This window comes from Phasianus colchicus, chromosome 1 (genome assembly GCF_987193195.1).
Source record: "Phasianus colchicus chromosome 1, bPhaCol1.hap1.1, whole genome shotgun sequence".
In the NCBI taxonomy this organism is placed as follows: Eukaryota; Metazoa; Chordata; class Aves; order Galliformes; family Phasianidae; genus Phasianus; species Phasianus colchicus.
In genome coordinates, this window is record NC_143436.1 from 133165795 (window position 1) to 133230172 (window position 64378).

At 39.2% G+C, this 64378-nt stretch overlaps 1 protein-coding gene across 6 annotated transcripts; it reads left to right on the forward strand.

Annotated features, from left to right (window-relative positions):
* Positions 1–10577: 10577 nt before the first annotated feature.
* Positions 10578–60639, forward strand: UBE3A (ubiquitin protein ligase E3A). 6 transcript variants are annotated; one of them, XM_031605263.2, is made up of 14 exons: positions 10578–11087; positions 19085–19152; positions 26843–26989; positions 27598–27717; positions 30741–30785; positions 39047–39357; positions 43264–44519; positions 51391–51535; positions 55136–55341; positions 56865–57029; positions 57397–57552; positions 57644–57717; positions 58583–58726; positions 58939–60639. In XM_031605263.2, exons 4-14 carry the CDS (start codon positions 27698–27700, stop codon positions 59057–59059), a joined length of 2643 nt encoding a protein of 880 aa, XP_031461123.1. In that variant the 5' UTR covers positions 10578–11087; positions 19085–19152; positions 26843–26989; positions 27598–27697; the 3' UTR covers positions 59060–60639. The 6 variants fall into 6 exon arrangements, with proteins under 6 accessions (XP_031461123.1, XP_031461125.1, XP_031461124.1 ...); XM_031605264.2 differs by lacking the exon at positions 10578–11087 and adding an exon at positions 14620–14880; XM_031605265.2 differs by lacking the exon at positions 26843–26989.
* Positions 60640–64378: the final 3739 nt, after the last annotated feature.

A 64378-nucleotide genomic window follows, 5' to 3' on the forward strand; every position in this document is an offset into this window, starting at 1 on the left:
GAGGGGTTTCCAGGTAAAACTCATTGATGGATAATCTGATTTTGTTGAAGTTGCATTTTCCCTCAGAAAGTGAGTAAAATTACTTCATTTTTTTACCTGAAACCTTCTATTGTTAATCTCTGAAATACAGTGATGCTACCTATTCATATCTTCAAGATGTTATGAAAATACAACATGAAGCACTCAGTTGCCATAGTAATTAGTATCACAGGAAAAGGTCTAGGAAAAAACAAAGATGTTGACTTCAGAGAAGGGTTTAAATCCTGCAAAAATTGTATGATAGCCTTAAGACTTGCACAAACACTGAGAAGAAAAAGCCATACACAAGCCCTGTCCATCCCAAACAGTGCACTGAGGCAGAAATCCTGCAAGAATTAAAATGCTAGCTGCTGGTTAAACTAGACTTCTCACCTCACACGTGCACCTTCTTTTCTATATCTCCTGGAAGTTTTTTAAGTAACTTGGCAAGCAGGGGAAGGTTTTTATTAGTTAATGGGTTTTGTGTCAAACTCAATTTGATGTGCTCTGTATGCGTAATTTAGTCTCTCGCCTGGATACTTGAGGAAATCATCCCTTTGTAAGACTTTTTTCCATTAGAATCACACCTCATAAATACATCTAAAACATAACAATGTTTTATTTAAAAAATACTTAGGGTGAAAATATTTAATTTCTGTTCTAGCCTTTGTCCACCATCTTTTTTTCTTTTTCTTTTTTTTTTTTTTTTTTTGCTTTGGAAGATGTTCATTTTAACAGCTGTTTGTTTCGCTCTACCTCCAGCAAAAATGAAATGCTCCATCAACAGAAGACATGACAGGGCTCGTTATGTTTTGAAATAGCAGCGTGCTTGAATGCTTAAGAGCATTTAGCTTTGTGCTTCCAATCTTACCAGCAGCACACCTAGGTGAGCAGCCATTGGGCAGAGGCATAATCCCTGTCATGTTTAATCACTACATTGAAAGATTTAAAGATTAACATTAAAGGCCATTCAATTTGGGCCCTGCAGACTTAAATGATGGAGCTGGGGAAAGCCACTTGCTTTATCCAGTCAAAACTTATTTTAAACCTTTGAGAAGCCAGGGGAGCTGAGAAAGGATCTCCTTCCTTGCAATCCCTTCACCATGGCTCAGACATCAACCCTGATGTCCCCAGTGTCCTGCAAGTCCCACATATGAGATGCTACTTGCATCATTTACTTAAGCAGCTGTCATAAGGGGTTAGCTCAGTCTCACTTCTTTTCTGCTTGTCACCAACAGGAGATGTACCAGATCAGAGCTGAATGCCCCAAAGGAGCAGTCCCTGCTGCGTGTACAGCTCTGCAGCAATAATGACCCAGCCACCCACAGTTCAGAAAGCAGGAGGGGCTGGCTCACATTCCCTGAAGAATTTTCCCCTGAAACATCATCTCTCCTGCTTGAATCCCACATTGTTTCAGGATCTGATGGCTAGCAGCAGCAGCCAGGGATGCTTTTGCCTGTCCATTTGGCTGAGGAGTTAGAAGCCTCTTGAGCTGAAGGCTTTGCTATAGCTCCCCAAGTGTGGTTACCATGTGCTTAACCTAGCTCTCAGAGAGTCAAGGGTGTAATGTGGCTGCACTGTGCTAGTTAACTTTGCTGTTCAGTTTGTAATTATGCTAAACGTAAATCTATACAGAGATGGTATGTACGTGCAGTAAATAATGTAATAAAACTAATCAGCATATATTCATTTTAACCATATTCTGGCAATATAAATGGAAATTGAAATTCTGACTGCACTTGACATCTTTCAGATTGAGCAGGTATAAAACACAACATTATAAGAAGACCATTGTAAGGAAACTCTATTGAAGTTATAAGATCCCTTTTACTGCATTCATGAATTCATATATGAAAAATCAGATACCAGAACTCAAGTCACAAGAAAGTTGAAAGTGAGTTTAGGTCTACAGTACGGTTTCCTCACATTACAATCCTTGCAAAGAACTGCACAAAGGTCTGTGTCTGCAAAAGCTTCTCAATGACCTTCTCAGTGAGCAACAGCAGGTTCAAAGTCTCTCAGATTACTTTGTCAAGTGGGTAAGAAATTAGTACTGCATAGCAATAGGTATGCTACATTTATAATTGCTTTAGTTACAGATAAAATTTATTTTTTCCACAGACAACCCCACAGCAATCATCACTCTTTCCAACTATTAAAACCTGCCACAAACTTCCAGGGAGAAACTCTGTTTCAATAATCAGCTTCTGCCAGCACCTGTGGAGTAAAGACATTTCTTCCTGATGCTTTCCTTTTTATCTGTTCTACTTTGGCTGAAAATGTTTTCACAGCCACAAAGCTAACAATATCACACACCTTTCCAAGCATCAAGTATTCCTCAGATGGTAAAAAAATAAAAATAATTACAAATACACAGTGATGCTCACTGCAGTAAAATCTACATCACAAAAGAGTCTCATCAGAAAGTGATTCCTCATGAATACCCATTTCATTTTACAATGCCTCTATAGAAATGATCATGTTGACAATGAGGGGAGTAATTTTTTTTTTTTTTTTCAATTAAAATTAAGCCACTGTTGTTTTATTACCAATCCCTCATCAGGGTAATAACAATTGTCTTTTTCATAGCTGTATTATAACCCAGTACAGGTAGGTTTTATCCCAAAACAATCTTCTCAGATGTTAGCCTTTAACTCCTGAGTGAGTAGAAACAAAGATGCAAACACAAAGAAATGGTTGGGAGGTGTCACTGCATGAGTTGGCCTTTTCCATACTACCTCCCCATACACTCATGTGGAAGGCAAATGCTGCATGCCTGCTGCATCTGTACTAGCACAGCATTGCTTTTGCTGAGAAAAGTTCAATATGAAAGACAGTGCCATTGTTCCCTAAGTCCTCCTTATCCAAATATTTGCATATGGTCACAAAACAATCAAGGCATTAGTCTCCAAAGATTACATCCAGCCCTGAGTGTTCAAATAAATTTGGATATTATTCTCAACTGCATTCAGTTCATGATTTTATAGATTTGGCATCACTTTATTCTGAAAAAAAAAAAAAAAATCTAGGCACAATACCTAGTGTTTCAAATAGTTATGTCTTAATTAGTAATTAAGTGTACGGTGCACTTCTGATATTGTGTGTGAAGATAGTATTTCCAGAGTTATAAGCATTACAGCATTAGAGTTAGGCTTTAGCTTTGATTCCTGTTTATAAATGATTACAAGTACTTACCACATTACACAAGTCTTAGCTGAGGATCCTACATGCTTATAACTGAGGAGCCTAGAGTATTGGCAGAGAAACCAAGCCATGGCATTCACTCCCAGGACAAAGATTTTCTTGTGCAAATCTTGCTTTTAGGTCAAATAGGAGTGTTTTTATGAGGAGAAATAAAAAAACAAACAGAGACTTGCTACACTTGGGAGCTCATTAGTTTAATAGAACATTCAAGAGAGTAACTGTAAGCACAGAATTGACTGAATTATAACATGAAAAAAGGATATTCCCTCTGGAGAGGGAACCCATCCAATATGCCAGTATGCAATTAATGGAAGATAAACCCCAATCTTATATAAAGCATCTTGTTGCATTCTCCCTCATTCTGAGGAACAGAATATCCAGCAACTTCCAGTCATTAACTTCAGACTGGAGATGGCAAAACGTACACTGAAGGAAAAATGATCATTCCAGCATGGAAGTTCCCACTGGCAACTAAGTCACGAAAGGCAGTTCTTGGTGACTGTGTCTTCAATAGCAGACCAATTTAAAATTTACTGTACCTTTTCACCTCTTCGCTGGTCATTACAGATAAGAAGGGAATGACTGTCCTCCTCTACTCTGCCCTTGTAAGGCCTCACCTGGAACATTGTGTCTGGTCCTAGGGACCAGACTACAAGAAGGATGTGGAGCTGCTGGAGAGGGTCCAGAGGACGGCCACACTAATGGTCAGAGGGCTGGAGTGCTTATCCTATGGTTGAGAGAGCTCAGCCTCTTCAGTCTGGAGAACAGAAGGCGTTGGGGAGATTTCACTGCAGTCTTCTGGTACTTGAAGGAAGCTTATAAACAGGAAGGATACTGAGTTTCTACACAGGCAGATAGTGACAGGACAAAGGAGAATGGCTTTAAAGTAAAAGAGAGGAAATACAGGTTAGATGTGAGGAAGAAATTCTTTACTCAGAGGGTGGTGAATAACAGGAACAGGTTGCTCAGAGATGTTATAGATACCCCATCCCTGGAAGCCAGGCTGGATGGGGGCCTGGGCAGCCTTGATTTAGTGGTCAGCAACCCTGGCTATGGCAAGGAGGTTGGAAATAGATGATCTTTAAGGTTGCTTCCAAGCTAAGCCATTCTGTAATTCTATGAATAACAAAAAAGCATCAAGTCTGGCTCATATAGTAAGAACAAGAGACTGAAAAGCAGCAGGCTATGCAGTGATGGCCACTGCTACCAGAATCTAAATCATATAGAAGTCATACACGAAGTTACACCTTCTGAGCACTTATCCAGATATACAATGCTTTTATGTCTGTAATTGCATCAATTTTGATTAATTTGGAAGCATACAATGGCATTTATTTTCAGTATTCTCGTTAGAATGGTGAGGAAACCAGTTATCTCTCAAATCAGATGTAAATGTTAAAAATGCTCTTACCTGCTGCTTCCTTTAGCAAAACCAATGTCACTGCAACCTTCAAGGGCTACAGAATAATCCTAGGGCACAGAATCTGCCCTATGATTTTTTTTTTTATTTTGTTTTTTAGATTTTTTCCATAATTGCAAGGCTGTCAGGTAACTCAGAGGCTCAGAAGGCAAAAATGGAAAAGAAATCACAATTAATATTGATTGTAATTGTTTGAATCTGATTCTCATATGCATGACAACCACTATAGTTCTTCAATATCTCTAAATGTACGGTGGCTGTTTTTTAAGTACCTGCAATAAATTATTGCTGCAGGTTAGTAAGGAAACTAGTTCACCAAAGCTCATCCCATCTTTGCAAACCAAATCACTTGATCACAGCTTTGGCCTTTTCCATATAAGTAAAGTAAAATCAAGATTTCACAGTTCACACATTAAAGATCAGCCTAGAAAACCAACATAAAAAGCAGTATGCTGTTTTGTATGCAAGCAGACTTTCTGACATAAGAAAATGAACACCTTGTTTTAAAATATACTTATTTTTAGTTCAGAGGAGTTCTGCATCCAGTCATCATATCTGGAAGAGAAAAGCAACAGGAACAAGGAACACTGAGGCTTGTTGGTACAACTCCAATGTGTATTTCCACCCCAAGGGCCAAGCCTTTCAGCACTCACTTGAGCTAAACTCCCAACTATTTCAATGGGATTTTCTTCTGGCATGAAGGATTTTAACTTCTCTGTGAAAATACCTGCATTCCTCCAGCACGTCAAACAGAAAGTATTACTTTCTTATACTACCAAGTGTAAAATTACATAAGCGAAACTGTGAAAGCAAAATCACAAATGCAAAGACCCCTTACCATAAGTCTATGTTTGGACAGTGGTGGATTGAAATGTATGGACTAGATGTTCAATGCTTTTCCAGACAAAACACCTGCTGAATGCATTTGCTGGGCACACAATGGCCTGGATGAGCTCTCCGGCTCAAAGTGCACCGGGGTGCATTTCAGCCCCAGGGTCAGGAGGTGTGGCGTGGCCACATGCCAGCATCACGTGGGGCTGAGATGGGGATGATGTTGTAGCTTCCACAAAAAAAGCAATGCAAGCATGTGGGTCAGACACAGGACACTGAGCACTTCATCCTCCAACAGAGATCTGCAAGGCATCCATCAGTTCTGTACATCCATGGTGAGCTTGGCACTTGGGATAGGGATTGTCTGAGGCATGCTAGCCGTAGTTCTTCTAGTCTCCATGTTTAAAAGCAACTCATCCCCACTTAAATCAATCTTTTCATCTTCTTCTCCCCAGCTAGGTTCTTCCAATGGTCAATGTCTGACGCTGCCTGGAAGTGATTCAGGGATCAAAACCCAAAACACAGGAATTAAATTTCCACCCCATACCAAAATACAGGCAATTCACAGCAGAACAAGGCATGAAGATTGCTTAAACTCTTCTTCTCCTCCCCTGCTCCCCCCTGCTTCTGTGCTTTCACTATCTGCAGCTGCTGAAGAAGAGCTGCAGCAAGACATGTATTTCTTCTAAGGAGGGGAGCCAGGCTTCACATCCGTGTCTTCTGATGCTCCAGACAGGGCAAACTGGAGCTACAGGCAACACTTTTTCTTCTCATGCTAACAAGGTTTTGTTTTCAAGCAGACACCTTTTGGGAGCACCCTCCTTTCCACATTAAAGCCTCCCCAGACAACAGTACTATTAATGCAGCTGTACCAAAACCACCAGGTGTGGAAAGCTGCGTACTCTGTGCTAATTACCCAAGTCTTCAACTTTTCAATTATGTCATAATGACCTTTTAAAAATCATTTATTATTGACTGGGAAAAAAATATGGATAGCTAGTTGGACCTGATTTCACCTAAGTGCCACTGCAGTGCTATTAACCAAACCATATTTTGTATTCAAGGATCAAGCTGCTTAAATAGGAAAGTAATTATGACATTAAAATGCCAAAGGAAAAAAAGATCATAAACGGAATTTGTCACCCAGTAGTAACCCAAGGGTAAAGGGAGTTCCTGGTGTTTCTCTTGGAAAAATACAGTGCCTTATCTCAAAAGCAATATCACCTATTGAGCACTTCGTGGGCCCTTGTTTTAGAAAAACATGTGTTTGTGCTGGGATTGCTTGGCAGAATTTTTTTTTTTTTTAAACTGTGGCAGGTTGATAAATGCAGATGCCTGCACCCTTCCAAGCATTATTAAGCATGTCACATTAATTGCACAAAGTCATTTTACTCTGCTCAGCATGTCAGGCTTCTATATATATCTAGGAAAAATAATGTAGGCATGTGGTCAGAAAAACAGCTGTGTCAAGGGCTTCTCCCTTACAACTGAAACAAGAGTTAACCCAAACCTGCATAGCTGTGTGATGCAAGACAGTTTCAGCTGTGTGCTGCAGGAGACACCAAGATGTTCCCATGAAATCTCTGAGTAAATACAGAAGTATTGCATCTGAGCATCTTTCACAACTACAGCAACGACTGATGACTTCTTCCTGAAACCAGACACCCTCTCAGGAGCCAAGGCTGGGCTGTGAATGTAGAGAAGCATGTGAGCACAGCAGTAAGTAAAAAGGCAGGAAAAAATGGGTCGGGAATACCTGCAGTGCTGTCTTCACAGCATAGGGAATTTAAAAAAAATAATTTTTTTTTAAAAAAAGGAAAGAAAAGAAGGTAGAATGGCACAAAGGAGCATTTCCAGCTCATCTGCAGAGGTGACCAAAGAGAATATTTTGGAGACCTGCAGTGAAGTTCAAGCTCTGCACCTCATGAGAAGAACAACTGCATCCATAATCTGCTCCTGCAAGGAAAATGAGCAAGGTGTACCCCAGGCTAGCAGAAAGACAGCCAACTCAAAGACTCAAGGGCAAAGAGGTGAGCATGTGCTGCTTTTCCTTCCACTCATTTCCTTCCAGGGACTGCTGTGCTGGGGAAAGCAGCGAAATGCAGAGGAAACCTCCCTCAGCTCACAGAAAGGAACCAAAACACCACCAGCAGCAGTTGAGAGCAGCCTTACAGATAGACATGGAACAGAGGTTGAGGTAGCAGGAACTTCCACACCTTAACCTAGAAACCAGTCTGTGTGAGGAAGAGGCAGATGTGTTTCAGGACTCAGAAGCATGCGCTGCCTTTCAAAAATGCCTACATTTCTGAAAGACAAACATCCTTCAGGTTGAAATGAAGAAGCAGAGGTCAGTAGCTTGCATTCTAGAATGAAGCACCGAAAACCACACTTGATAGTTTGTTCACCAAGCATTCACCACCTACTCCGCCTCTCAGTGAGAATTTAGGGTAACTGGAAGCATGCCTGACAAAAGGGAGTGTCGAGCTGAGGGAAGGAATCAAACAAACTTTTCTCCGGATTGCTTGCATTTAGCTTCTGTGTTTTTCAGGTTAATGTTTCTATGTCTCACGAATGAAAAGAGCAGTATCCTGGTGGAGTTTAAATATCCTCCTTGCTATTCCTACATATCAAGCCAATAATAAAAGCTAAGACTGGTTTCAGACATTAAAAACTAACATGGACAAAAAAAAAAACAACACATATTACATAAAAATATGTGTGATGTGGTGAAAACAGATCTTCAGAGGACTCTGGAAAGTGAAGTGCCTGTTTCCTTATTTCCCCTTGCTTCATTTGTCACTCACTCCACCCAAAACCTTACCACAGGTCTCAGCACAAGAAGGGTCATATTTACTACATGAGTGAAAGGTGGAGCAGCCAAGATTCTGCATGGATTCTAAGATTTTGGGTGCACAGTACTAGCGTCTCTAAACCTGGTAACTCCTGACCATAAAACACAAAGGCAAGAAGGAGAGATCAGGAACAATGCACTCTGGGGCCTTCTCTTCCCCCCAAGAGGGCTAGAGCATATTGCTCACCAGCCAGGGCCTGGCTATGCTGCCTCCCCCATGTTCTCTTGGCTTTCTCTCTTCCTCCAGCAAAGGTAACACTGCATCCATCCAACCAACTTGCACTCCCCTATAGATAGCCTTAAAAGCTTAAGTCTCTCTGCCTGCACCACAAATGAAGAGATCTGAGCTGAGTGCTATCCCAATCTCCAAATTTCCTCAAGGGAAAAAGAGAGGGAACAGCTGGGGTAACAGACCACTCTTTCTTATCCCAGTAACAACTCATATTTCCATCACAATCACTCAATCACCACAGGGATTTTTCTCTCCCTTACCAATGCTGGGCTCTAACTCAGTATTTCATTATATTACTGATTATTTTTTCCTGTCCCTTATCTTTTAACTGCAAAGGGAGACATAAAGTCTCCAGCTATCAGCAGGCTGAAGCATTTGGCTGGGCTCCCAAAGGCTCCTAACACTTCAGTGTACTCTTTCTGTCAAAAGAGGATTAACTAAGGTAGACTGTTCACAAAAAGATGCCTCTCATCTAAGGGGCTACACTTACAGAGCTTCGAGATCTCATTTTCCCACAGATAATTCTCTGAAATCAACACACACAAAAAAAGGAGTGTTATTGGGTTCTCTGTATTGGAGTTTTCACATGAAATAAGAATGGCATATATGCAGTGTTCTTTATATGCTCACTAAGATATCTCCAAAGAAAATTATTCTCTCTGAAGTGAGACATCAACATCTGAAATTAATACGCAGCAGACCTGATGATTTCTCTCCAGCGCCACACGTGAACGGTGAATCGGAATTCAATTCTTAATTAAATTTTTTCCTTTTCCTCATGCTGGAAATCACTGCCACACAACTTAGGAGGCAAGTCGCATCTGCTCTCCTCCAGCAGTGAAGAAAAGGCACCTGTTTACAAACGTCTGGACGCTGAGATTAGGTTTTCTGCAGGGCTTCTATGTAGCAATCAGCCTATTAGCTATAATTGTTGGGTTTCACATTTTTATCCAGCATTGCTTGTATCAGGTAATTGAAGCATCTCACCACAGCCCATTCTGTGTAGGGGATCACTGCAAGACATCACTGAACCACTCATTTCCCTCAGCAGAAGCACTTAGCAATGCCCAAGCACTGCAGTGTGGATTAGCAAGGAGGCACGCAGAAGCAGCTTCTCCACTGAGAATTCCACTTACATTTCTCCAAATGTAGAGTTTGCTTAGCTGGGCAGATCCAGTAGCTTCACGGCAGCTGGTTATACCTCGGCTGAAAACATTCAAGGTACAAAAGCACATCTATACCACAATTCCTGAGTGCTTTGGAAAATGTAACATACTTCATAAAGCAGTAAAGTACAGTTATCCTCTTCCAAAGAGAAGCAGCCTGGGGACATTGATGGTCATAGTTAATCTACAGCAAGTCGAGTCACTCCAGGAATGGGGCACCACAGCTTCTCTGAGCAGCTGTGCCAGCACCTCACTGCCCCCGAGTGAAAAATTTCCCTCTAACATCTAACCTAAATCTCCCCTTTTTAGTGTAAAGCCATTCTCTCTCTGTCCTATCGCTACCAGACCATGATCCATCCTGCACGTTTCCTCTATCTACTGTCATCTGCCTCCTACTCGCAGTTTTACACTAAGAGATTGTTGGAACTGCTGAAGGATGCAAAGGATGAGAGTAATCCCAGACACGAGTACAGAACTCATTGAGGGCAGCCCTGCGGAGGTGCCAGTGCACACAGCACAGCGTACGCCTGTCCGCTTACAGGCCTTGAAAACACACAAAGAATTCAACGTGGGCTTAGAAGCCTTTATTTGCGCCTGTATACACCGTTCTCGTGGCTCCGAATACCCACGTGCTGCTTATATGCGTGCCGCAGCGAGAGGTGCCCGCACGCCCGTGCACACGAAGGCGCGTGCAGGAGCTGACCCCACACGCCCGCACCTCCCCCCACAGGCAGCACGCGCCGAGCGGCGCTCGCGCATGCGCACACTCGGTTCCGCGCCCTCGACGAGCGGGAAACCCCGCCTCGCTCCCGCCTTCTAAGTTTTGCCCTCTTCCAACATGGCGGCCTCCGCCTCACGCACGCAAGCGTCGCTCTGGCCCCCTTCCGCCGGGAGCCTCGAGTGAAAGAGTTAGAAGGGAAGCCACACGCGAACTCTATGGTGCGGCACGGTGCGTGGCGTGGCGCGGCCGCCTCATCCTTCCGCCCGCGCTGCATGCCGGGACGCGGCGAGTCCGCCTTCCCGCCTCCCCCAGCCCGCCGCCAGTCCTCCGAGCCTGCGCCGCGCTGACATCGCGTTCTCCCAAGATGGTGGCGCGGGGCTGAGTGCGAGCGAGGCCGCGAGAGGAGGCGCCCCGCGGGCCCGGCCCGCCCCCCCGCCTCTGCGCGCCGCCCCGCCAGGCCGCTCGCCTCTCCCTTCCCCTCCCGCCAGGCCGCGGGCCCCTCTTCTCCGCCCCGACGGCTCCTCCGGCAGCGGCGGCGGCACCACCTCCTCCTCGCCTGCGGCCCGGCCCCGAGCGCGGCGCGGCCCCCGCATGAGCCCGGGCGGCGGCGGCAGCGAGCGGGAGCAGCAGGCCGCGGCGCGCAGGTCGGTAGGCGCTGCGCCGCGCTGAGCGGGGGCCGGGAGGGGGGTGGCGGCCGGGAGGCGGCGCGGGCCGCTCCCCCGTCGGGAAGAGCCCCGCGGGAGGGTGCGTGGCCTCGGGGCTCCCGGCCCTGCGGGGAGCAGGGGGGGCTCGGGGCGACCTTGGGTGAACCCGAAGGCCCTCCCCTGTCTCAGTTCCCCCGGCTCAGCGCGGGCAGCCGGGGCGGTCCGGGCGTGGAGCGAGTGCGGGGCCTGCGTGGTGCGTTCCTCTCTCTCGTGTTTCCCCGATCCGGGCTGGGGTGTTGGGTCTTGCCGCCGAGTGGGAGCTGTCGCTGCTGGCTGCCGGACGTGGCTCTCAAGTGTTGAGTGTCTGCGCTGCCTTCTTTTTAGAGAGACTCTGCGGGATCGCGGAGCTTGGCGGTCGGTTTGTAGATCGGGTGTCCGAGGTGATGTGGGCCATGCTTTGTTCCCTAGCAGTAACTCGTGAATGACCGTGTCCCTTAAGTGATGAGAACCTACAGACTCCTGCTTCCCCCCACACCTCCTACTCTGCTCTCTAGTTAATGAAAATACTTTCTGTGTTGGAATCGGGCTTCTGGGACAAAGCTTGTCTCACACATCACTTCTGAGATGGTCCCTCTGCACGGAAACTTCACTATCTCAGTAGGATGCTGCGTTAACCTGATGTTCTGTGTGAGCCTACTTGGCAAATTTGTTTTACTGTACGTCTGTCAGAAAGTTCTCCAGTGTGAAACTGTACCCGAGTGTAGCTCTGATTGTCCAAGGAAGTAAAAGCTGCCTGATTGTGTTGTCAGCATATCTAATACAACTTCGTTTCCGTGATTTGAAAGGGAGAGGTCTAAAAGTTAAAGTTCTCAAAGAATTCATACAGGTAGCATCTGCTTGGAGATTGCTTGTTGGGGGTGAAGCTGCAGGGTGAGTGTGACAGTACTGATAGGCACCTCCCGTGGGTGGGAGAGAGTGCTGGGGTACTGACACGTACTTCATGGTAAGAAAGAAAGCTCGTGGAAAGTGGGCTCATAAACTCCTTGCTTTGGGTGGTGTTACACTATTTGCATATTGTGTCTCTGAGTACTCTGTGTACTTTGATCTTGGAAACAGTTAGAGGGACTTTTTTCTATCTGAGAGTACTGTGAAACTTGGTGCTTAGTGATTGGGCTGAATTGAAAATATGAAATGTGCATTACCAATAACTTTCAGTAACTTTCCTCACCTACGTTTGCCTTTAGAAACAGATGTGGTCTACAGTGCTTATGACTGTCTCCATAAAAGCACCATTGTCAATTCAGACACAATACTGGAATAAAAAGCATACAACTATTTAGGTTTACAGGATGAAAATTAACTTTTAATTGAAATAATTGTAGTGCAGTTTTACAGATGTTTTTGTCTCTTGTGAATGTCTCATTCCACTCTGTGTTTCCTATTTAATGTGGTATCTTTCTTACAGGAATTAACAAGTTCTTTTTCTGTTTACCAGAGCTGTTTGGTATTTCTCCTTGCTGGAGTATTCAGTGTCTCCTAAGTGTTTGGAAATAAAAACGTCAAGCTAGATGGCAAAACAAATGATTTGATTTGTCGCTTGTTTTGTTTTATTTGTTTTTAGGGATATGATTGTGTGCACCTATTTAAAAAAACAAAACAACAACGTAAAACCTCAAACAGTCAGAGGTGTCTGCCTTTATTTTTTTTTTTCAAGCAGTAAGTTTCAAATCCCAGATCTTAATCCACGTCCTCCTCAAAACTGATGTGTGATTTTTTTAATTGTTTTTCACGTAACAAACAATTCTAGTCATCTTTTAATTACTGCTCCTGCTTAAAGGCATGTGAGTGATGATTTGTGGATGGAAGGTAAAACTCAATACGTTAAATATATCTAGGGATGTTTAATGCCTATCAGAGTCTGTTAGAGCACCTACAGATTGCACCTGTTCTGACTAATGTGGGAAAATAAAATAGATTCGCTTCATTTTCATTGATTTTTTTTTTTTTTTTGTAAGAGACAACCTGCTACAGAAATGAGGTGACATGTACCCCTAGTGTATAAAATCATGTGTGTTTCACTATAAATGTGTGCTTTGTGGATGTGTTCGTTAGCTTTCACATGAATCTATAGGTTCTATTTAACTATATGTATGGGGGGTGATGGGAAAGGACAAATCTTTGAGTCAAGTTTTAATAGTCATAACATAAACACGTTTAAGTGTGAACATGTTTAAGCATATAACATCTTGTATAAACAGTAATTAGTGTGATACATGATACGACACTTAATGGAACAAATTAAGTGTTATATTTTTCTAAATATTCATCATCATAGTTTTTGCTGTGCAGGAAAACTTTTGGGTTTTGTTGTTGGTTTTTTGTTGTTTTTTTTTCTTTTTTTTTTTTTCCCTTTACTACTTTCGGTTTCAGTTTACTTAGGGAATGTCCAAAGAGTATTCATATTTTGAAAGAAGGAAATGGCTTTTTCCTCTCCCCCTTCCACCAGTGTATTCATACGTGGGAAGGTATAAATCCTTATAATGAAATTGAAAGACAAAGGGAAAGAATTCCTGGAGTACAGAGGCTCATTGCAAGTGCTGACTTTCTTTTCTGGTGATGGTAAGCCAGGTCTTCACTCAACTTCAGTAAATGGATCAATATGGGTTTTTAAAGAGAAGTATGTTTTACATTTCTGGCCATTTTGGTAAATGTTTTTTTTTTTTGTTTAGTATCCATGTATTTGAGCCATGATTTTCATAGAGAACCGGGATTCAAGGTCTGGCTGTTAGTAACTGAATTCTGATTCGCACATCATGTGAGAGGGGCAAGAAATTCACTGTCAGGGTCTTTACCAAATAATTTAACATTTATCGTTTACTTGTATTAATCTCCTGCTTTGCCTGACCAATCCCCCTCCCCCAAGAGAGCGCTGTAACTATTGCTTAAATATTTGTTTCCCAGAGACAACAGCAGTGAACAAATTGCGTGCTTGAAGTGACTTTTGTTCTTGTCATCTCAAATACTTTGACCTTAACTAACATTTACTGCACTGACTTCCTGTATATACAGCCAACACCTGGCAGCCTCATACAGCAACGTATGGGCCGTGAATGAAAGTCTGGAGGCTGCTGGCTCGTATGGATAGTACTGTGCATAATGTATTTAGTTGGTTAGCCAGAAGTCAGCAAATAGAGTGTAAAGGGCTGTGTTTTGTAATGAAGCAACATGTAGCTGTATGAACTGGTGAGACATTCTTCAGGAAAGTAGCCTCATACTAGAAGTATCTAAATTTAAAAAAGGTAACTTAAATAACACTTAGATCCAGGATTCCTGCTTGGCAGTGTTAAAATGTGAGGAAGCTGGACTTCAAATTGCTATTTTTTAATATCTCCACCTCATTGTGGTGGAACTTTTGGACAAAATAACTTGTTGATTGCAAAATTACATTATAAATTAAGAATTATGACCTTACATAGACTTGTTATGTATTAATCTCTTAAAGGAATCATTAACTACTCTTTACTTTTAATAGGTTGAGCCTGCTTCCCTATATTAGTAACTGCTGAATGGAGAAAGGGGGTGGAAATCAGTCTTTACCAGGACTCGTTCTGTAATCACCTCACATGGTGGTTTTTTACCCGTGTTCTACTGAGTGGTGAAGAATTAGGAGAAGTTGCAGTTGTTCAGCTGAGTGGATCTAAATGGGTGGCTTCCCTTTGGACCCCCAGTGCCCTGTCTTCAGTAAGAGGGGTGGCCTGCTTCTTTTGGAGCAACTTATATTTCCTTAGGACAGGTATGTATGTGTCAAAGAGAAATTCTGAACAGGTGTCACAGAGGCTTGAACCTTTTTGCAGTGTGGTGATTTGAAAAGGTTATTCACGTTACGGCTTTCTAAGACTTCATCAGAAAGTGTCACTGCTCGCACCCATCCAAACAGCTGTGCTTTCATGTTTACCTTGTGTATTATGCCAACAGTGAGACTGGACCAGAGGTAAATTCCAGTTGTGACATTTTGGTACACATTTGAGCTGATGGACCAGTTGACTGCTTGGTGTGGCAATTACTAGCTTTTTTTCATGTTCTGTTCATTAGTACATCAAAAGTCATGCTTAATATACTTGTATGACCTAATTTCACAGGATGTGGCCTAAGTAACTAAATAAAAAAGTGTATCAACCATAAGTTCCAGAATCTGTTTCATATTGATGGAAGTTTTGGTCTTGGTGAACCTTGCAATAACCAGTGGGGTCGCAAGTGCGTAATTATGGAACCAGTATTGAGGCTTGGGGCTTGCTGTGTATTGGTGTGGCAACAATGAATCCACCTGGTCTCCTCTTCCTTCTCATGTTTTGGGAGCAGTGTGGCAAGACTCCAGCTGTTCAACCGAGCTTGAGTTGTAAGGGTGAGGCTAGGTTTTTTGTGCCTCTGTCATTGAGATGACTCTGCTTCTCTTCGCTTTGGACTCCCTTCTGGGACTCCTTGACATGTCCTTGATGATGATTATGCCAAGTAAATTGGTGAAGTGAGCAATGGGAATGAAGAATAGACCTCTCCCTCTCCCTGAAAGGCACAGAGATCTGTAACACAGTGCCAAGCTGCACGGTGCTGAGAGATGCCAGGCTTGTCCAGGCAGCCGGGTCCTGGCAGTGCTTGTGCTCTCCTGCTCTGGTATGCTCTGTGGGACCTGGGTTGGAGCAGCTGCAGCTCAGCAGACTTGGGGTGTTGGAGCGTGGTGAAATGGCTCTTAAAGGAGCTGAACTTCCAAAGTGGGCTGCAGGTCAAACAGGAAATGCTACCATACTCATGGGTGAAGTTTTTTGATTTTGTTTTCTTTCTGCTTTAGGCTTAGTCATGCATGTGAGCTGATGACTTCAGTACTTAACAACATTCTGATTTTTGCAGTATGGTATTTTTCATTCTCTTAAAAGGCATAAACAAACTTTTACAAAGCTAAATAATGCTGTCTGTCACTACTTCAGAATTTCTAGTAGGATGCTTTCATCTTTATTTGCATAGCTATATTCAGATAACAGTTTCTGATTCGTAGTGAAATCTAACGTCCAAAGTCTTGACGATCAGTGTTAGGGTTTAGTACCCTATTCTATGTTTAGAAAGTCCAAGGTACACCAGTGTACGCTGGCAGCTGTAGCAGCACTTCGGTGCCTGTTCCAACTGCTGTAGCAAAAGCTGTGTACTGTGGATGGTGGAAATACATAACTGTCCACACAAGCTGTAAATCCTTTGAGTTCTGAGAACACGAGTGTTCTTAGGGGAGTGTATCGTTTTACTGAGGTACTGGTGTTTCTGGCTTGCAAAGGTTGAGCCCTTTCTTTTGTAAGAGGGTGATTAAATATAGTCCATTTGCATGGTTCTTTTGACCTGGATATCTTACTGAAAGGAGACTATTTGTGAATACTTGTTTTATTTGAATAACCTGTTAAGAATATCTCTTATGGAAGAAAATGATTCTTATTCAACTTATGTATTTAATGTTGTGTGATAAAACCTATAATGCTAGGCAGAATACCTCCAGTCTTGTGACAGCTAGCTTGTGTGCTGTGGGGTCTTTGTGGTTTTTTTAAAAGGTAGAAAAGTGCTGTCAAGTTTCTGATAGGTGTGACTTCATTGTACCATTCATCAGGCAAGGCACAAGAGTTGTGAAGTGTTTTTCATAACTTCTTAACTATTTTTGCAGTTCTTTACACCGCAGTTGTTTAGTTAATTCAATAGCTTACTATCTCTGTTGATATGCAGGGCAACTTGAAGTCTTCTGATGGAAAAGGTATGGATCAGGGGTATAGAAAAGCAGCAGTCTTGGCTCTGGTCATGTGACAGATTGAAAATTCTTTACATGGAGTGGAAGCAATAGCAGTAGCTGTGCTTTTAGTCACACTTCTGTCCACTTGCATCTTTTTTGAAGCAAATGTGGCTTAATGCTAAGTAATAATTATACTGGTGGTAAATGTTAAAGTACGCCTGATTCTGTGCGATTGCATCCATTCCTGTCTGACGAGCATTGCAGATCCTGTGTTCCATTTTGTTGTTCATGTAGTTGTTCATGAGCGGATGTTTATCAGCAGACTGCTGAATTCCTGGGGGGCTCATGCTTGCCTTGGTGGTAGCTGCTGGTGGGTGGCTGAGCAGAGAGAGCTGGAGGTCTGTTGCTCCAGTTTTCTGTTGGAACTACTGCCCAATGAGGCTGTGGATGCCCCATCCCTGGAGGCATTCAAGGCCAGGCTGGATGTGGCTCTGGGCAGCCTGGTCTGGTGGTTGGTGACCCTGCACATAGCAGGGGGGTTGAAAGTAGATGATCATTGCGGTCCTTTTCAACCCAGGCCATTCTGTGATTCTCTTCTGTTGCAAGCTGCATTGTCTTTAGCAACTCCTCTGTCTCCATCTCCTCTACTCTGTTTTGCTTCTTCTTTAATTTGTAATGTCCTCAACTACATGGCTCTGGTTTTGTTGTGATCCTTTGTTTTCTAGTCTCCTCCTGCTGGGCAGCAATTGTTAGATCTCTACTAAATGTATTTGTGACACTTCTTCACTCTCATACTTCGCTTGCACTCCATGCGCTCCACAAGCTGGTGCTTTGTGGCTTAGAGGATGATCGGTTAATTACATATAGATAGCATTGCTCTGCATGTACAAGTGTGTGTACATGACAAAATTTGCATACATTACAATATAAGCTGGAAGTCCTGTGGTGTGAGATGTGAAAACACTGTTTATGTTTGTAGCAGAGTTTGCTTGGTGGCTTCCCTGTGAACGAATAATTATTCTTTGTGATGTCTGCTATTGGTAGTACCTCCTCCCATCAGGAAAATCATGTTGCGTTCTCTCACTCTTTGGATAAATTTATTCTTATGAGTGGTAGTAAAGTTTTATTGACGCAATTCTATGGGTTTGTTGTTCACCCTGACTATATATAAATCCATGTAATTACCGTATCTTTGTGTTGAAATAGGAATTTTGCTGCGTTGAACAGGTAGACTGCTCCGTGTAGTTTCTTTTTTCTTCTGGAAATATAGAAATGCATAGTTATGCACAGCCTGGCAGTGCTGTGGAGCTGAACTGGCACAGATGTTCCTATCCGTTCTTTTTGTATCCCCAGAGCAGAACTGGGCCTTGGGTGCTCTGTCATTTCACATCATTAAGACAAAATTGAATGTGTACTCTTTAAGGTAACCGGATCAGGGCTTCCTTCATGGGAACACTGATCTAAGTTGGAAATCAGACTGAATCAGCTACACTGGATTTATTTGCTCTTAATAGAGCTTTAGAATCATCAAATTAAGTATTTATCTTTGTGATAGTGAAAGGATACTTTGAACCAAATAAGTAAGTTTTCAAAAAGTAAATATCAGTTTTCTTTAGTTAATATGGCTATTTCTATGTAACTTACACCCCTCACATTAGCTGTACTCTGCTTGTTAGTTGCTCGTTAACAATATTCAGGGTATGTTTAGGCCTGAGTTCCTTATTTATTATAGCTTTTCTAAAAATGAACTTTTTATAGAAATGCTTACCAAACTTCAGCAGTTCTGTGCAGCCAGGACCAAGGTGTGGTTCTGTTTGTGACTTTTGAAAGCGTTTTTATTATTATTATTTTCAATATACTGATGTCTTTAATTTAGAAAGTACTATTTTTTTTAAGAGGAAAAAAAATGGGTGGGGGTGGGGTAGGGTGGAGCAGGAGAGAAACCTTGCCAGAATCTTCTAGAAGGAAATGGGTATTTATAATAAAGTGGATGAATGGAATTATAAAACTGTGTTGCATCACTAGAGAGGAAAGAATAGGGAACAGTGTGTGTGGATGTTCAGCTTTTGCAGTTTCCCTGACATAACTAAGCGTTTTCTGCTCTGGCTGGTATTGAAAGTCCTGTGTTTCATTTCATTGTAAACTTGTGACTAATCGAACTGTTCTCATTTATATCACTTTGAAGCAACAGTGAGTTGCACATGGTGCAAAAACTGACATGTAATGTTTTGCATTATAGGTACAGGAACTGTAGAAGTCCGTTTTAGAATTGGGAAGTAGAAGTTTCTGCAGCTCTGGAAAGATATGGTATGTCTATGTTTTCACTTCTATTGTATGTATGCATTATGACTAATAATAATTATTATACTTCACTGATTTAAACAAGTTGAAAATAAATTCAGGAAAGCACAAGCATTCATTTTTCCCATATTTTTTCAACTTTAATGTCTATTAGGTTTAGTTTCTTTGGATAGCTGTGTTACTTGATATTCTTGGAGAAAATAAAGATGCAACATTGATGAATTCCCTTTTAATTTGTTATACAAGCTCAGCATTATGCTACTATAATTCAGCTATTTCTCCTTGATTGGATAAGACCTGGTGCTGTTCCTGAAGGCTTTTTCCATGCTGCTGTACACGTTTATAGTCAGACTTCTACACTTTTTAAATATAACTTGCAAAATAGACTTAGAACTAGTAGGAAAGTTAATCAAACATCAGTGTAAGCAAAATATACAAATTGGGATGTTTGGAAACTCAGAAAAGTAACCTTCTCTAACGTCGGCCTGTGCCATGTGGTCTCTCTCTTTGTCTGGGCTCTTAAGCATCCTGCAAGCTTAAAACTGTGCATGCATTTTAATAAAATCAAACTATACCTTGTAGTTACTCTTGTTCCTGTTTTCTAACCTTATACTGCAGTAGTCCAGCATTAGAGAAAGCCTGCACCATTCAATAGTGGCTCAAGTACCATAGTGTTCTTGATGCATAGTGACTTTTTTCTTTTAACTTTCTGAATTTCTGCATTCAGAAAAAAATAATATTAGCGTTCAGATTTTTCTAGATTATCAAATATATGTTAACACAAAATCATATGGAGTTACTTCAACGATTACATCTAAGCTATGAAGATGCTTTTTTTAAAAAAACACTTTAAGTACTGGGAAGAATTTAACTCCTGATACAAGTTTTATACCTGTATATTTGTGTCTAGATTCTTTTTTGACGATATCTAACATGAAAAAATAGTAAAAAAAAAAAAAAAAAGTTCTAAAATCCCAGCCTTGTGGAAGGACTGTTGGCTGTCTCTTTTTTCTGCAAAGTTCTGTTTCGTGGGAGTTAAAAATGATTAATTCTAAACTGAAACTTTAACTGTGGCGTGTGTTAATTAAAAAACTGTAAGTCTTAAAAAAAAAAAAAAAACCCTAAAAAAATATATATAAGTAGTAGCGTTCTCTCAGGAACATCTGGGCTATGATAATTCTGTAGATTGGTCCTGTACTCCAGCAGGCATTGGGCAGGTAGCGTGCATTCACTTTGCACCCACAGCACCAGTGGGATCACCCACCTGCTTCTCACTCTCCAGTTTCAATACCAGTTGTGTGTATGACAGCCCTCTTTCAGACTTAAGCTGTTATTTCTTTGCAATTATCTCTGCTGGCTGCTTTCTTCTGAACTGTGACTATTTGCTGCTGTACGTGTTCATGTAGTCTTTGTAATGATGCACACTTTGTAAGCTGATGAACAAGAATCCCCCTCTAATCCACCACAATGTGCAATTAATGAACATCAGAACAACAGAACATCAGAAAAACTGAGTGTTGTGCTACAGAACTGCATGATTGTTTGGGTTTAATGCAACCTACGTATAAACAAACATGCTGGTGTCACTGAAGAATTTGGTGAACAGAAAGGTGCTTTACATGAGAGGCTCCATGTGATGAGTGGGTGGAAAAAGAAAGCAAAATAACCAGGCATAAGCAAAAAAGATAGGTGGAATAAAAGTTTAAATATTTAAGCTGAAGTGAAGCTGTAAAACTTAGCTGTTTGGAAGATAACTTGATACCTACCCAGTAAATGGAGAGCTACCAAAACAAATTTAAATAGGTGATTGTATTTCACTTTCTGATGTAGGAGAACCTTTCCATTCAAAAGTGTGTAATTTTGGAGGGAGCCTGAAGTAGTAGATATAGCTGAAATAGAAATAAATAGTTTTTCAGAGATGGAGCAAGGGAGCAGAGGAAAAATTAGCTATAGTCCAAGTGAAAAATTTAGTAGCTAAATGTAATTGCAGATCTTTCCTCTTTTGCAAGGAGGAATAAAGTGTATCTATAATCTTAAAAAAACAAAAACAAAAAAAAACCTCAGACAAAAAAAAATGTTGGGGGATGCCAGGGGTGGAAATCTACTGTCCAGAGTTGTGGAGACTGTTGTAGAGATCAGGAGAAACAAAGAAAATGAGAAGTCTTTAGCTTTAGAAAGAAAAATGGTAGCAAACACTTGGCCACTTTCTATCACTGTGTTATTTGTGGGTATCATAGCCAAGGCATAGTAGGTACGCAGATACCAGAAAATGAAGCTTATATAAAAGTTTGTATCTGATTTCTGTATTTGGAGGTTTACTAGGTGCACCAAATTCTGCCTTTATTAAACTCAGTAGTTTGTGTTTTCGCTAAAGTGTAGATTCAGGAATAGTAATTGGCCTTAATTTGAAGATCATAGCAAATTCAGATCCTCTCTCTAAATAGTTACTTGTTATCCTGTGTGCTTGTGTTTCTACTGAGTTTTTCAACCCTTAGTTTCTAGTCATATTTTTTTTATATGTGTGTTTTCTTTCAGTTGGAGTATCTTTTTTTTTTGTGTGTGTGTTCATTCTCTGTTATAAAAAGACTTAGTTTTTTTCCAGTATTCTCATCAGTCATCTTAATCAACTCTTCATTAACTCATCACAAGGCACTTTCTCCTGTTTTCATGCTTACTTCACAGCTCTTTTCTGCTACTTCTGGAATGGCGTGGAAGAATATTGAGTAATTGGAGAATTAGGCTCAAGTTTTGCACGTGTCTGAAGTACTTTGTGTAGATGAATACCTATCCAGGAACTGTTTGTGGATGGTGTTTCTTTCAGCTGTAATACAGGGAGCATATGTGTATTTACTAATCAGTTGTGACTGTTGTAGTCACTTTGATTGATGTTTTCCAGGATACCCCATTATTTTTGTTTTCCAGCCATGTTGGTTTGTATTTATCTGCTATTATTGTAAATGAATGAGTTTGGCTTGTGAAGTAGTAAAAACCAAACAAACAAAAAGAAAAACGGAAAAAAAACCATGCCTTACTGCTGTTTTTTGTTGTTTTTGGTTGCTCCACTAGATTTTATGTGATTAGATTTTATTCATGTATTTGATTTTACTTTAAGGCAGTTGATAATTCAACCTACAGAGAGTTTCGTAAATAGAAGTTCTGGAATCTTACATCTTTCCATGCTTTCTGTGTTGGTAAAAACAAGCAAGCAACAAAAGGAATTGACGTTTCCAACCTTACTGTTATTTTTCTGCAGGTTACAGTTAAGACTGAACTTAGAAATATGGAGGATATTCTGCAGTTTCTTTCAGGACACTTGGTGAATCAGTCTTAAGACAGAATCACAGGATTGTAGGGGTTGGAAGGAACCTCTGGGGATCATGATAAATGGCCAGCTTTCCTATTATGCATTTTCCTTTTTGGCGGAGTGTTAAGCTAGCTATGGTAGTACAAGGGCACCTTTCACTGTATGGATGATGACTGTCCACTTCATCATGCTACTCAAAGTCATTTTGGAAATGGATCAGTTTGGAGAAGGGCATTCGTTCTTGGAGGATTCGGAGGGATTCTTCAGTAAACATATAAAAGTGATCTTGAGAGGTGGTTTCCAGAGGGAGATGATCATTTTAAATTAGAGCAAGTAAAATTCCTGCACTGGAAATTAAGGAACTTGGTACTTTTCTGTACTGGTAAATCACCTTCTTTTTCATTAATATCTTTTAAAAAGATGGTCTTAAAGGTTGAATATTAAGCTTAATCAGGAGGAAACTGAAACTGTTTTCTAAAGAGAACAGATTCTTAAAAATGCTGCTTCTGAGCACATGGGTCCGTTTAGCTATCAGTCACAGGTGTTCCTCAGTTCAAAGGCTTTCCTAGACTTCAGATACTGAGTGTCAGCCACCAGATATGCATATGGACACCTATAGGATAAATGATGTAGGAAGAATAGTAGATTCAGAAAATCTGTAGAGGCGAAAACTTTTAATTTACACTGATTGGTAGCTGGAAGTTATTTTGGACTGACTTGCTGATGAATACGTACTTGTGTTCTCCGTGGTGTAGCTTTGGATTCTGTTTGTTGAAGTTGGGAGCCTCACCTTGGCTCATAGACTCATAGAATTACAAGGTTGAAAAGGATCTACAGGATCATCTAGTCCAACTGTAATGTTTGTGATTCCAGAATTAAAGGTTCAAGGAAGTACTTGATGAGAAGATCTCATCAGGCTGTGCAACCAGGTTGCTATTTAGCCACTTCTGAAGCATCTGAACATGGTTTCCAATTGCTTGCTTTCACTGGCTCATTATTCATTTCCTTCCTCCCTCCCTTTCATTTGATAGTGTTCCTTTCAGAGGAGCTGTATCTTTTCTACTTTTTATAAATGGATGTTGTCTCCAAGTACTGTGTAAACATTATTCATCCTATTTGCTCTTGATGATGGCTACTCTATGCCATATACATGGTTTAAGGGTATGGTTCTTGTCCATTGTATTGGTTAATTATAATATAGATTGTTGCAGTCCTGGTTCAATGCACCTCTTGTAAATAGTTGTTAGGCAGCTATAGATGCATGTGTATCGGAGCATACCCCATCCCAAAGAGCCTCCAGCAGCCATCTCAAGTTTCTGGGATATATTGCACAGACATGAACTTTGCTTGTTACCTTCAGCTGCCCTATATGTTTGTGAAAGACTAAACTGTAAGCAATTTTAATCATGACAGTAAAGTCTGAAGAAATCATTTTTGAGACATTCTGCTTTAAGAATAAATATTTGCTGTGGAGCTGTTTTTAGAACGGTACCTTCTGGAAGATAAGTTATATCCAGAAATTTTTGTAAAGGAATACCTATGACAGATGAATACCTGCTGTACCTCAGTTTTCTTTTTCACAATGCATTTTTTCCATTATATTAGTCTCCCCTTTCCTAATCAAGTTGAGTCCTTTGACTCTTTTACCAATTTTTCTTCCTTGTATGGATCCAGCAGTCAAAATGTCCTGCGTTCAGACACTGTATTCTGCATTAGGCGGTCTCCTTCACACTCACCCCACGTTTTAATGTTCTGATCTCTTGCTGCCACAGGCAGCACTCTGCAGATGGATAAACAAGTAAGGTTTTAGAAAGATGAATTTCATCTGTGCTAGAGACTTCTGGCTAGTCGTATCCAGTCCCACAGGACTGGCAGCAACTTTACCTGGGGAAGCTGGGATGAGAAAGGAGATAGGATCATAGAATGGCCTGGGTTGAAAAGGACCACAATGATTATCCAGTTTCAACCCCCCTGCAGGGTTGCCAACCACCAGACCAGGCTGCCCAGAGCCACATCCAGCCTGGCCTCGAATGCCTCCAGGGATGGGGCATCCACAACCTCCTTGGGCAACCTGTTCCAGTGCATCGCCACCCTCTGAGTGAAAAACTTCCTCCTAATATCTAACCTAAACCTCCCCTGTCTCAGTTTAAGACCATTTCCTCTTGTCCTATCACTATCCACTCTCGTAAACAGCCATTCCCCATCCTGTTCATATGTTTCCTTCAAGTGTTGGAAGGCCACAATGAGGTCTCACCAGAGCCTTCTCTTCTGCAAGCAAAACCATCCCAGTTCCCTCAACCTTTCCTCATAGGAGAGGTGCTCCAGCCTTCTAATCATCTTAGTGGCCCTCCTCTGGACCTGCTCCAAGAACACGCATTACTTCAGGTGGGGCCTCGCAAGAGCTGAGTAGAGGGAGGCAGTCACCTCCCTCTCCCTGCTGGCCAGAAGTGATCAGTTAAGGGTTCTTGCTGCTGGTATCCATACTGTTGAAATGGAGCATGAGATTTTTAGATTTCAGTACAGTAAATTCAGTCTTAAGGTATCATTTAACAGATTAAAAAGGGTTGCAGCTCCAAGATTCAGTGTCTTGATCCATGATAAGTTTACTTTATAGATCTAGATTTGATTACAAAATTTAGATGAGTTAACAACAACTTAGTGAGTTTCTTGCTAGTTTGGACACTGTTTTGCTTAATATGGGGGCTGTAAATTCCATGCTTGGTGCTGTGTTGTCTAACAGTTGGATCTCTGTCAGGCCTGGTCACAGACTTGCCTTGCCCATGGCTGTGGAGTTATCACTTCAGAGTATATTCTTTAGCAGTCCAAAATCTGATGGTTTTGAATCCAGCACCAGGGCTTCATGCGTTCCTTCACAACCATATGGGAGAGGTCATGAATGCAAAACACGCTTGGGAGAACTTTAATTTTACTAACATTGCAATTGGCTTGTTATTCTTATGTGCTTCCAATTCCATAGAACATAACTAAGGTATTAGCTACTTAGAGCAACCAGGCAAAATGCAGGTTTCTTCGTAATAAATGAGGAATTAGAGACTACACCACTGTCCTCTTTCACTATTGTACTGAAAGTTACTTGTGTAAAGAGATTATTTTTAATTTCTAAGTGCATTTTTACAGAGCCATTTCACACCAATTCTTCAGAAAGCAGCAAGAAATAAGATTTAACTTGAGAATAAAGCACTGCCCTATAATGGACTTCTGTTTCTTTAAAGCTAAGGTTTGCATAAAAGTAGATATCATCAAACTATCATAATGCCATAAAACAGTGCTTTTAAGGCTTCTTAGTTTTGTGTTGCTTTCTCTGGTGGCTTTTTTTTTGGCTATTAGCTTTTGTTTGCAGTTGATAGTCCACAGCTGTTAATTTGAAAATCTTTGATCTGTCACTTGATTTTTGATGGAGGAGAAACCATTCCCATTGACTTTTTTCTGTTGCACTGTGCTCCTACCATTGACTCAGTTATTTGACTCTAGCTTTGACAATTTACGTCCATAACTCTGTTTTACTAAAGAACCTCTGTTCTATGTTGGAGATTTTCAATTGGCTTGCTTTTTTCATTTAAATCAGCTGCACTTCTGAAGTTTCTAGTACTACTGACTTCATAATTAAAATGATATTTCTTGTGTCAAGAAACGCACCTGATTGAAAAGCCTTATTTCAAAAATAATGTAAATTTCACTTCATTTTAGCGATGCAGCCTGTAGCAGAGTTGCAAGTTGTAATAGAATAGCAAAAGTCAGCAGCTTTTCAGACAAACTTTAGAAAACTGTAGGACCTGTTCAGCCATTTCATCTTAGATGAGTCATTAGATGCAAATTAGCAGTGAGAGTTCTTGGTTGCTCTGTCAGACTGAAGACCTTACTGAAAGACTTGCGATATGTTGGACTGAAGCACAAAAGCTTTGTTTGCTGAAACATGCTATAGGATGTGCTGTTAGTATTTGCATGGGATCACGATGACTACAGATGTAGAGAGTTGGTCTGAGTGCCTCCTTAGCTTTTGTGTACCTTGCTGCATAACAACCTAAAAATGTGGATATTCACCTGTTAGAGCCACAGAAATAAAACTCTTTTTTTCGGATGCTGGACAGAGATCTGTATTGCTATAGGCTGTTTAGAGACAAATGCCTTTGTTTACTAAATACAGTAATGGTGTTTCCATTTAATTAAAAACTTCTTATCAACAGAAAGTAAGTTGTGCTGTTTGATCTGACTGCATCAGAGGCCTCTTTGCAATCTGTTGAGTGATAGAGCTTGGGTGGGAGAGAGAATGGGGTGATACTGAGTGTTGAGGTTTATGTTTGGAAATATTTTATCAGTTAACTATAGAGTAGATAATAGTAATAGGTAAGAGACTAATTGGTTCCTTTTCAGCCATGGAAGTAATCAGCTGGGGTGGTCCCATAGCGCTCTGGGCCCGAGTATTGCTGAGTGATCATTGGCTGCCACCTGAGTGACAAAGTAAAGGACCAAGTCTTCAATTTAAACCAGTGGAGCCAGATCACAGGAAAGAATTGACAGGTAAAATACGCTTCTGAAAACATAGAGGAGAGAGGAGAGTCCGTGCAATGTAAATGGAGCAAATAACATAAACGATGGGCCACCAGTGGCAAAACTTGTTCATTTAAAACAGCTTCATTTGGGGGAAAGCAATACAACAGAGCATAAGTTACTTTTTCTTCCCTTTCAAACACAGAACCTCTGTAAAGAGCTAGTACTAATTCAGTTGTAGAAGGGAAACAATTTATCAAATGTTATTGTAGTTAGAACCTATTGTAGTTAGAACCATGTTTATATACATCCAAATCTTTAAATGCTTTTTGTCTTGACATCAGGTGCTTTCCACTGGTTCAAGAGATGTGGGGCGTTTTTGTTGTTTTTTCTTTCTTTTTAGAGAGATTAAAAATAAGTTGATTTTCAGTTTTGCCAGTTGTGATTACTGTAGTGAAGTATTCAGGCTTCACTGCATTCAGTATACAGTATTCAGTATAGTGCTATCTAAAAGGTTTGAACAAGATTTTTCTGAGGTCTTTATTTTGCAGTAATTCTTAGCATCTGTGTTTTTGTTCAGTGGGCTGGCTGAAAATAGTTCGTAAGGACTTTTAACTAAATTATTTTTACTTATTTAGAGTTGTTAAGCTCATGCTTAGCCCAACGTGACACAGGACTGGTGTGTGACAACTGTTTTTAATCAGTGACTCAAAATTGTGATCACCCTGATGTCACCGAATGGCCACAGCTTGTAAAAGGTAAGATCAAGACGTATTGTGTTGTTTCTCAAGGTAATTGTTAAAATAATATTTGTTCTAAGATTTGAATTTGTTTGACATGAAGTTAATTTTGTAGACAGTACTAAGATATATTATTTATAAGTCAGATGGCAAAATTGACTTACACTTTTACTTAGAGTGATTTCAAAGCTCACTTGTCTTGTCCCTGCCTGCTTTTTAAATTGCAAGCTCTGCAGTGCTCCATTGTGCTCCTCTTAAGAGCAAAACCATCACTTAAATATCTCTGACTTTACTATAGTACTAAATTCTGTTTAAATTGTTTAATGTACTAATTTAAGCAATTTGCTCAGTTTATTTTAAGTATTTGTCCAGAATGATTGATGATAAAAAAAATTTGTAGACTGGCATACGTTTACTTTTCTCTCCTAAGGAGTTACAGTGGAGGTAGAAGGAAGGGCTTGCAGAATGGAGAAGTTGCTCCCTGTGTTGTTGGAAGTGAGCCACCACCTGAATTTGCTAGCTCATACCGCAGCATTCAGATTAATTGTCTTGATCAGTTTCTACGATCTTACTCAGAGCTGGATTTGTGAGAGTGTTTGCTCTGAGATTTTTTCTTTGAACAGAACTTGTTTCAGATTTGTCGTGCCATATAGTTGTTTTCAGTATTATTGCCTGCCTAGAAGAATAAAGGTTTCCTGTTTGTGAACAGTTACTATTAACAGCTTCTCAACAAATAAGTACAATTGCTGTAAATAGATTGGTCTTGCATATTGTTTTAATGAGTATTGAAAGCCCATCATATTTGTTGCTTACATTGTCATCTGAAACCTGTTAAAATCCATTTATTGAGTGGATTAAAATTTCTGCAAGTCACTCTTATGGTCCATCTGCTCACGTTACAGCAAAAGATAATCTGAAGGAATTTGAATCCTTTTCCTGTTGAACCACTTACCTCAGAGGACCAAACTTTTTTAAACTCAGCTAGTCTTTTTTTCCCCTGAACTTTCCTGGAACTTTGTCTTCTCATATATTATACATAAACTATAGGAGTAGGAAAAGACATTGGATATACTGATACGTTGTTTACTTGTCTGCACTGCAGACTGCCATCTAGTTTTTTCTTTACAACATTAGGTTTAGATGCTAATCTGCTGTTCTTTTCTGTAATTTTTCATATTGTTTTTTTAAAGGATCAAAGTGACTAATCCTCTTCTTGACAGAACTGTTTCGTGTGTATTTTCATAGCAACTTGAAGCATTGCCATTATCTGTAGCTTCATTGGGTTACACTGCATACGAGTAAAACAGAAAACAACTGCCTCAAACTTCCAAATTGGCTCTGTGTTCTCGGTTTCTGAAGTCATGCATGTTAATAGAGGAGCTAGCTTATATGAAGATAGGCGCTTCTCTCCTTCACTCCTCAAATTGGATGGCTTCAAGCATTTGTATATTTAGGCGAATAATTAGGAAGAGGTTTGCTCTTCTTTGTTAAGTATCTGGGGACTTGGTTTGGAGAGTCAAAGGGGAGATTAAACTTTCATTTGTTTTGCTGTTGAGCATTATTTCTCTACTGCAGCTCTTTTGTGAGTTCTGAGTTTGAATAAGTAAGGTAAGGATCATTTTGAGGGAATAAGATCACATTTTCAGGCTGGGTTGTTTCTCTAACTTCTTTTTTAGCTGGACGATATGTGCATTCTAAGCATGAGCATATACTTCGTTGGATAGTAAGTTGAGTTCCATTCCTAGTGTCAGTTGAATTTTGTAACTTAGTGAAATGTAAACAAATAACTTCCTGTGTTCTTTATCATTTGTCACTGCATCGTATCCAGTTAGCTTAGGAATTTAAAATTGTGTGCCAGAAATGCTTTCTAGGCATTGCATCTGTTAACATAGTACAGCTTGGTAAATTCTAGAAAGTTGGTAAGATCTGGTGTGTCAGTAAAGGAACTGAGATTTTAGTAGAGAATACTGAGAACATTAGCTGTGCTAACCGAAGTCCCCTAGCAAACTTGGCTGAAACCTACAAAATGAGTGAGTTATATTTACAGATATTAGCTCACTTCTGTTTTGAGAAAGTTCTGTCACAAAAGACATTTTTGTTCATGTAAGCTGCCAAGTGTTGCTGTAATGACTGTGCTGTATTTCTACTCCTACGCAATATATCCAATTCAACAGTTCCAGTCAACTGTACCAAAATCTACCACAATGAAAGTTGAGAACAGTTCACAAGATTACTGAAAAGAAGCTTAAGATGGTTGAAGTCAAACCTGTATTTGTACTGCCTTGCCTTCTGGCTTAGAAGTCTCACTGGATTGGGGGGAGCCCAGAAGGATAAAAATTAATGTCTTAAAAATAAATTATGCTAGTGCTGATTCAGGAAGTTAAAGAACAAGATGGGAATAAGGAGTGAGGCACCTGTAATTTGGCTGTCTTAAGTGAATATGGAACTATACCCCTTAAACAACTTTATATTAAGTTAAAATGGTAGGTACAAATGCCAGGCAATAACATCTAATTCTCAAAATTACTGGCTGACCTGTTGATTGGAATGAAGAAATAGGAAACTGTAACTCTTATGTTCTGTGAAGTTACATACATAAATCTGAGTAATGAGAGACAAGAAATTTGCTTAGAGAATGTTGAAGCCTACTTCTGAGCTGCAGCATCTTTAAAGTTCAGCTGTTGATCACTGGTAAACTTTGAATATACCTTTTGGTTACAGAAGTGGTTACGAGGAATTAGCTCAGAACTGCTGCATCATGCAACCTGAATAAGGAAGTACTGCCAACAGAAGTCTCCTCTGGTGGTTGCTGCTGCATAAGCTGTGGGGAAAAAATGCTGTCCTTTGATTTGACTGTGTTCTCAGATTTATGTTATAGTTTCTAGAGTTTGGTCAAACAAGTTAAATGTGCAAGTGCAGGAAAGCTGATGCTTCTAAATGATATAATTACCATTGTTAATCGCTTTGCCCTCCTCATAACTTTTCATATTGTTATGACTTAAAATAACAAACAGTACTTAAGACTTCGTCTGTATTTGCAGATCACCAGGAGAACCTCACTCTGAAAACATTGAAACTAGCCGAATGTAAGTACCGAGTGGATGAGTTCAGTGTATCTTGTTTAAAAATGTTTTGAATATTTGGGCATAAGAGTTACTTTTGTACCTCAGAAGATGAGTGGAAATATGGTATCACATTGCAAAATTTCAAACTCATATTGCACTATGGAAAAATGATTTTGTAAATACTGTGGTTTTTTGTTTTTTTTTTTGGAGGTGAATGGGTTGAAGGGAGAGCTCAAGAGTTTATTTTAACATGAACCAGTAGATGGTAGCATAAGTGTCAAAAATCTGCATGTCTATACTCAGATGTGGCAGTAGGGTGTAATTTCTACATGCTACTCACTAATATCATTTGTGGAATTGAAGGTACTAAGGCATGGTATCTGCTAGTATCTATTGAGGCAGATCAATTGCTAGCATAAGGAAAAAAAAACTAGTCTGATTTGATTAGGCAAATTCATATGCTAAATACTCTTAAAAACAGCAAACTAATTTCTTTTCATTAACAGTATTCATCTAGCATCTCCCTAGCAGTTTAGAGCCTTGTTTTGGTCTATCTTCATTACCCAGAAGCCAAGATTAACTAGAAGCAAGATTGTATTTGGCTGAAACGTTCATTTCAATTCCAAACTTGGGAAAAAAAAAAAAAAAAAAGGTTGTGGGAATGAGAGGACCATTTTTAAAAAGATAGAAGTTACTTGAGGCTTCATTTTTCTGTGCATTAGCAAACAAAGATTCTTTTCTAGCTATTCAAACCATCCTGTGCTAAAATTCAAATAGGGAAACCACAAACATTGCTCTTCTGGCTAAGAACAGAACTTCTGAAATAATAGAGGGAGTGTATCCCATTTGTTAGCATACTGTCCTAGGCTTCAAAAGATTTGGGTTAATTTTGCTTCTGCCACAGACATTTTCTGTGGCCTTAAGTCAACTGTCTCCTCCCCAGCCTTCCCTCAATTGGTCTAGCATTCTACACATCATGGGTTGGGTATCTTGCAGATTATGGACATAGTGTATTGCTGTAGCTTCCCAACCTAGAGGGGACAAAGCTGAGGCGGGCTGCTTTACATTGCACTGCATTACCTAATGGATGAAAAAGAAACAAAGAATGCTTTCCCTATGCAGTTTTAGAAATTCACTGGAGGAAATTCTTTTCTTGTACAAAGAAGAGTATTTCTCCTAGGATGGCAAGTTTGCTTGCCCTCTTTCATGCGAACCTGCACCAGAAGTGCTGTTTGCATAAGAGTACAGGTTTTGTGAGGTAACTGACAGCTGTGTCAGCCAGAGGTTTGCAGGGCAAAGGCTCTGCCATAATGTCTTCTGCTGATGTAGCAGCCTATTTTAGTGATCCTGGGGCAAATTGGGTTATGGTTCTCTGTTTTCCTGGCCTAAGCAATTGTTTGGCTGTAGCCTTCCCTGGACGTTATCAGTTGATCTGCTGTTTTTTACCCACTGCAAAAACAAATAAGTAAGGTAATGAGGACCCTGACAGGTGTGAAATGAAATGAATGTAAAGACGGGGGATAAATCAGAAAGAAGAGCCAATCCAACTATATTTCTCTTCTAGCAATTTGACAATATGTTTTACTCCCTAAAACAGGACCTGAAAAATTAACATCTGCAGCTTTTCTATAAAAGCTGAGGTGTTTTTTGTTTTGTGTGTGCAGAATGATGATCAGACTTGCTCTGACTGCGTAGGTTTTGTGTCTAAAATTTACACTACCCAGTCAAGCTATAGGGATCCATGTATACCTACTACTCATATACAGCCTCAATACATAGTACACTTAAAAGTTTTTAGGACTATATCAAGATGTGGTGTGATGTATATGTCACCAGTTGCAGAGAATTTCTGCAATCCCACTGCATAGTTGCTCTTTGCATAAGGTGGAATGGCATGCTGAATAACAGTTTGACTTGCAGGCCTGCAGTGTTGCTAAAATAGTAACCATGTTATTTATATGCCTCTAATTTATTGGTGACTGCAGGGATTTATGGAAGCATTCTATTTGCACAATAACAAGTTGTTTTACTCTGGTTGGCTGATATAATTGCTTTATTTGTTTGTATTTTGCATTGCAAGGCTCCATACCAGGAGCATAGTCATGCATTTCACGTGTGTTAATGAAAAGAAAATCCAAGTCTTTCAGACTGATGCAGCAAATTCTTACATGAATGAGTGTCTTACTTATCCCAAGCTTTTCAAGTTCTCCTTTTGCCTAATGAACCTCTTGGTGTTAGCTCAGAGTCTTATTTTTTTATGTTTTTTTTTTCCCTTAGCATCCATTCAAGTTCTTGCATTCTCAACTTCAGCACCTTCTGCTGTCTGCTCCTGCTACAGAACTGCAGTCATATCTGGCATTGATTAGTGCAGCATTCTAAAAACCTATTTAGGACTAAATTTTGTTCATTTACTTTAAGAATAAATTGACAGCTCTTAAGTTCATGTATTTTCACTGCCTGTCATATGTTGTCATTTGTCATGCGCAAGGCTTGGGTATTCTGATATGATAGTTTTCTATAATTTAGCTTTCTTTCTGGTCTTGTGGATGGTTTGCTTTAAACTTTAAAATGTCTGTTTGGTTTTGAAGCCATCAGATATCACTGCCCCTCTTAAAGTGTTGCCAGTTAGATGTAATGCATAGTCATCTGACATTGGGGTAGGTTTTGTAGCTGGTTCATTTCCCTAAAAGAATGACAAAAGGAAAATTCTTCAGCCTCCCAAAATATGCCAGAAAAATGATTAATAGCCATTGCAAATATGAACTGTGACTGTATTAGTGTTTCATCATACCAGTGCTACCCTAGAGGGTTTTAGACATGGAATGCCTTAAATTATTTTCCTCATAGCTGAGAGGAGAGCTGGATTTGCATAAGCTGAAGCTTTCTAATCCGTAGATGCTAGATTGTTCTTAAAATAAGAGCTGAAGTGTTTGCTTAGGTCTTCAATCCCATGTTACCTGCAGTTAGTATCTGTGTGACCATGGTCGCTGTTTTAGGACAGTGTCAAATAGAATGAACTCAGTAAAAGAATTCTGCCATGAAACCAAACTTAGTAAAAATTCCAGAAACTTTTTAACTTGAAAATAGGGTTGTGTGATGTTCTGTTTACTGTACTTGGCCTCTTTCTTTGGAGTTGTGCAAGGAGAGTACATGATGATGAGCAGTTAAGTCCCTTCTCTGTAGGTTAGATGTATGTTGCAATAGTCAGTCTTCTAAATATTTTTTGTAAAGTAGTTTATTTTTGATCAAATTTGCTACTAGAATACAGCAGTGGCTAGAAGGAGGTGATTAGAATCAGCATCTCAGAAAACAGTCTATATGTTTTATTGTTAGTGAGTTAGTGAGTTGCAGTTGGAGGGCTGTGAAATACTGTTTAAATATCATACCTTACACATTTGAGCTTTTACAGTACAACATGGAGTTTAATCTGGTTAACTATATTTGCTTGGAATGTCAGGACGTTTTTGACAGAGGGAAAACAACACAAAATATAGTAAATAGTGTATTTTGCTTAATATTTGATAAAACTTTGTTTTCTTCTGAATATGAGACAGACCGAAGGCCTCCTGCAAGTATGCTTATTGTTTCACTTCTTTCCATTAAGGATGGAATTGATCTTTTCTTGACCTTGCAGCTAGTACAGAGTATTAGTATTTAGGACTCCTTACTTAATAACATAAAATCTGGAGAGCTACTGAAATGTTTTGTGCAGTTAAACTTATAAAAAGGAATCTAACACCTGATGATACTTCTGTACTTCCTTCTTTTGTCTTCAATAACAAATTTGTTCAAAGAGAGTAAGGCACTCTAAGTTTCTATTTAATCCTAAGCTTAAGTTTATTCATATTTATTTATTTATTACTATTTATTAATAGTAATTCAAGTTACTTTTTCTTTGTAGTTAAATTCATTTATGGGCTTCTTTATTAAGATTGTATTTCTCAATCTTTTGAAAAGGCATTAATTCTGTAAACTCAAGCATAGCATTTAAATCATAGAGAAGTATCATGTCTGTAGTTGGTCTCATTTACCTTTGATGATTGCTTATAGTAATTGTCTAATAATTGATTTTGCAAAACAATTATTTAATCTCTTCAGATCTGTTTTGCAGAAAAATTTAAAAATAAGGCATTTTTCCTGATATTGCTTGGGTTGAAAAGCCAGGATGCAATTAATCCCTTATTCACCTCTAAATCTCTTGGCTAACTGAATATTGAAATGCTAGGAACCTGGATATGAAACTGTGGAGTAATGTGTTTCTTGAGCCTAGAGTTAGTTAATAATCAGCAAAAGAAATGGCAGTAATGAATGCTCTTCAAATAAGAGTGTAACAAAGTAATTTGTGAGGTAAGACTGAGGGATGTTCTGACCATGTTAGTGACACCATCTCTCTAGCTGTCTCTGCATTGCTCCATATATCCAGGAGACTCTTCTGTTCTCAAGTTCATCTTGAGATGAACATCTTGAGATGAAAGAGTCATATGACTCTTTCAGCACACAATTCCTGGAGACACATCAGATCCAGCATGTGTGGTGGGTGACCCCCACTTCACTCAGAGAGTCAAAGTCTGCACCCAGCTATTGGGTTTTCACTGCCTGAGAGGTACATCATGCTGAAAGGATTAGGATTTGGAAATGTGAGCTCCATGCGTGTGTTTGCAGGCGTACATTAGCTGAGATGCCTTTGGCTGAAGTGGGCAGAAGGTATTATAACATCACTGGAACCAAGGGGTGGTGCTCAGTTCCGGCTCTGGGTGGAACTTCCGGCATTTTGATGAGCAGGCATGCTTTGTGGGCAGTGCTTTTACTGGAAAATTCTCTTCAGGCATCGCTATTATTACACTTAATTAAGCAGAAGAAGGAAAACAAGCGAAATTTGAAAGACGCTCTCAAAAACCAGCGTTCAGATTCGCAAAGATGGCTGTCCATAACTACACTTTGGTATGTAAGATTTCAGCTGCTTTGGGTCTGAAGGTATTCTTATTTCCAAAGCGTAGTATAATTACTCAACCTATTAATTTTCTATTTTCCTCTGTTGCAAAAATGTTTGTAGCATTTCTCTGTATTTAGCTAAAGATATCTGAGAAATGCAAATTAGATGTGTTGCGTTGAAACTTTTGAACCACCACATTCAGTTCCTTGTTTTATATGTCTTTTAGACATCCAGCAGAAGGAACTTGAAAGTGGGACTGATGAGGAGTCTCTGAGGGAACTAGGGCTGTTTAGCATGGAGAAGAGGCTGAGGGGAGACCTCATCGCTCTTTACAGCTGCCTAAACAGGCTGCAGCAAGGAGGAGGATGTTGATCTCTTTTCTCAGGGACGAGTGCTAGGATGCGGGGATACTTCCTTAGGTTGTATCAGGAGAAGTTTATACTGGGTATCTGGAAGATCTTCCCTGAGAGAGTTGGTCAAGCATTGGAAAAGACTGGCCAGGGAAATAGTGGAGGTCCCGATCCTTGGAGGTATTCATGAGGCGTGTCCATAAGCCACATGGACATGTTTTAGTGATAGTACTTGGTATGCCAAGTTGGTAGCTGGACTTGATATTGAAGGCTTTTCCCAATCTAAATCATTCTGTGCTTCAAAATGTTATTTTACCAACATCTCCAGGAAGGTAGAGGCTCAGTAGTAGAAGTTTCTTTGCTACCCCACAGATTTGGCAGCATTTCAATTACAAATGTGAAGTACTTATCTGGCTTTTTATTAGTTAAAGAACAGCCTATAGGGATTCTTTTATTTTTTTTTAAGTACTGCATAAGTAAGTCAGTGAATATTAATTTTTAAAATGGAAAATGTGCTTGTGGAATTATTGGGCTTTGGGGAAGGAAGAAGTTACATATATTACAGTAGGCTCTTGCCCTCACCAAAGTATAGTGTCTTGCTTAAGAAGGTTATACAAGGCCTACTGTGTGGGAAATTATCCTCAAGGCAGTCCATAAAATGTGTACAACTGTGCACGTACAAGTGAGTTTTGAAATCAGATAGTCAGCAGCAGTGTGGTGCATGTAAGTCAGCCTCTGCAGTCTGAGCTATGCTATGTATGTGTGCTAATGTAAACTAACCATTGAATTTGTAAGGGACTAGTTACCCTTTGCTAGACCTCTGTGTAGGAGCTTAAAGGGTGCTGCAGTGTTTTTTTAGTTTTCATGAATGCCATTTCTGTGCTTTTTGCTTTCCATCATGATGGATATGGAAAGAAAAAGAGCTCCTTAGATGTCAGCTGTTAGAGACAACTCTAATCTTAGTGCTGTGCCTTAGTATTTCAGATATTACCTGATTAAAACATAGTGTTTGATGTAATGAAATACTGTTAATGTAATCAGCATTTATATACTGAAATAGTTAAAATGTTACACGAGCTGGAAAGGTGTGCGTGCTTCTTTAGCAACTTATCCAGCTTGAAAATGTAAGCTCTCTCTTGTAGAGAATTGGTCATCCTTTCACAGTGGATTTAATATGAGTAACAATTCTGGCTGCTCTAGGTGAAAATGTATGCCCACTTGTAGAGAAGCTTATGAGAAATAATCCTTATAATGTTTGTAGGTTTTTACACAGGTCAGGAAAAACAGTGCTGCAAAGAGCTTGTGGCCTACATGTAGGCTGCAGTGGAGAAATAAAATGAAAGAAAAGTGTGATAAGGGAGCATAAAACTAAAATGCTCATGTGGATGTGACTGCCATTCTGTAAGCATGTGCACACAGATACAGGCCTCCGACTAAATATATAAAAACTGGAGAGGCTGGAACTCTTTCCTCAGATCAGGAAAAAGCTATTCTATTCCTTTGTGCAGTAGTGGCTTTGATGGTGTTGATGCTGCTCTACTTTATGATCTTCCAACTCTGCCTCGGGGCACCATGGAAACTTTTTTATTCTGTTCTTGGAAAGTTTAGGTCAGGTAGACATCGGGAGTAGTGATTTTCTTCCCTTTTGCTCTTACAGATCTCATGATCATAGAGAAGGAACAGAGGTGTTGTTGTTGAATAACATACACCTCAGTAGTTACTTTAAGAACATGAGGACACTTCCCCTTCTGAAGCCACTGTTTTGAAACTCTAGTACTTGACCAACCCATGTTAATGGCTAGGCACAGCAGGTACTGAGTAGTACCAGCAGGTCTGAGGCTTCAGTTCTTATTTACTTGTTCTATGGAGAATCTGTGCATGCATCAACTTCTGGAAAAAGCAACTTCAGTTGTCACAATTTCTGATTTATGTCTTCTTCCCACCTTCTAACTTTTAGACATGTAGCATATTGCTAAACTTGCATTCAAGACCTATATATTAGACATTTCCAAAATGTTAGAAATTTTATTTCTATTTGATATCTTGCTTTCATAACTAGCTTTCTTAAAATAGTAGGAATTTTTTTGTTTTGAAAATACAGTGAAATACAGTGTTCTTGGTGCTGGATGTAGCTCTTTCTGTCCTAATCAGCAGTAGCGTTCAGTTGTTTTATTTACCATTTGCATGTAAACATGTAGCTCTAGTAATTGGCCATTTGGATGTTTTTGTGTGTGTACAGTACTAGGCACATTGAGTAATATAGAGATACAGTTGTAATTCTTCAAAATACGTGCTTGCCACATGTTACTTTGGGGGAAGGGGAGAATTTGGCAAATAGCTGTTCAAGAGCCATATACTTCACTAAGCTGAGGTTATTGAGCTCATCTTTAATCATGGTTTTGTCAGCAGTTCAATTAACCAAGTAATGCTTTTCCTACTCTTTTAAATAACAGATTAATATCAGATAACTGTGATCATCTGGAATCTTGTATATTAAAAGAGAAAACACATTTTAAAGGATTTATATCCTATTGGTATAGTATTTATTGATACTATTACTAAATAAATGCCTGGATTATTTGTCATGTAACTATCCTCTCAATGGCAACTGTACCTCTCAATTCTATGCATCAGAGAGTTGATTACCTGTAAATCCAGTTCTGTTCTACTTTCAGCCTTGCTTTGCATCTAAACTGCTCTTTTTTTTTTTACCAGTTGAGATTGTGTCCACTGTAACACTAGAATGTAAAGCTGATAACTGTGTGTAAACAAGATTTACCTTTTTATTTCAGAGGACCCATAAATGAAATTGTGTTAAATACATTTGCATTTGTCAAGATGAAAGTCCTGCATTTAAAGAAATCTCCTGATGTTCCCTCTGATTCAGAAATCTTGTGTTTCAGTGCCTGACTAATCTCTGCCTTGCTGATGCTTTGAATGAGCTTTGTATGTGAAAGCTCTACTAATCCATGTACTTACTGTTTGAATGTTTGCTACAGGAAGCGAGCAGCTGCAAAGCATCTAATAGAGCGCTACTACCACCAGTTAACTGAGGGCTGTGGAAATGAAGCCTGCACGAATGAATTTTGTGCTTCCTGTCCAACTTTTCTCCGTATGGATAACAATGCAGCAGCCATTAAGGCCCTCGAGCTTTATAAGATTAATGCAAAACTCTGTGATCCTCATCCCTCCAAGAAAGGAACGAGCTCAGCTTACCTAGAAAACAACTCCAAGGGTGCCCATAACAATTCCTGCACTGACAGAAAAATGAACAAGAAGGAAATGCAAGGCCCAAGAGATGACTTCAAAGGTAAGATGATACTTTGGAATCCTTATAAAATAGAACACATTTAGTATGCTCAAGTACAAACCAGCAGATTCCAGTGTGGTGGTATTCTGCTGACTTCTTAGGTGAAATACAGTGTTCAGCCTTTAAATATTTTACTGCAGATCATGTGAGATATCTGGATGAATGCTGAACACTGATTCCAAATCTGGATCTTCCCTGCATCTCCAAAATCGGTCTGTCGTCTTAGATGAATTCATTCATTCATTTGCTTCTGAGATTACTGCAAACATGGAGATTTTGCTTAAGTGCTGTTGTATGCCTGCATTAGTTTGACTACTTTAACCAATTTTGTAATTGCTCTGTAGTAAATGAGATGTAAGAGTTGCACTTCAGATATTTCTAAACACTGGAATTATAACAGGTGAATAAAAATGATGGATGGTATGCTTGTTTAGTGGACTTTTTTTTTTTCAGCAGAAATAGGGATGATAAACCTATGACTGTCTTACATAGATTTGTTTTGGACTATTCATGGCTTTAGAACATACCCTTCTTGTGATTGTACAAAAGTTAACCTTTAGTGTGAAGCTGTGTTTTTACTGAATGCCAGACCTTCCAGTTATGACTACTAGACAGATTATTTATTTGCAAATCAAGGTAAGAGAACACTAGACAGAAAGAGACCACAATGTAAGCTGACACCTTGATTGTTGCCTAAAAATAAGCATCCAAAAAAAAATCCATCTACCAAATGAAAAAAATTTAAGTACAGAATGTGAAACCATTCACAGCAGAGAATTGGAGAAAGACTTGTGAAATCATCAGTGAAATGTAACTGTTCTAGGAGACCTGAGATGCTGCAGTCAGTAGTAACACTAATTTCATCTTTAGCTGATATGAGGATATGTCCCCAAATTATCTATGATCTGAGTAAGCAAAGATGCAAACAGTAGGGAGGGGAAAAGGGAGCTAGTTAGTGTTAGACTGGCAAGAGACACATTATGAGACAAACCACAAAACAGACCTAGTCTTGTGTATTTGAATGGAGATGTGTGCATACAGGATTTTCATTTGTTTACCCCTGCCCTACCATCTCTCTGCAACATAGGTAAGTAAGAATCTTTGCAATCCATCCAAAGGCAGCCTGTTGTCTAAGGCAGTGACTCAAACATTGTGCATTGTCAAATCACAAATATTGACCTGTCTTTGTAGCTGTATGGACATAGTGATCTAGCACTCAAGTTTGTTTGTTTGTTTTTAAAGACCCTTCAACAAATGTTTCAGAGAAAACTGCATTCAAAGTTAAGAAAGCCGAGAAAAAGGATATGTGGCTTGCTTTTATGCTTGACACAGGGTTGGAAATTTCAAATAATTTAGAAGAACTGCCTCTTGGAATTATTTAAATTATCTTTTTCACTCAGAGGGTGGTGACACACTGGAACAGGTTGCCCAAGGAGGCTGTGGATGCCCCATTCCTGGAGGCATTCGAGGCCAGGCTGGATGTGGCTCTGGGCAGCCTGGTCTGGTGGTTGGTGACCCTGCACATAGCAGGGGGTTGAAAGTAGATGATCATTGTGGTCCTTTTCAAACCAGGACATTCTATGATTCTTTTCTGTAATGATAAATGCTAGAATTACTATCTCTTAGGAAAGGTTTATTTGGAGACTGTCAGCCAGCATGTCACTAATCGCTTAGATGACATTCTGAAAAGAGGAAGGAAAAAGCAAGGGAAATAATGAATTTGTTTTAAAAACAAACAAATATAGATCAGAAATGCAGTGAAATAAAAAAAGAACCATTTCAAAGTTTGTGTTATAATTAGCCTGGAAACTTGTCTTCAGCTCTGATTGCCAGTATATTGAGTTGGGAACAGACTGATAATTGGAAGATAAGTGCTGCTTTTGGATCCCTGCTAAAATTTGACTTTGTGTATGGATTTGTCATGGGTATTAATGAGAGCAAGGTTTGAAAGGAACTATGTTTACATAGTTAGAAGACTTAGTTGTAGTAGAAGGTGTGAGAGAAGGCACAAATAACTGCGTGTATTCAGATGTGTCACTGGAGTTAGAAGGAACCTTTGCTTATGCTGGATTTGTTCTCCAGCCAGTCAGTATCTGATGTAGATATGTCACATGCTGATCACTGCTATAAAGTAAAATTGGACAGGCCCTTACACAGCAGTTCAGTTGGAGCATGGTCTCAGGATATGACTTAAAGCTGTTGTGAAACTGCTGGTGGTAACACTTAATATTTTAACAAGAAGTAGCACATGGTTTGTTTCTTAAATATTAAAAGCATGTAAAAGAATGACTGGAGAAATCCTGCTGAATTTAAAATGTGTAACTATTAAATTATCAACCTTTATTAGTAATGTTTTGAGCTATGAATAACTTATATGCTCTTGTCAGTGAACTCGAGGCTGTAGTCCTTGTTTTCAAAAGTTATGGCACTGAACAATCTGAGAGGCAGATTTTATTTTAGGCAAGTTCGCTGCTTATATATGCACTACAGAAAATAAAAATAGGAAGAGTACTAGGATTTAATCTTTTTATAATATCTTCATTGCTGTTGTTTATTCAACAGGACAGATCTTAGCTTTGAAGCTTTTTCTGCTGTCTTCATATTTAATGGAAGTCAATCTTAGTAGCATGACAGAAAAGATTAAGCTTATGTTACATGTGCTCTAAGAATGGTTATGAGGCTCTGCAAAAAAATCAATAGGTCGTCTCTCTGCATGATTTAGTTTATATTTTTAATTTAATGTTCATTCCAACTAGTCATTAATACAGGCAATAACGTTTGAAAATACTTCAACGTATACTGTCTATATAAAGGTGATAGGCTTACTGTCTGCAGAGGTGGTTACAAATTTGATTTTCATTCTGTGTACCAGTTTAGAAGAATCTGATTAAGATGGAATGAAAACAGTCTGCGTAGTAGTATCTCTGCATATCTAAGAACGCACATCACATCACTGTATCTATCAGCAACACCAGTATATCCAGTGTGTTTGGTGGTAATCTTACTCTTAAATCACCTGGTGCAAGAGCCCTTGTGGGTGCTGTTTGAGAAGTGAAGAAAACTGGAACCAATGCTTTCTCCCACTTGTTACTAGATAGAAAGATTTGGGTTAGCAAGAGGACCTTAAAATGAGTACAGAGTATGGGAGACAGGTACCACACTGTTGATGTGTAAACCACCTTGTCTATCTGAATAGCATGTTGATGAGTATGTTCCGCTGTTATTCATACGAACAAATAACTCACATGCCCAACAGTGCATGTAATTTAGAAGGCAGCATAAACTTATAACCCTGTGTTGTGGTTTTTTTTTGAATGATTTTCAGGTATGTATTATGCAAAAACTATTGCAGAACTCATAAAATTTCTTATTTATTTCTAATACTCTTATTTCTAATATTCAACAAAATAAGTTACTGAGTCTTTTAAAAATCTTATCTGTAAGTTGGATCATTTATGTGGTCTGTTGGAAAAAAGTTGATACAGTTCAGGTAGCATAATGACTTGTGTGTCATTATCTGTACTGATTTACATTGGTATTGTCTCACACAGCCTTTTTATTAGGCTTTTAAGGTTTTAACATCTTGCTGATTGCTCTAGTTACTCTTCTTTAGACAATCTAATACTATCAAGCAAGATGAAGTCGATCAACTGCAAGGCAGTTTTTCTATCACAGCGTATTCTCTGATCAACATCCACAAATAAGATGGTATACAAAAGAATTCTGAGTTTGTGGTTTATTGTGCTAATGAAAGTCAGGTATGTCTTGAATTTATAAAGTGCTGACACTATTTTTTTTAACATGTGCTGATGATATAATATCATCTTTATCGTGTAAAGCACGTTAGCAGTATCTTCTTAATTTTTATCTTAATACAATTAATAATAATATTTTCTCTTGTTATAGATGTGACTTTTCTAACGGAAGACAAGATATATGAAATTCTTGAACTATGTCGAGAGAAAGAGGATTATTCCCCTTTAATCCGAGTGATTGGGAGAGTATTTTCCAGTGCTGAAGCACTGGTACAGAGTTTCCGAAAAGCCAAGCATCACACCAAGGAGGAGCTCAAGTCTCTTCAAGGAAAGGATGAAGACAAAGATGAAGATGAAAAGGAAAAAGCTGCCTGTTCGGCTGCTGCTATGGAAGAAGATTCAGGCGCGTCATCATCTTCATCGTCAAGAATAGGTGATAATACACAAGGAGATAATAACCTCCAAAAATTAGGCCCTGATGAAGTGTCTGTAGATATTGAAGCAGTCAGGCGGGTCTACGATAGATTACTTTCTAATGAAAAAATAGAAACTGCCTTTTTAAATGCACTTGTGTACTTGTCACCTAATGTGGAATGTGACTTGACTTACCATAATGTATACTCTCGGGATCCTAACTATCTGAATTTGTTTATTATCGTTATGGAGAATGGCAATCTTCATAGCCCAGAATATCTGGAAATGGCTCTGCCGTTGTTTTGCAAAGCAATGAGCAAGCTGCCCCTTGCAGCTCAAGCAAAACTGGTCAGATTGTGGTCTAAGTATAGAGCAGACCAAATTCGGAGAATGATGGAGACGTTTCAGCAGCTTATTACTTACAAAGTCATAAGCAACGAGTTCAACAGTCGTAACCTAGTGAATGATGACGATGCTGTTGTTGCTGCTTCCAAGTGCTTGAAAATGGTTTACTATGCAAATGTAGTAGGAGGGGATGTGGATACGGATCATAATGAAGAGGAAGATGAAGAACCCATCCCGGAATCAAGTGAACTAACTCTTCAAGAGCTGTTGGGTGAGGAAAGAAGAAATAAAAAAGGTCCTCGAGTGGACCCACTGGAAACTGAACTTGGTGTTAAAACTATAGATTGCAGAAAACCACTTATCCCCTTTGAAGAATTTATTAATGAACCACTGAATGATGTTCTAGAAATGGACAAAGACTACACTTTCTTCAAAGTAGAAACAGAAAATAAATTCTCTTTTATGACTTGTCCCTTCATATTGAATGCTGTTACTAAGAACCTGGGACTGTATTATGACAATAGGATCCGGATGTACAGTGAACGACGCATAACTGTGCTCTACAGCTTAGTACAAGGACAGCAGCTCAACCCATATTTACGACTTAAAGTGAGACGTGATCACATCATAGATGATGCACTCGTGCGGGTAAGTCGCGCAGCAACTTGGAACCTAGGTTTGTAGCGTTTGACTGTCACAGACTACACAGGCTTTGACTAACTGAAAAAGACTACATGTGAATTCAGTATTTTGTGTGCTAGACTTCCTCAGCAAGAATCTCAAATAGCTTTGCTGTATTAAGTTTGAATTTCTGAATATGCTGCTGGAGGCTGAAATGTTCATCTCAGAGCACTTGCCATCATAGGAGTTTAAGGTAGTTCTTAACCCTCACAAACAGGTTTTGTGCTGTTACATCTTGATGAAGAGAGTGGCCAAATTCTTTCTTATTTTCTCTCAATTCTGGGCTGCATCATCTTTTGATAACGGGGCTTTTCCATATGGGTGTTTGAATTAAAGCCTTTCAGCTGTGTGCTATTCTTGAGGACTTGGACTTCTAGGTACAAAGCATATATAAAGATTGACTGCTTGATAAGTAGAACTTCTCACTTTTCTAAGCCTCGTTGCTATTTGGTGCAAATAACATGATTGAGAAAGGGGAAGTAGAAACTGTTAGTACCTGAGAACTGTGAGAGCAGCCTGTTTCTGAATATGCTAGCTTCTTAAAGTAAAACAAAGACACTTGATCGTGCATTTTTTGAAGATGGGAGTTGTGCAGAATACAAACTACAAGGAGTATTTAACGGTAAACACTGTTCCTTGAACTTGCCCCTTAATTTCAGAACTTTTCCTCCACTTAGTTTTTTGCTTAAAGCTTTTATTTTTCAGAAGTCCATTTTTGTTTTCTGTTAAAAGTGAAACAGTCCTTGTAAATTTTTAAACTTAAACTTGCTTTTAAAGCATGTTGCTAACATGTCAGACAGGGAGTGTATTTGGGAGAGACTTTGGGGAAGATATGACTTTGCTTCTAATGCAACAGCTATTTCTATTTTGACTTTCAACTACTACTGAAGATCAGTTATGAGAGCCCTGAAAGAGCTCCTACTTTGATTTGCAGCATACATCTGAATTTCTCAGTGGTTTAGCTGCTTCTCAGGAATTGTTAATATTATGAATTGACACAGAAGATTTTTGCATTAGCGTACCGGTTGGGGGAAACGAAGAGGGGAATTTGCTATGCAAAGATGGCTTCAGTCTGAAAGCATAGTTTTGTAATAGGCAGATGAGGAATACGCTATTGTAAGTTTAAACTCTCCTGTGTACCTGTTTTCTGATCTATTTTTTTTAGAATCTGTTTGTAGTTTTATTATCTATCAAGCTTACTTTATGTCCAGTTAAGTTTTGTCACCTTAAAGTAACAGTTTATTTTGTTGACACTCTTCAACTTTGATACACTTAAATAATGGAAAAGAGTAAAGTACTTTCTCTTCAGGAGTGGATGAACTGAAACAGTGTAAGAGCTAGCAGATAAGAAGCAGACCTTCCTCATACTGAAGGTGGGGAAGAAATCTTTGGGGGTCAAAAAGTGTTTAATGTAACTTAGCTCATGGACAGCAACTAGTTGGTGAGTTCTTACAGCTCAGCTGGGCCACAGCAAACATTACTGTGCTGTTGGTGATTTGAGTCAAACATACTCATTTGTGATGCTTGTGCAGCAGCCCTAGCACTGTCCAGCAGTCTACAAATACATGCCTGGGCAGTTGCCATGGACTCTGTAATGGTTGTTAATTTAAGCTGTCAAAACATGTTATGTTATTGTGATCTTACTCTGTCAAAAACCTAAGTAGAAATTGTAGACTGTTTATTCTGAGACAGAAAATAAAGGAAAAATTGAATGCTTTTACATTCAAACAGTGAGCTGAACTTACGGTGTTGGTCAACAAAAACAAGCATGGCCCAAGCACTTCTCAAAAGTGAAAAATGGGTTATATTCAAGAAATGGTGATGATTGAAGATTCACTCTGTTGTACAGACCATTGGTTTCAAACTGAAAGAGTGGAGATTTAGACTGGATGTAAGGAAAGATTGTTTTGGGTTTAGTTGTTTTTCTTCCCTGTAAGGGTATGATACCCTGGAACAGATTGTTCAGAGAGGTGGTGGATGCCCCATCTGTGGAGGCACTCAGGGCTGGGCTGGATGGAGCTATAAGCAACCTGATGTAGCTGTAGGTGTCTCTGTTCATGCATGGGAATTTGACTAGATGGCCTTTAAAGGTCCCTTCCAACACAAACAATTCTATGATTCTATGTAAACTATGATTAAAAATACTAAGAGAGAATATAATAGTAATAATACAGCATACAGTAGTCACCTTTAAATGACGAATGTGTTTTTATTGACAATAAGAGTTATCAGTGTTCAAGGACATAATGCTTCCAGTGTATCTTGAAGTTATTCATCTTATTTGCCAGTCATGAAAGAAGGCTCTATCAGGAGCTAATAAGTGCAGGCATTTCGTGTGACCCACACAAACCTCAAGAAGGCTCTAAGGTGTAAATCTGCAGGTAGCAGGACAAGTTAGTCAGGGAAATACTGCCCAGTGCTATTGCCTTGTGCTTTATTCAGCAGCTGTCTGATCTGTCAGTTTAAAAACTGGTGCTGTTGCTATAAGTGCTTCCTGTAACAAATTTGGAAGTACTTGTCACAATTTTCACAATTCGTTTCCACTTCCTGATGCTTCAGTGGTGTGAAATAAGTCAGGATAGAAGCCTTGAGTATGTCCCAATCGTAGAAGTGACTTGGTGTCTCTGACTACGCTCACAGTTGGAACTACAGGTCAAAGACAGATTTGATGCCATCAGCATTAGCATAGAAACACACAGTACAAAAGTGAAAGCTACACTGTGCAGGTTTGTATCAGTGACAGCTGCAGCTTAGGGTGTGATATTGAACTTGGCAAGGATCTCATTGAAAACTATTAGAAAGATTTTGCCAAGTCTTGAGTTGTGAAAGTATAGTCTTAAATCTGTTCAGTGCTGAAGTTACAGGTAAGTAATACCACTTCTAATATTTCACTCTTGCACTGCTGTTGTTTTTTCCTGTGTTTGTTTTACTTACAGGATTTGTATTCAATGAACTGTTGATCTGAATACCATGATTCATTTGAATAACAAGTAATTTTATACTCATGTCACTATACCAGTGTTTTTACAGGGTATTTTCTACAGAATTTTTTACAATATGCATAACAACTGACCATTTCATGATGAAGTCATTCTAAGAATATTGATTATAAAGAAGTGAGGTTGAGGTGATCCTAATCATATTTTTAATAGTACTGGATATTTTAAAGGCAACTGTAGCAATCAGCTTTCATAATTTATTTGAGCAAGTGGACTTGATTACAGATCTCTGCTAATCAGTCAAGTTGGTTTGCTCTCAATATTTAAACTTGAATTCATCATGTACGTCCTGCTTTTAGGACTTCATTAAAACAAATATGAACACCAGTGTTTTTTAATTACAGTAGGATTTTTTGCTTATCCTGAGAATTTGAAGTAATACCTTTTAAATACTTACTTAAAGCTGCTTTCTATGAAGAGAACTGTAGTTGTCCGTGGAATAAATACATCTAAGTAAAATTTTCATGTATAAACTCGTGGTTCAATTTCGTTGCTTGTTGTGTGCCACTGAACCTTTATTTTTGTTTTTTATTGAAATTAGCTTAATGAAACAGACTTTGTACTGTATGCTTACAGTATACTTATTTTTATGTACATTAGTCTGAAGATTCCTGAGAGGGGAAATGGTAAAGTGTTAGTCTTCACTTCTATTACAGAACTCTCACACTTGGGAGCTGAGAGGTCAGTTTGCAGTCCTAGAAAGCAGTTGACATGCTTTTTGTGTGTATAATGCATTTCTTTCAAGAGGTTAGCTCTAATACAACTGAGTCATGTTACATGGATGTGGTGGTAATGAAAAGCTTATCCTTAAATCCCCTCTTCTGCCTTTTCATCTCCCAACAGTTACTTCTTTCATCCTCTTCCTCTGAGTTTACTCTTTTTTTTTTTTTTTGCACAGATTCTATGTGGATTTATTTTCAGGTAGCAGTAATTTAAGAGGTATGAGCTACAAGGTGAGATTTGCAGTGGTGGATTCCTCCAGCAAGCTAGTATCTCTGGCTGGTACTTCCTTGCAGAGTAGAAATTCACTTGGACAAATCTTGTTTTGAATTCAGACAGCTGGTAGGCAGTGAGCCACTTGTAAATGACTCTGCCAATGAGCAAAAACTGTGTGAATACTAAAACCAGCGTGCAGATTCTCACACTGTTAGGCACCAAGTATTCCAGGAGCTTTATGGTGTCCTTGTAGACTTATTGTTTTTTGTGTTCAGTTGAAAATCTCAGTCCTTATTCTGACTGTACTGATGTATGCCAGCAATGTGGGCAAGCATATATCTGGATCATGAAATGCAGCTTAGGATTATGCTTTCTGGAAAGTTGCTGGAACGTGTTGTAACTTCGTATGTTCAGCTAAACGATCCTGGAAGAAAATGTCAGCTTCTGAAACTCACATGCACTCAGATTGGGTTGATCCAGCAGTATCTGTGTTAACATGACTGAAGTAGATCTGGTTATTTAAAAAAGAAATATATAAATCCTTTAAGCTAACGTTCATACTTCCTTGCTATAGAAACACTACCACAGTTATGCTGAAATTCAGGACCTCTCTGATTATGTTTGTTTTCTACCAAGTTCCATTTTTTTTCTTGTTAAGCATCAGTTGGGAGACACGGATGTTCAGAGGAGCAGCTAAATCTGTGACTTTCCATTGAGCAGCTTAGCAACATTGTCCTGGTTATAAAATCTTCTTCAAGGAACATTAGACTAACTCAAATATGGGCTTGTTGGTAATCCTTTATCTGACTTCCTCTCAGATATCCAGCACAGTGTTTCAATCTACCCAGCCAGCACTGATCAACTAAGAGTGCTTCCTTCCCCTTTCTTACTACTTTTCTTTTATGTTGCTCGTTGCAGTCTAGTTCTCAGCCAAAGAACTAAGGATAAATGCAGTGCTTTCCTGACATGAGAATCTTTGTTATGGCAAGAGATTGCTGCATCAACAAAAATCCACACTCAATACGTGCTTTTTCAGAACTCAGAATTTATAAAACTTTCAAAATAGTAATTTGATATTTGGTAGCAAATATACAGTCAAAAAAGTCATGGGCTGGGAAGAAAAAAAAACTATTATTAGTGCCACTTGTGTCTATCCAGCTTTCATGTATAACCAGTATTTATGATCTGAAAATTACTACGATGTTATTTAAATGACTGTCTGTTTTACTTAGAACATGGCTTGTCCTGTTCAGAAGCAAAATTCTTCTAACACATCTGTATAGTGTATAACTTAAAAAGATTGATATGGAAGGCAAGATGCAGTGCTGTACTACTGTGGGAAACGTGTGATGAGAATATCAAAGTTAGGGAATCGCAGCATGGGTTTATAGAAGAAATACTGTTTGTTAAAAACATGGTGAAGTTCAAAGCATGTTATTTTAGTCTCCTTAGGAGCTAAAATAGTTCATTGCCAGTGACAGTCAATTGAATACTGTATGGGGAGATTGCTTTAGATGGTACATATCCAAATTACAACATTCCATGTAAAAAAAAAAATCTTAATATATATCTCATCTAGTAATCTGATCTCACTCACTGTGGGTCACCTCTATTTCTTTAACATTGCTTTATAATCAGTGGAGCTACCCTATTTATGGGCTATATATAAGTACCCTGTATCTACCCCTCCTGATACTAATTTTCAATACCTGTTGATGTGCTTTCTCCACATGCTCCTTTTGCATGAGGAGCTTCAAAGTCTTCACCCATCTTGAGCTCTGTCACTCATCTGGCCTGATGTCTCAGTCGCTGGTGTCACTTCCTTCTTTATCCTGTTTCTTCCTGTTTTCCTTTACACTCCCATAGTAAAATTCTGGGGTGTTAAGGAGTGTGTTGGTGTTTGTGAGGATAAGCTGGGGGAGTGAAATAGAAAAGAAATGGTTCAGCATGCTAACAACACAAACTGGTAAATACACTTGACAGTTACGGTCAGCAACGTAGAATTCTTCATAGAGGAACGTTCAGGTTCATCTTTGTTTAACTGTACTGCTGTTGAATTTTCTTCTGCATGTAGATATGTTTAATATAATAATGCTGTACAAGTTTAGTACACTTACATTTCAAACAGCATTATTTCTTGCCAGGTATAAAACCTTTAACTTGTTGTTTAATGAAAGGACAAATTTCTTTTGGAAAGAGTGTTACAGCCCCGTAACAGTTTGTATATAGAAGTGAAACCTTTTGCTGTAAAACATCCCTTCTGTTTGACTTTATGCTTCCCAGGAAGAAATGCCGTAGATCTGCTTAAGGCTGCTGAAGACAAAAGAACAAGAGAATTGAGATTTCTTCATTTAGGGTCAGGGGGAAAGGAGATTTGAGTAATATCAATGTCTTTTTGTTTTTGTTCCTCCCACCTCTACACTGTTAGTGAGATGTGGTCACCTTATAAAGGCATGTCTTCTGTCTTCTGCTATAAGTTATCACGTGAAGCTTCCAAAAAATGTGTGTGTATTCACAAAACATGTAGTTGTCAGTTATGTAGATCAAACTGCAGTCTTTTGTTGTCAGATGAATTCAGTTACCACAGCAATACATCTTGTTTTCATATTTGTTTTTGTGATTTTTATCCAACTTAATGCTGACTGACTTGAAGTGTTTAAAAGAATGACAATAGAGAGCTCTAGCAGACTTAACTGGCTAACAGATCTCATCTTTCATAAGTTTCTTGCTACAGAAATTCCCGAATTACTACATGTTTAAAGTGATTTCACATTAATATTGGTATATTTTAAGTTGTGATTTGTACATGCTTTCTTCTTAGATCTGGAGGGTGATTTTGCTTTAGTTACTTGATGTTCCACTGAGATGTACTAATTAAATAATTACATCTGTTCACTTAATAGCTAGAGATGATTGCCATGGAAAATCCTGCAGACTTGAAGAAGCAATTGTATGTTGAATTTGAAGGAGAGCAAGGGGTAGATGAAGGAGGTGTTTCCAAAGAATTTTTTCAACTGGTTGTGGAAGAAATCTTCAATCCAGATATTGGTATGTTGTCTAATGACTTACTGAATACTCAGAAGTGAAGGTATTTGTAGTGCCTTTCTACATCTGCTGCTTCTTTTCCCTGAAGCTTCACAAATTGATTTCTTGGTGATCATGAGAGTACTTAACTCATTGAGGGTTCAGCATTTTGCCATCAGTCGTCCTTCTGAGAAGCAGTGATGAGAGGCATAACTGTGCAGTTAGTGAGAGCCATCGTTGTTTGCTTAAATATGAATCAGTAGGACAGGGTTCCTTTGTTTGTTCTCTCACCTTTCTCCTCGCTTTGCTTTGTGATTAGCTTCTAGAATTAGTAAGCAAACCAAAGAGGAAGAACTTCTGCAATAAAACCAGAGTAGGACTATGGTGAGTTCTTGAGTTATTTCCTCCCCTTCCCTCGGGTTAAGGAAAATCTCATTCTAAAAATCTCAGTTCTTCTAATGGTTTAATCTAAAATGGCTACAGCATACCAGTAGTGTCAGATTTGCTTGTAGTTGATGAAGAACTACAAATAATTTGTTATAGTCAAAGTTTTTATATTTGTGTTTTAATCACATTTATTGTTTTTTCCTTAACACTTCCATTTTCTTTAAATGCAACTATACTCTGCTTTTAATATGCAGCTTGCTTGCAGCTTTTAGAGGATTAAAGTTGTTTAAATATTATTGTGAATACAATGTGTCAGTATAGAAATCAAAGACTTTTGCCTAGTTACTGTGCTAATTTCATGATTTATTTAGAGTTTGATGGAACAGTTTAGTTCCTGTAATGCAACTTCCATTAAAGCTCAACAGCTTGTGGCTGGTAGGAAACCTGTGTTCATCAAACTGATTTTCTTTTTAAAGCCATTATATTGAGCTTTGTGGTTTAGAAAATTGACACAGAAACAGGTATTCATTTTGACCAGACAAGAAAGGAAGTTCTCAGTAAAAGAATCTGAATCTTGGGACTTGCCCTTCAGCACATGCAAGCAAGATCTTGTTAAAAAGTGGCATAGATCTGTAGATAAGTCTTACTCAGCAAACTGCTGTTGGAGAGATTTAGAATCTAGGTTAGCAAGGCTAGTCAGAATATATTAGAGTGTATGAAAGTATTAAGACTCCTTATTTTGATAAAGTACTATTTCCAAAGTAAAATTCATTTATTTAACATTGGATTAATGAAAGTTGTGTGGGCTTTTTCATTATTCAGTGCTGTATAATGAAGTAGTCCTATGTCAGAATTGAAGTCTGATTCAGCTAGTAATATCTGGCTAGTGTATGTATGTTCCCTACAGATAAAAATCCATAATACATTAACTTTGCATGCATGGTTTAAATGTTGCTGTTTTATTCAAGTATAAATAATTACGTGCTTTTTTTCATTTATATCAACTTTAGTGACAAAAACTAACTTATCTGCTTATGCCATAGGTATGTAGAAGTAGAAAATATGGCTTGCTTCCACATTTTTATTTTGCATCTATGAATATGCACTGTAGTATAACAGCTTACACACTGTTTATACCAATCATGACTTCTGATTTGTAAATGTAGAAAAAATCCTTTGAAGATTATTAGCTGTCTTCTGATAGTTACATGGAGTGATGTTTACTGTTATAATAATTTGTTTGCAAGAATGTTGCTAGATTTTTTCATATTGTAAACCACCTTAAATATTTTCTTCAAGGAAGCAATAACACAGAGTTGGGGATTTATTACCAGTAATTTTCACGGTAAAAGAATATAATAATATATTCTATATATAAAAGAATATAATATTCCTAGCTACATTGTGCAATTGTTTTCCTTTTATTTCAGCTTCCCTTTTTTTTCTGGTGTTGTGATTTTAATGCACAGTATTTCTAATGTTGGTCAGTGAATAAAATTGGATTCCATTTTAGAGCCTTTTCAGAGGTGAATCTGGGAAAAATGTTTGTCCTTCGTTATTAGACATTTGTTGTAAGCAGTGGACTTCATAGAGGGATTCATTTGAATAGTTTATAGCCTGTGTAAAAACTGATTTGATGAGCAAGAACTAATCTGGTGACTTGCTACAGCAAAAAGGGTAAGAGGCTCTTTGCCCTACTCTCATTCATATAGCCCTATCCCCTCCTTTCAGCTTTCGGCATGGGTCAGTTCAGCTGTTTAATGAAGCCTTTTATGAACTTGGCAAGAAATTAGTTACCTGAAACAGTATGTTAATGAAATGAGGGGATATAGGGAAAAAGACAAAGCCACTACCCCTTATAACAGTAACATACTATTAAAATTGCAACCCTTCAATGAAACAGCAGTTCTATGTTGGGTTTTCTCATCAAGTTAGAACATGTGTGACAGCTGAAGCAATTCAGTTGAGTATCGAAAATTGTTTACATTTTTATATGCTTATATGTATATGCCTGAGTGCATGTTGGGCATCTAACTCACTTTAAGTTCATTTGTAACTCTTGTCACCAGCTCATCACCGTAAGTTTCAGTTCATAGAATCACGAAGGTTGGAAAAAACCTCTCAGATCATTGGGTCTGTCAACTCATCCCCACTATGCCCACTTACCACATCCTCAGTGCCACGTCTACACGGTTCTTGAACACCTCGACCAAGACAATGACTCCACCACCTTCCTTGGCAGCCCATTCCAATGCCTCACAATCCTCTGTAAAGAAATTTTTCCTAATATCCAAAATGAACTTCCCCTGGCTATTACCTTAATTACTATCCTACTATTGCTAGTTACCTGGGAGAAGAGGCCAACCCCCACCTCACCACCACCACCAGCCTCCTTCCAGGTCATTGTAGAGATCGGTCGGATCTCCCCTGAGCCTTCTCTTCTCCAGACTGAACAATCCCAGTTCTTTTAGCTGCTCCCCATCAGACTTGTGCTCCAGACCCTTCACAGATTGTCTTTATCTGGACATTTCAGGGCCTCAATGTCTTTTCTGTAGTGAGAGGCCCCAAACTGAACACAACTCTCCAGAGCTGAGTACAGAGGAACCATCACCTCCCTGCTGCTGCTGGCTGCACTATTTCTGATACGAGCCATGATGTCACTGGCCTTCTTGGCCAACTGGGCCCACTGCTGCCTCGTGTTCAGCCAGCTGTTGACTAGCAGCACCCCCAGATCCTTTCCTGCTGCATGGCTCAGTGATGAAACTGCATGTAGTGCTGTTTTTTAGCTAGAATCAGCATAGAAAAGCCTTTGAGGAAAGTCCACTACTTACGCTAACTAGAGTTCAGTGTGATTTCATCCACATGTTTTTGATTACATTCTGCTCTTGCACCGTTGGATTTATCAGAGTTAAAATCTGTGTTGACAATGTGCTGCTTCTTCAGTAATAGGAGGGATAGAAGGTTGTGTACGTGCAGGTTCAGCAGGCGATGTAGGATTTAGTATCACAGGGCTCATGCATGCTTTTAGTGGTAATGTGAGCACTAGCGTTTTGAGTAGTTTCTGTTCCCCTAAAGGTAAGTAGCTTTTCTTTGCCATTAAATTCAGCATAATTCTCAATGTTTCAGAGACGTTCTAATATACAGGGGTTTATAAAGCTGTGTTTTACATGTTGGTGGTTTGTTGGTTTGTTTTTTTTTTTTAAATATAACTATAACTGTTTAAAATAATTTTTACAGGCATGTTCACATATGATGAATCTACAAAACTGTTTTGGTTTAATCCGTCCTCTTTCGAAACCGAGGGTCAGTTTACACTGATTGGCATAGTGCTGGGGCTCGCCATTTACAATAACTGTATACTGGATGTACATTTTCCCATGGTTGTCTACAGGAAGCTAATGGGCAAAAAAGGAACTTTCCGTGATCTGGCAGACTCTCATCCTGTAAGTTCATTATGTTCTTTGTGTTTATTACTGCATTTTCTGTGTACTGCCTTAATGAAGTTTTCAATTAAATACAATAGAACTGTCAAAGCTGAAAGTAAATTAGCCTTGTGTGTAGAGTCTGTATCTGTTTAAACAAATAGATAGCAATGAAAACCTACATCTGACTTGGTGGAGGTTGTGAACAAATACGGCTGGATATTAATAGAGCTTAGTTCTTTTTTTTTTTTGCAAACTACCAATGTTGCTTAATGTTGTGTATTATTAACTAACTATTAAACAGTTTATTAACATGACTTGTTGTTGATCATTGTTTAATAGCTTCCCAAAGAGATTTCTAAAACAACAGGTAGAATTGCATTGTATAGTTTTCTACAAAATACATTACAGTGGCTCTTGACTTGCAAAGATTTGATGCTTGTATTGTGCTTCCTCTTGGTATTTTAATATAACTTAAAAACTTACTTCAGAGCTTTCACAAACCAAAGATGAAGTTCCAGGTAATCAAGCCACACAACACTTTCTCTGATAGAACGTGGAGGATGGATAGGGGCTTCCCTACCCGGGTACAACCAAGGGTTTCAAATCCAGTCATTTCCAATATAAGGGATTTTTAGAGATGCTGTGAAATTTTGAAAGAATACAGCTAGTAAAAGAGTGAGGCTTTCATGTAAGCTTCCAGTAATTAAAACATAAAGAGGGAACTTATTACTACTACTTAACTACAAAAATACATTTGCACTTATTTTTTCTTTTACCTTCAGTTTGTATTCAGTCTGAGTCCTACACCTCTGTCTTAGCCAAAGAATTGTTTCTGTTCTGCGTAGGCTTTGGTTTCCGGAGAGCCTTTGTCTTTTCCTAAGGCACTGTAAGGAGGAAGACTGACCATTTCTTTCAGTGGAAGTAACTGTCAAAAGTAATTTCAGATTGCACTTGTCAACCTCTGACCTAAGCTGTACTTATTTTGTAGAGACCTTGGGATTTCTTAACTTCTTTACTTTTTTTTTTGTACAGACACTTTCTTAATTTAATGACTGTCCTATGTTGTTTGCTTCTACATTACTCCCTAATTCACTTTTAAATCAAGATGTAGGAGATAAAAAACTGCTGCCCATTTTTTTCTCTGATACAGTTATTTCTGTGATTTTTAATGCATAAATTGAACTTAGTGGTTTAAAGTGTTCTGGATGTAAATATGGGTTCAAAAAAGTTAGAAGTGAAAGTTAATCACTGGCTCTTTACTCATAGATCAGACCACAGTGTTTGACATGACCCCTGGCTAATAGTAAGCTTTCCTCATGTCGTTATTATCAATTGTTGCCTTTTATCTCTTTCTCTTCCCTTAGCATCTGCTCTTGGCTGCTTTTACAAACACTGAGTGAGTTTGATGTTTGTTAGGAGTGAATGGGAATTAAGTAACTTGTCACAACTGTTTTCATGACAGATTATTTCGTGTCCTTTGGTATTGCTCTGTGAAATGTATTGAAACTCAGTTATGACAGACCTGTATCTTAATCTAATAGGTTCTTTACCAGAGTTTGAGAGACTTGCTAGAGTATGAAGGAAGTGTGGAAGATGATATGATGATAACTTTTCAAATATCTCACACGGATCTCTTTGGCAATCCAATGATGCATGATTTAAAGGAAAACGGTGATAAAATTCCTATTACAAATGAAAATAGAAAGGTATGCTTTGTGCTCAAATAACTTCTTAAAAGAAATCAGTACTTTTTGGGTGCTCTGTGCAGAAATATTCTATAGAAACTTTGTCTCACAATGTAAGTGTTAAAGCATATATTTACTTGGTTTTGTTTTGTTAAAGGGAATATTGATAAATACATTCATACATATATAGCTTCTGTGGGGCTATTTTGACCTGTTTGAGAAACATTTGAGACTTGCTCCTTACCATTACTGAGTAGAAGCTGAGCCCAGGTTATATGGGTAGAGTCATAGAGCTAAATGTATTTTGGAGTCTTACATTAGTAGGAGATTCTTTGAATGGAGTGTGCATCAAAGTACTAAGGATTTCTTGGGGGTTGTTTTCTTACAGGAATTTGTCAATCTGTATGCTGACTATATACTCAATAAATCAGTAGAAAAACAGTTCAAGGCCTTTCGGAGAGGATTCCACATGGTGACCAATGAATCTCCTTTGAAATATTTATTTAGACCAGAGGAAATTGAATTACTTATTTGTGGAAGTAGGGTAAGAGTCCTGAATGTACATCAGAAAAAGTGGAACTTATTTGATCATAATATAATTAGTGGTCGTTCTTAAAAATGTCATCTTCTTACAGAATTTAGATTTTCAAGCACTAGAAGAAACTACAGAATACGATGGTGGCTATACAAGAGACTCTCTTATTATTAGGTAATTTTTTTTTTTAAAATTTCTGAAGGATTACAAGCAGTTTGCTTTCTTGTTTCTTCGTAACAAATTTAATAGTGTAAGATTTTGTATTTTTATGGTATTGGATTTAAGTCTTCTCTATAATTTCACTTTACTCGAGTACTGTCATTAGAGCGGATACCATAAGCAATGCTTTGGCTTCCACTGAGCTTCTGTGAATCTTAAAAGTTTGTTTATTTGGGACCTTGTCTTTCTCTTACGTCATATAAATAGGACAATTTAAATAAATTAGCATTGCTTTGGTTTTCTTTGAGGGAATGAATTGTTTGAATAGGCACAATGTGTGAAGAACTTATTTCTCTGATTAGAAATCAAGCAAACTCAACATTTTTTTAAGAGGGGAGATGTTTTTAGTGTGTTTATTCCTTTTCTGTCCCCTTTGACTGGGGAGCTCTGTGAAGGCAAGAATCAGAGACACGTATTTTTGGTCTTCTGGATTTTATCATAGAACTGTCGTTCGTGATAGAGCAGAGCTCTTGACAGCAGTTTGTGGTGTTTAAGAAAGCAGGTGGTTCAATTGAACAGTATAGTGGAACCAGTACTACTCCAGGGGGCAGAAGAATAGTGAGACAAAAAAATGTTTGCAGATCATTTATCAGCAGACTTAACACTTAAAAATTAGTTAAACTACAGTATTTTGGTAATATTTCTAATTTCTACCTGGTTATCTCAGTGATTGGTAAATATGTTGGTGATGGGTTTTCTTCAATGTAACTTGTGAATTGATAAGACTGGTTGGACTTCTAAAATGTCAAAGTTTAATAGCTTTTGAAGGTCTCACATTGAAGACTGATGTCAATTCACTTATTTCTTTCTTCCTTGCTAGGGAATTCTGGGAGATAGTCCATTCATTTACGGATGAACAGAAAAGACTATTCTTGCAGTTTACAACAGGCACAGACAGAGCCCCTGTGGGAGGACTTGGAAAGTTAAAGATGATCATAGCCAAAAATGGCCCAGATACAGAGAGGTAAAATTCTATTTGCTTGTTTATAAATGGAAACAAATTCTGTGCTTTCATTTAATTTATTAACTTAGTTAAATCTGAAAGTTGAATCTTGAAGCAAAGAGGATGCTCTTTGAATTCCTAAATCCATAATAATGAAATAGCAGCACATTTTGTTGCATGTAGTGCATGCGTACGTGTTCCTTCATCTCAGTTATTTTCTGTTTTCCCCACAGGTTACCTACATCTCACACATGCTTTAATGTACTTTTGCTTCCGGAGTACTCAAGCAAAGAAAAGCTTAAAGAAAGATTATTGAAGGCCATCACATACGCCAAAGGATTTGGCATGCTGTAATAAATGTAACAAAAGGGATGAAAAAAAAATGATGGTGGTGATGTCCCTGTCCAAAAAGGCCATAAGATAGTGAGCTACAGTAGTCACCTGTGTTTGTGCCTCCCTTCTTTACTGGGGACATTGGGCTGGAACAGCAGATTTCAGCTGCTTATATGAACAAAATCTTTATTTTTTCTTTTAGCGTGAAAGTGTTACATATTCTTTCACTTGTATGTACAGAGAGGTTTTCCTGAATATTTATTTTAAGGGTTAAATCACTTTTGCTTGTGTTTATTACTGCTTGAAGTTGAGCCTTTTTGAGTATTTACAAGAAAACAAACTGTACTCTCCCAAGGAAACTATTGCCATCATTTGTAGACTATGTAACCTTCAAGTATGTGCTATATTTTTGTCCCTGTATCTAATCAAATCAAGAACTGTACTTTTTGAAGAGTTTGCTTTTGAAACTTGAAGTCTTGGAAAACAGTGTGATGCAATTACTGCTGTTCTAGCCCCCAAAGAGTTTCTGTGCAAAACCTTAAGAATCAATAAAGATGGAAGGGAGAACTTGGAATGTTAAATTGCAGCCTTGAAAACTTTACTTTAGTCACAGCACAACAATTAAAATTCATTTCACTATATGTTGTCTTCACATGTCTTGTAATAAATTGTGGTTTTAATTAGAAAAACATTTCTTAGCATATGAAAGGGTAGAAATTTTAGTTACTTTTTCTAAAAAAAGAAAAAAGTTTACTGGGGAAAAGTGCATTTTCAACTGAACGGCTTTAGAGTAGGGAGTGATGAAGTGTTTGGGGGGGGTGGGAATAGGAAGTTTTTGCTATATTATAAACAAAGCATGTGGAAGTGCACTTAAAATGAAGTTTTATTCTTAATTGCCTATTATGTTGACCTTTTAAATAGACAATCCAAAGTCTTCCCTACGTGTTATGTCATGGCCATTTATTTAATGAATCATTGTTCCTCCTTATCAAGGCACATGATCAGTGTTGCAACATAATCTAAAGGGATGGCTGCTGTATTTTAATCTCTAACGATAAGCAAAATTGAAAAATATTAAACCTAAAGGCCTACTTCATGTTGTACACTTCCAACCATTAAATAAACTGTTAGAAAGTAAGTAATGAGGTTATGTTCATCTGCTACAGAAAATATTCAGTAGGTTTTTAATTTAACTCAACAAATCATATCGGAAATAAATCCTTTACCTTTTGTAGTCTGTGTTTAATGTTAATTTCTCCTGTTGCAATATATGACAAAGGGATTATGCATTTTTAAGAGGAGACATAACTGGCATATCTCTTTTATAATACAAGCTACAGCTGACATGCAGAGCTGAGCTTGTGCCTTGACAATTGCTATAACTGACTACTACAGATCAGATCAGTGGCTGTGTGGAATTGGCATTAAAAAGGCATAGTTTTGAAATCATTGGAGAAAGAAAAGATGTCTTTCAGGATTATTTTAATAATTACTTTCTAGTAATAGAAACAGACAACTGCTATGTAACTATGATGCTGAATAAAACAGTGACCTTTTTTCACCATGTTTCAGTGAAAAAGCAAACGATTTCCTTACTTTGATCAACTGGATATTAAATTATTTGTTTAGAAAACATTGTAGTATAGCATAATTTGAGAGTTAAAGATGTGTAAAAACTCTCCAGAAATGAACTTGTAGTGGCATGGGGCCCGGCAGTGTTCTGCTTTTGAGTCCCAGCTGATGCACATCTGCCTTGCTGGGGCAGGAGGGATGCTCTTTGCCTTCTCATCTTTGACCTTCAGGTCACACTTAAGGAACACCTTCAGCACTTCCATCTCTGAATTTGTCAGATCGTAGAGGAAAATGTAAGATGGTTTGACGGTGCTCGTGGATTCATTTGGACGTAGGGCTTCTTTCACTGTAGGTGGTGAGAACAGTCTGCTGAGTGCCGTGAGGTGTTTTGTTGCAGGTGTAAATGACATCAGTACCTGATACTGTTTAAAGTATATCTGTGATATGTTTTGTTCTGGTGTAACTATGGATGGTAAACTCAAGGTGGTTAAGCTCAAAGAGGGAAGGTTTAGATTGGATGTTGGGGAAGTTCTTCACAGAGACTGGTGAGGTGCTGGAACAGGCTGCCCAGAGAGGCTGTGGATGCTCCGTCCCTGGAGGTGTTCAAGACCAGGTTGGATGGGGCCGTGGACAACCTGGTCTAGTCCCAGATCTGGAGGTTGGTGGCCCAGTGGCAGGGAGATTGGAGGTTGATGATCCTTGGAGTCCCTTCCAACCCAAGCCATTCTGTGATTCTGTGATGGTGGTTATGCCCAACTGATGGACATGTAAGACGGTCTTTAGGCGTGTCCAAAAGTTGGGCAGGTAACATAATTGCCTAGAAGTACAGAGCTCTCACTCAAGTGCTGTTATTGTAAATATGCTTTTCCTGTCATTCTTTAGCATTAAAATAATGCATAATTGTGTTAGCCTTTAAAACTGTAGGTTGTTTCTTGAGGAATCATTTTCAGGTAAGCTATGAAGACTTTGCAACTGACAAGTTTTCCATGCAAATATTTGCCTTCTTTCCCAAAATGCTTTCTTATCTCCTCAGCAGTGTTTATAAACCTCAGCTAATCCTCCAGCAGCAGCTGTTACAGTTCCAGATAAATAACTCTTGAAGTGGTGCAGCTCCAAGCTGCTCTCCTGCTCTACAGGAGTTCCAGACGGTCTTCTGTTTCTGGAAGAGCTCATCAAGGTACAGAACATGCAATTTCAGTTCTCTTTTGCTGGGCTCTGGGAACAGCCCTGAATGTTTTCCACTGGTTTTCAGCAAGGTTGAGCAAATTCTGGGTCTACAGAAGGATCACAAGTTTAGGTTTACTTAACCTGTGATTAAAAATCTCTCTTGGGTACTTGGAAGAGGACTGAAAGGATTGTTTTTCTTAAACCTGAAGGTACAGTAGTGCTATACAATCTCAATGGAACATGGACGTTTTAGGTGAAGGCTTTTGTCGATTGCGAAAAAGATTTTAGGAAAAGCCATCAGTGTGTGAGCAAAACTCAAGGAATAGTGTTTTGTGAATTTCTGACTGGGCTTATTTACCCTTTGGCAGGCACTAACATGAGCCTGGACCATGACAACCAAGGAGACTGTCTTCCCTCCCCATATTTTGAGGAGAGCTGACACTGAAGTGGGCTAGCATGAGCCAGGGTCTCCGTGAGTCACACTTCATCTAACAGCAGCCTTCACCACTGCAGTAGGAGCTTCAGACTGCAGTAACCCCCACCATAGGGGGATTAAAGACTTGTGGTGGCTTTGAGTGCCTTCATCCTGAGGTTTTGGTGTGCTTTGGGTTGTGCCTCATTCATCACACAGAACAACTCCAGCATTTCAGTACAAAAGACGCAAGAGAAGCTTCTTCCACGTTTAGCTCCACACAATCCTTTTCTGATACAAGCTGTTTTGATACTAGGGTTAGCCTCAAAGGATTGTGATAAATTACCTGCAGTTCCCACTCTGTGTCTATGCTGTACATGTACATGTCTGTTATGGAATCATTCAAGCTGGAAAAGATCAAGTCCAACCATCAGCCCATCCCCATCATGCCCATTAACCATGTCCCTGAAGTGCCACATCTACATAATACTTGGAACACTTTCAGGACTCGTGACTTCACCACTTGTACCTGTGCACAATTTCAACAATAATGGATGGGCCCCTCAGTGTTACTGAAGCAACCAAAAATGTTGAAGCCTAAGGTCAGCAGTAGGACTGAGTCATGTCCATGCACAACATGAGTGTGCACAATGACCTGCCTGCTTTAGCATTGCAGGGATGTCCCCAAACCCCTGCTGTATGAGGCTGCGTTGTGTGGAGCACTGGAACAGTCAGCCCCAAGACTTGCTCTAAATGGCCTAAATCCACATATAATATGAAAATAGTGGCAATCTTTTGAAGTTCGTTGGAAATATCTGAACTGCAGGGGAATTGACAGTTGGCTCTTTGCAGCACAGTTTGTTCAATTCATCAGCCCTGGAGATAAGCGGTGCCAAAAAACAAAGATGCTTTAGTGTTTCTCCATCTTTTTGTGTGCAGAGGCCTCTGGTCCTTGCTGAATTGGGCTCAGGGTGAGTGGCCTTGGTGGGACAGCTTCTCCTGCAGGAGGAAGGGGAGAACAACTGCTGGTAATGGGAACAGAAGACTAAAGAATTAAAGCCTAGAAACAAATGGAACATGTCCAAAGAGGCAAAAAGCTGAAACACAAACTACACATAGGGCGGATCTGGTAGTGCGCTTGGAGAAAGTCTCAGAGCTGCTGCTGCTTCTGGTGTAAAGGTAATGGTAGTGCTCCTTCTGGAAGGTGAGGACAGCCCGCTGTCCAGTGCATGGGGCTACAGGAGCTGACTTCCTCATGCACCCAGAGTCTGCCCTGCCTCTCCTCATGCTGCAGACCTGGCTGCAGAATCTCCTCCTCTATAGCAAAGTCATGAGGGCCGCTGGAAGCTGCAAGCCTCAGCATTTGGCTTGTGAGCCCAGTGAGTAAATTTGAGCTGGAAATGGTTGCGAAATCTGAATTTGGGGAACAAAAGGTCAAGCTGGCTGGAGACCCTCAGGGTGTTCCGTGGGATGTGTGTGTGTGCGTGTGTGTGCTTCCACCTCAGGTAGAGTGGAGGACAGTAGAGCTTCCCCAGCCTCCCTGAGGGCTCCACTGCTCAGCATCCTTCTTTCATCTCTCTGCTGTAAATTTAGGGTAGAATTGGGGATTCCCAGACTGACAGCTTCTCTCCGGAAAGCTGCCACAGCCCAAAGCCTGTGCAGTTGCCAGACCCATCTTGTAAATAATTCATTTTGCTGTCAGGAACACACAAAGGGTTTTATGAATGCTGAATTATGTAAACACGGATCTGATTCTTTTTGTCTGTTCCAGGATGGAAACGCTCATAGTGCCAGGGGACTCTGAAGCCAAGCACAAATGCTGCCATGTTGCCAGTCCAGACGTGGAACAGCTTTCCTGTGGTCAGCACTCCCTCCTGCTGTACTGCTGTGCCCAGCATGTAAGAGGTTTGGCTGATGAACTCCCTGCTCATCCTGGCCAGCAATATGGGACCTAAGCCTGCAATGGACAGACCAGCTCAGAGAGACACTGATGTGGGTGTGGAAAAAGAGCAGTTTGTTTCTTAATGTAAAGCACAGCCCTCTGCTTGCAGGTTAATAAATATTTGGCCAGAACAAAACTGTAGAGCTGATGTCTGAGTGTTAAGTGCAGGGGTTGTTCCTCAGCTCTTGCTGAGTGAGGTCTGCACAAGCAGGCTGACCACAAACACTGGCTGTGTGAGGCTGTGTGT

Coding starts and splice junctions, on each gene's coding strand:
- UBE3A (XM_031605262.2), top strand. CDS start 35,443: ATGCCTTTGGCTGAAGTGGGCAGAAGGTATTATAACATCACTGGAACC. Junction 35,706..39,046: donor CTGTCCATAACTACACTTTG/GTATGTAAGATT, acceptor TGTTTGCTACAG/GAAGCGAGCAGCTGCAAAGC. Junction 57,030..57,396: donor TTACAAATGAAAATAGAAAG/GTATGCTTTGTG, acceptor GTTTTCTTACAG/GAATTTGTCAATCTGTATGC.